The following is a 60948-nucleotide window of genomic DNA, read 5'->3' on the forward strand; positions in this document are numbered from 1 at the left end:
GCAAATTCACCTGACATAAAAAGTAAAATAAAATCGTGAACTACTAAGGCAAAATGGGCCAAAACTTTTTAGGTGCCGTCTCTCAGCCTTTTAGCATCACTGGCTTCTTCAAGTGAGTCCACAATATGTGTCAATGTGCAAGTTCATCCTGATGGGAAAGAACTGCTGCCCTGAATAATTCCTTGGGAAAGCAGAAGAGGTAGTAGAGGTTTTCTCTCTCCAGGTTTGCAGTAATTCACAAGCTCTGACTCAGTTACCCCGACAGCACTGGGGAAATACAATCCCCCCCCCCCAGGACACATGTCTGAAAGCAAGGCACTTCCCCAAAGGCTGAACAAAGAAACCACATCATGTGGAGATGAGAGTAAAGGGAGATAGAGACCTTCCCCCCCTCCAGATCAAAGCCCCACCTGCTCCTCCGGCATTCCAAGAAAACACAGCCCCCCACCCCACCACCCTCTAGCCCTACAAGGGGCAATGTTCACCTCCAGGGCTTCCTCTTGGCCCCTGCACCTCATTCAGTCCCTCGACCCCCTCCCACTGACTATCATTTCCCTGCATAGGAATGCACTGTATAAATTCAAATCCCCCCTTTCCAGGGTCAGGCGGAAGTCTCTTCAGATCCCCCCTTTGGGAGAGCTTCCCAATAAACCTCCTGCCTGCAATCAGCCTCCGTGACCCAATGAGCAACGCCTTTTCTCCAACAAGAGGAATCTTTATGAGAATTTTTTATTTTGATGAACTTTATAATTTGCCAAGCTGAGACTCTCATCATTTTTCTCATGTGAATGACGGAGAGATACATTTACTCATCACGTTGTTTATTGCTGTAGATAGTTATTTATCACCTGCCATTCTCCTCCTCCTGAAACTTCACGTTCCCCAGCCTCCCCTGCCCTCGTTCACGGCCTTCCCTTCTAGAGCCTTCCAGGCCCTGCCTGCATGACATGCAGTTCTTAACAGGAGCCTTCCCCTCCCCCTGGGGCTGGCAGAAACGAGACGCGGTAAATTCAGGCACACACAAGGGACCGTGGCTGACGTGACACTGTTCTAGGGGTAATTGTGGAAGGACCTGTCCTTAATTCCAGAGAGGAATGAAACTGTAGGAGGAGGAGGGTTGCGGAGGGGTGGGTGTCAGGGGAGAAGGGGCAACGAAGGCACATGTTAGTACCATGCGCTCACCTGCTCTGAGAGCGCAGCTTCCTGCGCAGGCCCTTGTCATGAAATACGCCCCGTGAGTCTAGGGCGATGTCAGAGCAGGCGAGACCACAGCGCGGGCTTCCTGGGGTCTCCCTGAGCGGGTCAAGCTGCCTCCTCGCTGTCAGTGGGCAAGGTCGGACCTGAGTGCTGGCCCCAGATTCTCAGCCAGGAGGGGCATTCAGGCTGGAGCCGCCTTGCATCCTTGCATCCGGGCTGCGGTAGGCGCTGGCTGAACGGGAGGAGGGGCTCCACCAAGGCTTCCAAAGGCAGGAGGGATTGCGTGGGGTGGTTTGAGTATTCTGCCTATTGTTGAAAAGTTTATAATTATGATCTAACCTGGGCCTGCTCAGATAAAAGCTGCTGCCCCATTCCATCCGGGGGAATACAATGGTTATGCCAGTGGCTTTGTGCACAGCCCATAGCTCTGTGAATTGACACTTTGGATTAAAGCCCAGCGAGAGAATGGAACATTTTGTGTATATTCCCTGAAAACCCATCACTGGGCCGCAACAAGAAAGAGGGAGGCGGCCTCTGGCAGCGCCCGTGCTGCAGAATTCCAGAAATGCCTGCGGCTTCACCAAGATGCACCATCTAACAAAAGGGGATGGAAAGAGTGAGGCGAGAGTGCGGGCTGATTTCTTGGCCTTTCCTTCCCTCCATGTCACTGAGCTGCTCGCAGCCATCTCGGTTTACCCTCGGCTCCCTCCCCAGGGAGCTGCATTTAAGCAAGGGATGGCATATGTTTCATGAATCGAGAGAAAAGGTTTCTTTTCCCTAGCTAATTAACTTTAGTTTTAGTTTACTTTCAAAAGAGTTACTAAGCTCATTGCAAAAACTTTGGAAAACGCAGAAAGCAATGACAGGAGCAAATGGCAAAAACCAAGTAAAATCCCATCATTTGGATATAACCATTTTGGATGTTTTTCTTTGTTCTAGTTTTCTCAAAGAACAAATACAAAATAAAACACATTTTACTGGGTTGACGGTTTTGCATATTGCCCTATTTCCAGTGGACAATAGCGTCAGAATATTTTGTCCTGACATCACATATTTTTTCACACCACCATTTTTTTTTTAAGATTTTATTTATTTTTTTACCCCCCTGGTCCCCCTGTCATCTGTTCTCTGTGTCCATTTGCTGTGTGTTCTTCTTTGTCTGTTGTATTCTCATGAGGTAGCCCCAGGAACTGACCCTGGGACCTTCCTGAGTGGGAGAGAGGCGATTACTCTCTTGTGGCACCTCAGCTCCCTGGTCTGCCACGTCTTCTTGTTTTCTCTCCTCTGGGTCTCTTGTTGCGTCATCGTGCTGCACCAGCTCTCCGTGTTGGCTGGCACTCCTGCACATGGCGGCTTTCCCACACAGGGCAGCTCTCCTGTGCGGAGATGCATTCCTGCATGGGCCGGCACTCCGCATGAGCCAGCTGGCCACGTGGGCAGCTTGCCCGCACCAGGAGGCCCTGGGCATGGAACCCTGGACCTCCTGTATGGTGAACAGGAGCCCTACCGCTTGACCCACATCCACTTCCCTCACACCACCATTTTTACGGGCTGCTTTGCCTTCCATTATCTGAGCTATTGTAGCCAATTACCCACTGGGGAGATGCCACATCATTTCTGGGGATGATACTCAAAATAAATAGAAAAGATTTAATGGTCAGCAGGTGGGCCTGAGCTGGCTTCTGGAGTGGGGCCTTGCAGGCTTTAACCTTTGAGGTTTGGGGTGGCAGGGGATTCGGGGGAGGCCGGGAAGCAGGCCGTGGGAGGGTGCTTGGGATGGAGGCTTCTAGCAGCATCGCTTCATCAGTGGCAACAAAAGCATTTCAATAGACCATACTGGTGCAAATTTTCTGAATATTAGAATATTTATTGACATTATAAATAGAACACCCTTGAATATCTTTGTGGAGATATCTTTGCACAGATCTCTGATTATTTTTTAAAGAGACATTCCTAGATGCACATATGTGGGGTCAAAAAATATATTTGTAGGGCTTTTTTTAAAAAGGCAATTCCAAATTGGCGATTTTGGAGTAGTGGGATATTTTGTAATTTTCTGTACTGTACAGTAAAGCTGGTTAAAAGATAAACTTAGCAGAAGTGTAAACTCTGTTAACTGCATCAACTTTTAACATTTTGTTGTATATATCACAAATCTAAAATTACATGCTTTAAATTTTAAAACATTTAATATATATGACCACTTCCTAGCTGTGTGACTTTTTCTTGAGTCACTTTGCTCATCTATAGAGATAATAATAGTGTCTACATCATAAGACTGTTTTGAGGATTAAGTTAATATTTGTAAGATGTTTAGACAAGTAACTGGTATAGTTACTGTGTTTTCCACAGTCTTGTCCAATGGCCATTTTCTTGGTTCCACCCTCATCAAGTATCTGGGTGTCAGCCAAGCTCCAGACCTCTCCCTCCAAGAGTGCTGGGGTGATGGCCACACCTCACCCAATCTTTGGGTTAGAGTCTTAACCCCCCTGGTACAGTGTCGTGAAGACAACATTCCCCCTAACGTTTGGCATACAGGCTCAGCCTCTCAGAGCAATGTGCTGACCACCTGGCCTTCCGTAATCCATGGGGAACAGGTCCACCTCTCTCAGACATGTGGGGTGCTGGCCTTAACCACCCTAATCCTTGGGGAATGTGCTCCACCCTCTCTGCACCCTGGGGCAGCAAAACTCTCCCAGAACATCAAACAAGAGCATCCACCCTCTTCAGTTGCTGGGGCAAACACCCTCTCTGTACACATGGGTGGGGTTCCTCTCTTGGCCCAAGGTGATGTCCCAATTCCAGATCTCAGCTTCCAGGGTTTTCCTCTTGAAGTCATTTCCCCTTCAGTCTCTCCTTTCCATGTCCCTTTTATTCCAGGCTGACAGTGGTTTTGTTCATATAGCTCTCAAAAAGTCTGTTGGTCTAGCATGCAGGAAGCAGGGGTCCAAGTCATCAGACAGTAAGACTTTCCCAAGTCTGTCTTTCTTTTTTTTTTTTAAGATTTATTTATTTCTCTCCCCTCCCCCCACCCCAGTTGTCTGTTCTCTGTGTCTGTTTGCTGTGTGTTCTTTGTCCGCTTCTGTTGTTGTTAGCAGCATGGGAATCTGTGTTTCTTTTGTTGCGTCTTGTCAGCTCTCCGTGTGTGTGGCACCATTCTTGGGCAGGCTGCACTTTCTTTCGCACTGGGCGGCTCTCCTTACAGGACGTACTCCTTTCGCGTGGGGTTCCCCTACGCGGGGGACACCCCTGTGTGGCATGGCACTCCTTGCGCGCATCAGCACTGCTCATGGGCCAGCTCCACACGGGTCAAGGAGGCCCGGGGTTTGAACGTGGACCTCCCATGTGGTAGACGGACGCCCTATCCACTGGGCCAAGTCCGCTTCCCCCCAAGTCTTTCTGACATAACTGCATCTTCAATCTTGATTTACAAATTCCAGTTTTATTTAAGTCCTCCAGTGGGGCACTTTCATCTGGGAGCTTGATTCCAGAGGCTTGGAATTTCCAGAATCAGTTTCTGTTTTCTTTGTGTCTGACAGTTCAGTCTTCAGGATATCTCTCTCATCTAGCATTTTGCTGTAAGCTACAAGCAGAAGCCAAACCACATTCTCTGGGTTTACTTTGGAAAGTTCTTCAGCTAAATGCCCAGGCTCGCCATTTTCAAACGTGGTCTTCCATACAACACCAGGAGTCAATCTTGCTAAGTTCTCTACAACTTTAAAACATGGCTCACCTTTCCTCCAGTTTCCAATAATAGTTTCATCATTTACTTCTAAGGTATCATAAAAAGTCTCTTTAGCATCCATATTGCTATCAACAGTCTCTTCAAAACACCATAGGTCTTTTCTTTCAAGCATCTCATAATCCCTCCAAAAAATACCCTTTACCCATTTATAAAACCATTCCAGGATTTTGGTAATTGCAAAAGGACTTCCCCACTGCTCAATACCAAATTCTGTACTAGTCAGCCAAAGGGGTGCTGATGCAAAATACCAGAAATTGGTTGGTTTTTATAAAGGGTGTTTATTTGGTGTTGGAGCTTACAGTTCCTGGGCCATAAAGCAGAAGTTACTTCCCTCACCAAAGTCTATTTTCACGTGTTGGAGCAAGATGGCTGCCGACATCTGCGAGGGTTCAGGCTTCCTGGTTCCTCTGGGCTCAGCTCATCTGTTTCCTCCACAAGGTCAGCTGTAGACTAGGAGGCGAATGGCTCTGTCTTCCTGGGGCTCCTGCTTCGGCACCAAACTCCAAATCAAAACTTCAACATCAGAAACCCCCTACTCTGTTCCTTGCCATGCCTTTTATCTGTGAGTCTCCACCCAGCAAGGGGTAGGGACTCAATGCCCTAATCATAACTCAGTCACACCCAGGTACAGATCAGATTACAAACATAATCCAATATCTATTTTTGGAATTCATAACCATATCAAACTGCTAAACCCCTGTACCTCCTAAAAAATAATAATTACAATAAGTAATAAAAAAGAACTCTGGCATGCAAAAGGAGGTCAGTCTCACGGGGCTTGTCTTGGAAAGCCCACACGCATGGTGCCTTTTCTAATAGCTTGGAAACCATGTCTTCCTTCCTAGAACTTTCCCTGAAATTGCTGTTTCTGAGTTGGATCATGGCATGCCCTGGTACCGCAGCCATTGGGGCCTCCCTGCCTTTCTTCCTCTCTTTCCTCTTTTCTGAAACCTGGATTCTACAGAAAATCAGAGACTTTTAAACTTTGGGTGACCAACATGCTAATTAACTTTCCGTGTAAAGAAAAAGTGTAGACATGGATATAAACATGCATGCACCCTTACCTCCTCTTTTGATTAGCAGGTTCAAACATTAACTGAACAAAAGTATTCATTGCATAAAACGTTCATTGAATAAAATGCAATGAAACGTGTCAGGAAAACCTGTGCTAAGTCTTGCTCCTTACCTCGGCCTCTCAGACAGTGCCCCTCCGCTGGAGGCCTTTTTCCTGCTCTTCATTTCTCTGAACCGTTTTTGTGTCAGGCCCCACTTACTCCGTGGACTTCAGGGAGTGTTTGAAGGGCTGCCCTCCCCGCGGGTGTACTCCTCTCTTCCACAGCCCTGAGGCAGTTATTACACACTCCCCTCGTTGTCCCCTCAGCACACGCTGGCTGTCGTGGTCTTTTAGGGAGCTGAAGGTCGGGCTCTCTTTGGACCTCGTTTTATCTCCCACCGTATTTGGATTCAAGAAGCAACTAACACAGCCGTGGGGCTGCAGGTCCTGCGGTCCAAGTGGACCTGGTGTTCTCGTTTTATTCCTAAATATGGGAGGAACTTCCCCAATCTTTCCCGTCCTCACTAAGAATCTCTCTAGTGCCAGTCCTCCCACCTTCGCTCTCGGCGAGGATCTGATGGGATAGCTTGGGCATCCGGGATCTTTCCCGAAGGGACACAGCACATTTCCTCCCTCTTGCACTCCCCTGCTCCTTTGCTCTTCTTTCTCTGCGCTAGATTTTCTTACAAACGAGTGACGTGGTCACTTTCTCAAGGGCTGGCAGCCACTGCGGTGGCCGGCCTCTGCCCTCACTGAGGCCCGGGGTGGCCCCTACAGGAGGCTGTCCCTTCCAGGTGCCCTCGTCCCAGGCACTGGCCAGCTGCAACGAGCAGTCCTCCCACCTGCTGCTCGCCGTGAGCCTGCGGTAGAGGCTGTTTCCCCAATTTGTTGACAAGGAGCAGGAAGCTACAAGCCACGGGTGGGCCGTCTCTGTCCTGGCACGGTTTAAAAGGAGGCGGATTTCCCTCCAGATCAGCCTGCGTAGCCACCGCTCGCAGCAGCGCTGGGAGCAAATCAAAACCCCAATACTGCGGTTAGTAACAGACAAAGCAGTAGCAATGGTGTGGAGACAGTGGCCGTGCTGCCTGCTGAGGGCAGGGAGAGGGGAGAAGAGGTGTGATGTGGGGGCGTTTTCAGGACTTGCAGTTATCCTGGGTTGTGCTGCAGGGACAGATGCTGGACATTGTACATCCTGCCATGGCCCATTGGGTGGATGGGGGGAGAGTGTAAACTACAACGTAAACCACTATCCATGTGGTGCAGCAGTGCTCCAAGATGTATTCACCAAGTGCAATGGATGTCCCACGATGATGAAAGAGGGTGTTGATGTGGGAGGAGTGGGGTGAGGGGGGTGGGGGGTATATGGGGACCTCATATTTTTTTAATGTAACATTTTAAAAAAAATAGAGAAAAAATAAAATAAAAACCCCACCCAGCCACCCAAGGAAAGTTGCTCCTTAGAAGGCTGTGCTCCACTGGGAGTACAGACACCCGTTTTCACCCCTCTCCAGGCTGGATCCTGAGACCTCTGGGCATGCAGTGGGGCCTTTTGCTAACATGTTTGGGCCCCCGGTTTTCACAGGCACCCACCATCCTTCACGATAGCAAGAGCCACGTCTCAGGATGAGCCGAGGGCAGCCCGAGGCCCGCAGGTGGACAGGGCGGGGTGGCAGCACGGCCAGGGCGCCCCGAGGGTGGGCAGAGGCGGGGGTGTCCGAGCAGCTGCTGCTCGAGAGATGAGAAGCAGGGCCAGCAGAGCCTGTTCAGGGAGCCCGGCGCGGGTGCGAGATAGCAGGTGCAGCTCTGGCCGTGAGCCGCTGCGGAAGGAGCGCTCCCTTCCTCCTGGGAACTTCACTCACATGACTGTCATCCTGGAAAAGGACGTCCCAAAGTGTGCTCCGTGCAACACGAGGGCTGTGAGCACAGAAAAGCTCCTGGATCAAACAAGTGTGAGAAACACGGTGCGTTCTTCCCAAGCACAGCCCCCGAGAAGCTGGATTATTAAAGGCTCTAAAACACAAAAACAGGCTGAGAGCAAACAACCTGGCAATCAAGAAGCCATATACAGATAGTTGAGATGTGAACCTGTAATGAGCAAGAGAGAGGCAACCGGAGTCTATGAACACTTTGAGGAATTTTCGTTAAAAGAAAGGAAGAGGATGGTAGCTCCAGGACACAGGTTTGCAAACAGAGACAGAGATCGAGGATAGAAGAAAGATACTTACATGTCTCTCCTAAAAGAAATTATGACCTCCTAGTGAAGTGCCAGAAGAGACACTTGAAATGAGTTTTTTTTTTGAGGATTTATTTTTATTCTATTTCTCTTCTCCTTCCCGCCCCCTGCCAGTTGTCTGCTCTCTTGTGTCCATTTTGCTGTGTCTGCTTGCATTCTCAGTGGCACCGGGAATCTGTCTTTCTTTTTTGTTGTTGCATCATCTTGCTGTGTCAGCTCTCCGTGTGTGCGGCGCCACTCCTGGGTGGGCTGTGCTTTTTTCTTGCTGGGCGGCTCTCCTTACGGGGCACACTCCTTGCATGTGGGGCTCCCCTACGTGGGGACACCCCTGCGTGGCACGGCACTCCTTGCGCGCATCAGCACTGCGTGTGGGCCAGCTGCACATGGGTCAAGGAGGCCCGGGTTTGAACCCTGGACCTCCCCTGTGGTAGGCGGACACTTCCCTTGAAATGAGTTTTTGAAACTGCAGATGTAACTGATTATTAATGAAAATGAGCCCCAGGAATGGAGGAGAGTCCAAATCAAGAGAGCCTTAGGGAAGAGAGGGGGAAAGTTCTCTCCAGGATGGAAGGAGAGGATGAGTAGAAACAAGGCTATTTTGTGGACAGCGGAGAGAGAAGGTTCCATCCGCAGCAGCGAGGAGGCAGGTTACGCCGCGGGAGCTGCCGTTCCGGGAGGAGAGACAGAAAACGGCTGCTGTGGCCAGCGTATTCGAGACAACAGGACGTGCCTGCGAGTTCCGCGGAGTAACTGAGAGCACAGCGTGAGGAGTGGTCGCGTGCAGAGGGGCCGGCGGGCATGCTTGTGAGCTGGACTAGCAGCTTTGACACCCAGATTCCTCCTTGCAGGCTTTTGGGTGACGAGGCTGACTGTTTTATGTCCCCAGAAGAAAACATGTTCTTAGTCCACTCCTGCGGGTCTGAACCCGGCGTAACTAGGGTCTTTGAAGACGTTGTTTTTAGAAGGTGTGGCCACCTGGGTCAGGATGCGTCTTCATCCTGTGACTGGAAAGCCCGTAGGGAGAGCACAGGGAGGGGCTGGAATCTGAAAGTCAACAGAATCGGGGGAAGCGGACTTGGCTCAACGGATGAAGCATCCGCCTACCACAGGGTTCAAACCCCAGGGCCTCCTGACCCGTGTGGAGCTGGCCCATGCGCAGTGCTGATGCGTACAAGGAGTGCCCTGCCACGCAGGGGTGTCCCCACGTAGGGGAGCCCCACACACAAGCAGTGCACCCCGTAAGGAGAGCCGCCCAGCGCGAAAGAAAGTGCAGCCTGCCCAGGAATGGTGCCTCACACACAGCTGACACAGCAAGATGACGCAACAAAAAGAAACACAGATTCCCAGTGCCGGTGACAAGATACAAGCGGACACAGAAGAACACACAGTGAATGGACACAGAGAGCAGACAACGGGGTAAAGGGGAGAGAAATAAATAAAAAATCTTAAAAAAAAAACGGAATTGGGAAGAGAAAGGAGAGAACATCACATTTGATGGAAAGTCAGGGGGCCCAAGACGGAAGCCAGGGCCCGAGGATGCTGCTAGCCCCGGGCAGAAGCACGTCTTCTCGCCTCTCAACCAGAGCCAGTCAGTTCCTCTTGTTAAGCTCACCTAATGATAGTTGTCTCAGCAGCTGGAAAATGAAGGCAGGTGGTAAGAGTTAAATTAGGGGCTGTGTATAGTGTACTTAGAAGGGCGCCTGGCCTATGAGTGAGAACTCAGCAAATACTAGCTATTATTATTATTATTATTAATTGTGACAGGACCACTCGTAAGAATTTCATGATTTTTCTGAAAGAAACATGAGGTCCCCTGGGACAACCAAAGTTGGGGTCATAAGCATGAAATGATGGGGCCCAGGCCTGCAGATTGGCCAGCGGGCATCGTGGGAGGTCAGCAGCTGACCGGGGAGCAGAGTGAAGCCCAAGAGGAGAGCAGCGGGATAGCCGCGCTCGCGCTTTCGCTGAGGCAGACCTGCAATGCTGGCATGCGCAGCACGGCTGCCGTGAATGCGCTCGTGTCACGCCTTCAAAGCATCTTTGAGCCCTGCTGCCTGCCAGGCCCTCCTGCTGGGGATACGGCAGCCAACAAAACACAGAAATCCCTGATTGGGAGGGAGCACCTGCAGTCAGCCCAGCCCTGTGCTCACCTCCGTCCTCACACGATTGCCGTAATCTTCTCAACAAATTAGGTTGGTATTGTCCGAAACATTTTTCAGGTGGAGATACTAGGTTTTGCTCAAAATCAAATAGTTGGTAAAGAGCAGAACTGGGTTTCCCACACTGACCTGCTTGTACAGTTCATATCTTTATTTATTTTATTTTTTAAATATTTAATTAATTTATTTATTTCTCTCCTCTCCCCCCCCCCCGCCCCCCGCCACCCAGGTTGTCTGTTCTCTGTGTCTATTTGCTGCGTCGTCTTCTTTGTCCGCTTCTGTTGTTGTCAGTGGCACAGGAATCTGTGTTTCTTTTTGTTGCGTCATCTTGTTGTGTCAGCTCTCCACGTGTGTGGCACCATTCCTAGGCAGGCTGCACTTTCTTTCGCGCTGGGCGGCTCTCCTTACTGGGGGCACATTACTTGCGCATGGGGCTCCCCTATGTGGGGGACGCCCCTGCGTGGCAGGGCACTCCTTGCGCGCATCAGCACTGCGCATGGGCCAGCTCCACATGGGTCAAGGAGGCCCGTGGACCTCCCAGGTGGTAGACAGACACCCTATCCACTGGGCCAAGTCCGTCGCCAAGTTCATACCTTTATACCGTTCTGTATTGCGCTTCCTCGCAGCTGAAGGAGTTTGTCGTGTGGAGAGGAAAGTCCTAGACCTGAGGGATTTAGGACTGTGAGGTCAGAGGGCCAGGCCCTTCCCACGGGCTCTGAGGTGCCCAGGAAAGATGGGCGAAGAGGAGGTGAGCGGGGAAGGCCGACCTGCCCTGCCGTCCTGGAGGAGGGGGAGTTGGGCAGTGCTCGCTGGAAGTGTGGCCTTCGCAGGGAGCAGGCCTGGTGGCAAGAGCAGCTGGCTCCTCGTTCTCGCTGGGGGGAGGATCAGGGAAGTCACAGCCTCCCCTGGAGAAGGTCTCGGGCCTCCGTCCTCTGTGAGACCACCTGGAAAAGGCCAGATGTCTCAGTTCAGAATAGCAGGCGAGAGGGGCGAGCCTGGCGGAAGAGCCCAGCTCCACGGCAGGGGCTGGAGGACGGATGGGCAGAGGGCTGGGAGGGAGAAGGATTGTGTTCCCAGAGAATTGTCCAGAGAAACAAAGAAGCTGGGAGGCGGGCTGGGGAGCCAGGCGCACCTGGCACCTCACGAGGGGGGGTTGGGAGGCGGCCCGAGCCGCGTTCCAAGTGGAATGTCGGGGAGGGGCGTCCAACGGCAAACCTCCCGGCCCGGCGCGCCTCCCCCCAGCCGGCTCCCTTCCGCCCGCGGCGCTGGCGCGAGCGGGTCCTGGCACCCCCAGAACGGTCCCGCCGGCCTGCCTGCTGCTCGTCTGCTCCGTTGGATTCAGAGGTCTCTCTGATTTCAGGCCTGGGAAGAACAAAGCTATCAGCAGGTACGCATAGTCCACTAGCTCACCAGCACGCTGCCGGGAGCGCGTGCGGCGCTGCACCCCTGCTTACTGCCAGCCCGCTGCAGGAGATTTCCGAGATCCCACGTTGTCCCAGCAGGTACCAAAGAGCGTGATCGAGTGCCTGACTTGAAGAAAATCCCCCCAAACCTAAGTTAGAGCTTTCATCAACTGTCTTTTAAACTAGTTCATCTATTCCTTTTGACTAAAACCTTATGCTTCTCCACAACTGCAGTTTTAAAGGTTTTATGGGAAGGCAGGGGGCAGGGGAGGGGTTCTTTTCAGTTATGCTAAACAGGCCACGAGGCCAATGGGGTAAACATGTAGGGATGAAGAGTTGGGGTACAGGGACAGAAGGAAGAGGAACTCTATTTTATAGGGTGCAGAGTACTACAGCTTCCAAGCTTCAATCTCTCTAGAAGTCCCCTGTGCTCCTGTTAAAATGCAGGTGCTGACTGTGTAAGTCTGGGTTGGTGCCTGAGCTTTTGTGCGTCCAGCGAGCTCCCAGGTGACGTGGGCACTGCTGAGCAGCAGTCCAGACTGAGAAGCAAGGTCTAGACTACACAACGAGTCAAAAGCCAGCTTCCAGGGGAGTGGACTTGGCCCAGCGGTTAGGGCGTCCGTCTACCACATGGGAGGTCCGCGGTTCAAGCCCCGGGCCTCCTTGACCCGCGTGCAGCTGGCCCACGCTCAGGAGTGCCCTGCCACGCAGGGGTGTCCCCCGTGTAGGGGAGCCCCACGCGCAAGGAGTGCTCGCCCCGTAAGGAGAGCCGCCCAGCGCAAAAGAAAGTGCAGCCTGCCCAGGAATGGCACCGCCCACACGGAGAGCTGACACAGCAAGATGACACAACAAAAAGAGACACAGATTCTGAGTGCTGCTGACAAGGATAAAAGTGGTCACAGAAGAACACACAACGAATGGACACAGAGAACAGACAACTGGGCGGGGGAAGGGGGGAGAAATAAATAAAATTTTTTTAAAAATTAAAAAAAAGTTAGCTTCTAGGGAGTGGGCATGTCGGCGGTTGAGCGCCTGCTTCCCATGTACGAGGTCTTGGGTTCAATCCCCAGTACCTCCTGAAAATAGAGAGATGGAAAAACCAACTCTCACTGGGGAGTGGCTATAGCTCAGTGGTATTCGGCATGGTTTTATGTAAAATAGTAGGATGATTGCAAAATGTGTAGCCAGAATTAGCAGGGTAAATCTTATTTTCTAGCAATAAAATTTTGGGCAAATGTTGGGTCATTTTTGAATCCCAATTTCTCCAGCTAAAAAACTGGAGGTTGGGAAACGGACTTTGGCCCAGTGGTTAGGGCGTCCGTCTACCATATGGGAGGTCCGTGGTTCAAACCCCGGGCCTCCTTGACCTGTGTGGAGCTGGCCATGCGCAGTGCTGATGCGCGCAAGGAGTGCCATGCCACGCAGGGGTGTCCCCCGCGTGGGGAAGCCCCACGCGCAAGGAGTGCGCCCGTGAGGAAAGCCGCCCAGCGTGAAAAGAAAGTGCAGCCTGCCCAGGAATGGCGCCGCCCACACTTCCCGTGCCGCTGAAGACAACAGAAGCGGACAAAGAAACAAAAGCAGACAAAGAAACAAGACGCAACAAATAGACACCAAGAACAGACAACCAGGGGAGGGGGGGAAATTAAATAAAAATAAATCTTTAAAAAAAAACAAAAAAAAAAACTGGAGGTTATAAGATCTGCCTTGCTTGGCCAACCACAGAGGGTGGCTGTGCGGCTCAAATGAAATAACTTAGTAAAAAATCTTTGTAAACTGAAAGTGCTGCACATGTGCAACTACTACTACTGTGTTGTTTGAAACTAAAAAAACCCTTATAATTTGCTCCCATTTCCACGGCTTTTATTTTAATAGATAGATATGGATAAACTGCCAAGTGTTTGCTATTTGCCTCTCACTGTGATTAGCACAGATAAGGATGGTTTTGTTTACTCACAACTCTAATAACTTTAGTAGCACTAATGTTGGCCCATTCTACAGAGGAGGAAACCAAGGCCCGGGCAGTAAGGTTCTTACCCAGCTGCCAGGTGTGGGTGTGTTGATGCTGGCCGGTGAACTCAGCTTGACTTCCAGAGTGCAAGCTCTTGTCCACTGTATTTAATTTACTCCTTGTAGCAAACACCCATCATCACAGAAGAAGACGATGCTCTGGAGCAGGGGTCAGCAAACCTTTTCTGTGAAGGGCAAGATAGTAAATATTTTAGGCTTTGTGGACCAAATGATCTGTCACAACCAGGCAGTCCTGCCATTACAGTGCACAAGCAGGCGCAGGCAGTGTGGAAAGAGCTGGGTGTGGCTGTGTGCCAATAACACCTCATTATACAACAGGTGGCAGGCTGCACTTGGCCTGTGGGCCGTAATTTGCTGGCCCCTAGAAAATTCTCAGTTGTCCTGTATGGCAGCCATCGGTCACATGTGGCAATTTAAATTTAAATTCATTTCAACTTGATTTCACCTAAAATGAAGTTCACCAGTTGCACCAGCCACACTTCCAGTGCTCAGGAGTCATGTATGGCTAGGCGCTTCTATATTGGACAGTGTAGGGGATATCTGCGTATCACGGAAAGTTCTCTTGGAGATCCCCGGCCTGGCATTCTGGGGAGGTCCCTTGCCAGCAGCTATTGGAAGCACTGGTCTGAGCCCGGGCACTTCTGGGTAACCGCTGTACGGCTCCCAGAACCGCAGCAACCCCACAAATAAGGGGGTAATGTCGTCCCCGCTGTGCTGCAGGAGCTGGATGAGAAGACGTGGGAGAAGGATTTTGTCACTGCTGGGTGGTGCACTAACATAAGCGGTCGTCAGGCCTGTACCTTTTATTTGAAACGTGAGAAAGCGGGCAGAGGCGGGCTTGAGCGAGCACCTGCATTAACAGGGCCGGGGTTTCTCTTACATTGCTCTTGGGAAAGCCATCAGGTTGTCAAAGCGTCACCAGATAGCAGGCCCTCCCCTTGCCCTGGCTCTGATGTGGGGCAGGAGGCCTCTCAGCCGGCACCCCTCAGCGGCGCCCGCCTCTCGGGGCCTGGAATCGCCTCGGAGGGCCTGGCCCTGTCAGGAAACAGCGGCGAGCGGAGCCGCGCGGGCCGGCGGGGCGCGGGGTCCCCCTGAACCCGGTCACCCAGGGCTGGAGGCCGCTTTTCCTGGTGCGCCCCGCAGGAGCCCCGCAGCCCACGCCCCGGCCACCGCGCTTTGCTGCAGGGCCAGGCGGCGCCCCCGGGCCCGCGCTGCCAGCACCCCCGCCTCCAGCACCCCGCACCTGAGGCAGCCGCGAACCCCTTCCCCACCTCCGCCCCGCAGGGCCCTGCGTGGCCCCCTCCCAGACCGTCCACGGACACCACTGGTGTGACGTGGGGGAGACGTCTTCTCGTGCTGGGCCTCCCCCCTCCCTGACTTCTGCTGTGACCCGGAGTTCTTTCCTCTCCTCATGGCTTTTTTGTTCTCTCTTTATTTTTCAGTGTTACATTAAAAAGAATGTGAGGTCCTCACGTACCTCCCCTCCCCCCATTCCTCCCACATCAACAGCCTCTTCCATCATCGCGGCACATTCACTGCATTTGGTGAATACATTTTGGAGCACTGCTGCACCACATGGACAGTGGTTTACATTGTAGTCCACACTCTCCCCCAGGCCACCCAGTGGGCCATGGCAGGACATACAACGTCCAGCATCTGTCCCTGCAGCACCACCCAGGACAAGTCCAAGTCCTGAAAATACCCCCACATCTCATCTCTTCTTCCCTCTCCCTGCCCTCACCAACTCCCGTGGCCACTTTCTCCACATCAATGCTACAATTTCTTCCATTACTAATCACAATAGTTTCAGAGTAGAATATCAGTAAGTCCACTCTAATCCATATTCTATTCTTCCTCATGGCTTTTGAAGATTTATTTTTTATTTATTTCTCCCCTCCTCCCCCCATTTTCTGCTCTGTGTCCATTTGCTGTGTGTTCTTCTGCATCCACTTGCATTATCAGGCGGCACCAGGAAACTGTATCTCTTTTTGTTGTGCCATCTTGCTGCGTCAGCTCTCGTGCGAGTGGCACCACTCCTGGGCAGGCTGCCCTTTTTTCACATGGAGCGGCTCTGCTTGCGGGGCGCACTCCTTGTGCGTGGAGCTCCCCTACGCGTGGCCCAGCACTCCTTGTGTGCATCAGCACTGCGCGTGGGCCAGCTCACCACACAGGCCAGGAGGCCCGGGATTTGAACCCCTCCTCACGGCTTTTGAGACAAACTTCCTCGAGGCAGCCCTCTCCTCCCCGTCTTCTTTTCGTTTCCTTTCACAAGCTCCCTGACAGCTTCCTGCTCTGCACTCCAGCTGACACTCGCCTACCGGCTGGAATTCAGCTTCCCAGGCACCCACACGGCACGGCAGCGAGGGTGGCAGAGCCTTTGGGAAAGCAATTTAGGCATATCTTTCTAAACTCTAAGAAATTTTAGTGATTCTACTTCTAGGGAGGGATCCTAAATAGAGACACACTGAATATTGATAAGCTAGGATATTCACTACTGTATTATTTGTAACAGGGATCATTTAGAAATAACCTATTTGTCAAAAATGGAGAAATAATAAAACAGATATGTCATTCAGAAAAAATACAGCAAAATATTAACAGCAGTTATGTCTGGATATCTCCAGTTATCACTGGAGTGGCAGCAATTTTTATTTTCTTCTACTTTGCTGTTTTTCACAAGGTACTTAGTAATATATAATCAGAAAGTGGTCGTACACACGACGGCTTCCAGCCCCCGCCTGGCCACTGACATCCCTCCTAAAAGCCGCGCTCACTGCGCAGCGTTCGCGCTCACACGACCCTCACGCTAGCCGGAGAAGCCCCCCGGGGCCACGCCAGAGCCTCCAGCCACGCTGGCACCAAGGGGCCCGCGCCTGGCTCGCGCCCTGGCGCCGCAGCGTGGTAAGGGGCCGTCGTGGGGGCGGCCCGGCTGTGGGCGGGGCTGGCCGGCCAGGCTGGGTCACCCTGCTCTTGCTGTCTTGGGCCCCACGTGCAGCACATCCCAAGGACAAGGTGGCCGGGGGACGCCGACCGCGGGGACCGGCTCAGGCTCCACGAGGACAGAGCAGGACGGCAGCAGCAGGGGTGAGTCGGCGCGGGCCCCCAGCCCCCCACCGTCCTGGGTGCTGGGCTCTGCCGGCCGTGCTCGCCTGGAGAGGCGGCGGTGCCAGGAGGCAGGTGCCGGGGGTGGGGGGCGGTCAGGGCCCGGGGGTCGCAGCACGTCGTGCGCTTGCAGCTGCCGCAGGAGAGCCCCACATGGACCGCACCGGGTGCGCCTCGGCGCAGGTGCACGGCTGTGGCCCTGAACCCCCGCAGAGTGCCCTCCTGTTCCAGGTGGAGCCTGGCTGCCAGGTAAGGGAGCGGCTCCAGTGCGCGGTGGATGGGAGCACAGAGCTACGAGGAGCTGTTGAGGGTCTCCTCCCCGTGGCCGCCGGGCTGCGGGGCCTGAGACCAGGCGGAGGCGCAGGTGGCACCGCTGCGCGGGGCCGCCCCGCAGGCCAGGCCTCCCCTGCCTCCGCACGAGCCGGTGCCGTCGTGCTATTTACGTCCTTGAACGCAGGGACCAGCTGCAGCCCCTCGAACCCAACGGCAGGTCTCCGAGTGGAGTACCCCATGGTGGCAAGGTGTCCCCAGAGGCCGCATCCGAGACGTGTGCTGCACCTGGGGTGGGACTCTCGGGTGGGGTTGGAAATCCAGCCCCCTGCCTGCCCTGGAGAGGAGGCTGCGCCGGCAAACACAGGGCGGTCCTGGAAAGACGCGGCTTTGCTCCATTGTCTTCAACACGACGGCGTGCCCGAGACCCTGGTTTTCTTTGTTGGTGGGCAGCTCCCTCCAAGGGTTCCTGCATTAGTCAGCCAAAGGATGCTGATGCAAAATACCAGAAATTGGTTGGTTTTTGTAAAGGGTATTTATTTGGGGTAGGAGCTTAGAGACACCAGGCCATAAAGCGTAAGCTACTTCCCTCACCAAAGCCTATTTTCACACGTTGGAGCAAGATGGCTGCCGACGTCTGGCGAGGGCTCAGGCTTCCTGGGTTCCTCCCTTCCAGGGTCTTGCTTCTCTCTGGGCTCAGGGTGCCTCTCTTCCTAGGCTGGCTTCTCTTTCCTCTGTGAGCTGACTTCCCGGGACTCCATCTTAAGGCTTCAGCATCCAACTCCAACATAAAAAACCCTCCACTCTGTCCTTTGCCATGCCTTTTATCTGTGTGTCCCCACCCTTTAGTGCCCTACTGGCACAAGAGGTTTACACAATTACTTAATTAAGTAAACCTATGAATCCAGTATAATCTAATATGCCCGGAGGAGATCACTTTACAAACATAATCCAATATTTCTTTTTGGAATTCATCAATAATATTCAACTGCTACAGCTCCCCAGACTCCTACTGAGGAGACAGGGGTTCCCCCACCAGAAGAGCGCAGGGGAGGGTGGAGAGGCGCCTCCCCTCCTGGTGGATCCGCCCCAGAAGGAAGCTCAGGGCTTGTCTCTGTTCTCTTTTGAAAATGTTTTGGGTTTGGGAACAGTGAGCTCTGCCAATTTGTAGAAGGAAAAGGTCCCTGACCCGAGCTCTACCTTCAAGGACTTGTAGTAAATAAAGAAAACAGAAGGGGTGAGGCGTGGGGTTAGAGATGTGAGCTAGGTCACGAGATCCGTGAAAAGCGGGCGGAGAGAGGGAGACGCGAGAGCCTTCCGTGGAGCTGAGGAGCAGCAGGAACTGCGTCAGAGAGAGCCCAGGGACGGTGTCCTTAGAGGTGCCAGGATGGAGAAAGAAGTGCGGGAAACTGAGGTCGGAGGAGCCGGGATTTGAGGGAGCACCTGGGTGCCTCGACGGACAGCAGCATCTTACTCTCCGAAAGGGCTGTGCCTGGGCTCCAGGCAGGGGCTGCTGCCAGGTGAGCTTCGCCACACCACCTGCTGCCAGGTGAGCTTCGCCTCGACACCTGCTGCCAGGTGAGCTTTGCCACGGCACCTGTGCTTTCATGGCTAAGCGGGTCCTGCTGAATCTTGTCAGAGAGTGAACTGTGATCATGTTGTCTATCAACTCAGGGCAGACGAAGTCTAATAGACGAGAAAATTATTCAGTCTTTGATAGTTTATCAGATAGCCACACTCTCGGGGTATAAGGCATGACCAATCCCAGGTCAAGGCATGTGGTTTAACACAAGCATTTTAAAATTTATAATTGTATTTCTTTATATTAATTTATATACAAATTCTATGATGACCTAAAAATAAATCACCTGCAGTTCCATAATTAGCAAATAAGTATTAATTAACTTGGCTCTCTCCTGAGAGAAGGATGAATAGTCTCTCTACTTACATGATCTTTGGGGGAAGAAACATTTTTCTCTTAGTCTACGAAAGCACACCTGTAGGTCTCTACTTTGCACAGTCTTACATTTGTCTTTTTCTAAGAAGTGGTAGAGGGGACTACACTTCACTTGAGTGTGAAGTACCTGCGGAAATTCAGATGGACACTCATGAGCTCCTCAAACTGCTGCACAGCAGTGGAAAGCAAAGCCCTCAGGCTGCGGGTTTCACACAAGCACACTTTTAGTTTGCTCTTTAAAAAAACACAACTCTTATTTTATGTGTGCAATACGGAATATTTTTAAAAATCTTTTTCTTTCTACTTCCTGCCTTTTGACACTTCTGTGGCATATTAACCATTAAAGCGAGTTAATGGATGGAAACAGGAAATGTCATCATGGGTTACGAGACATAGAAGGAACCTAGAGACTGGCCGACGTTAGCTCCTTGTCGCAGAGCCGGAGGCCGAGCTTTGGCCTGTGGCCCGGTCAGCGCGGGTGGCAGGGGAAGGGGGCTGCGAGGGCCTGGGACTCCCCAGGGGAGCACCCCTTCTCTGGGCCGCAGTAGTTCTGCTGCTTTTGCCTAGGCTGGTAAAAGACTGGGTGGGAAGAAACTGAAATTGGGGTGCTTTTTGGTCACAAGGAGGTAGCTGAGACCCCGGGGGTCCGGCAGCCCTGGCTGAGCTGAGCCGTGGTCCTCGGGTATGGGGTGCCACAGCTAGGGACGGTGCCAGAGCTGGGGCTGGATTTCCTCATCTGACCCCGTGGCCCAGGCCTGATGAAAAAGCCTTGGTCTAGGAACCCAGACCTGGCCGAGCACAGGCCACACACTCAGAGCCACGTCTGCTAGTGTCCTGTGCTGCCGTGACAATTCACCACAAATTGAGTGGCTTTTATTCTCTCCCTGTCCTGGAGGCGGCAAGTCTAAAACCAGGGTGTCGGTGGGGCCGCGCCCCCCTGAAGGCTCTGGGGACCCCTTCCCGCTCCGGGAGCCTCCGGGAGCCCCCCGGCTGGTGGCTGCGCCACTCCACCTCCTCCTCCCTTCCCCCGCCTGCCTCCCGTGCCCCCGGCGTTCCTCCTCTGTCTCTCATACGAGCACGTGGCCTGGGATTTAGGGCCCAGGCAGGAACTCAGGATGGCCTTGGCTCAGGATCCATACCTCAGTTCCAGCTGCAGAGACCATGTTCCCAAACGAGTCACATCCCCAGGGCCTCCTCTTTGGATTTTGTGTTTGTATTTTTTTTAAACCAGAACCCAAATCAGACCCACGCAATGCATTTGGTTGTTACACCTCTTTAGACTCGCTTAGATAGAGCAGTTCCATCACCTTTTTCTTTTCCATGACATTGACTTTTTTTTTTAAGATTTATTTATTTATTACCCCCCTTCCCCTCCTCCCGCCCTGCTGTTTTTTGCTGTCTGTATTGTCTTCTCTTCTCATTTTTTCTCCTCTAGGATTCACTGGGATTTGATCCTGGAGACCCCTGATGGGGAGAGAGGTTCCCTGTCAATTGAGCCATCTCAGTTCCTGGTCTCTGCTGCGCTTCACCTTGACTCCCCTTGTCTCTCTTTTGATGCGTCATCATCTTGCTGCGTGACTCGCTGCGCGGGCACTGGCTCACCACATGAGCACTCGTGCGGGCACTGGCTCATCACACAGGCACTCGTGTGGGCCCTGGCTTGCCGCACAGTCACACTTTCCCTTCTTTTTCACTAGGAGGCCCCAGAGATCGAACCCAGGTCCTCCCATATGGTAGGCAGAGGCCTTATCACTTAAGCCACATCGGCTTCCTGACATTGATTTTCAGAGACCAGAACTGTGACCGCGTTCTCACGGAGTCGGAGTCCTCAGTCGGGTGGGGTTCTGTTCCCTGTCATCGCTGATAGTTTCGGGGCTCTGATCTCTACACGTCCCTGCCCTGGCCTCCCTCTGTAAACCTAGCAGGAGAGCATGTTTGCTTATTTTACAAAAGCATTTATTTTAAGATGTATTTTATCTATTTATCACCCCTCCCTGTTGTTTGCACTCACTGTCTGCTCTCCGTGTGCTCTGTGTCTTTAGGAGGCACCGGGAACTGAACCTGGGACCTTCCATGTGGAAGGTGCTCATTCACCTGAGCCACCTTAGCTCCCTGCTTTGTTGTGTCTCTCGTTGTCTTTCCTCTCTGTGTCTCTTTGCTGCATCATCTCATTGTGCCACCTCACCTTCTCCAGGAGGCACTGGGAACTTAACCTGGGACCTCCCATGTGGGAGGCGGGAGCCCAATCCCTTGAGCCATATCAGCTTCCCTACAAATGCATTTTAAGTCTCCAGCTTCGGAGAAGGCTATGTGCTGGCCCCCGAGAAGGGACACGTGCATCTGGAGGGCTGGGGGCCGCCGTCTCTTGTCAGCCTCTCTGTTCTGCTCTGCTTCCTTCCTCACCGCTACCAGGAGGGGCTGCAGCTGGAGGCTGAGCCTGCCCAAGGCTGGCAGGGAGAGCAGGAGGAGCAAGAAACCGCCCCTGGACGTGAGGAGCCCCCCGTGCAAACAGCTTTGCCATTCTCAGAGGAAAGCATCACCGACCCGTAAGCCTTGACACGTGCAAGAGGGAACATTTGACAATATTGTGGGGAGGTGGGGAGGTGGGGAGGTGGGGAGGTGGAGAGGTAACAAGTTGGGGAGGTAGGAAGAGCCAGAGGGCTCTTTGGAGCCTGGAACTAGTACATATCCCATCACTCTCAGTTAAGTTTCTAGGAATTCTAACTCTCACGATCAGTACGTCATGCAGCCCTCTCCTGCTGCACAACATATAACCACTATTCTGAAGTCAATACCTCACAGTCATCCCATGCAGGGAAATTAGAAACATATCTATATATTTTTATTAAATGGAAATTATGCTGTTTTAAAGATCTGTTACACGTCGATATCAAAAACCAAGTTTATTTTCTTGAGGCCAACTTATCCACCTGTCCATGTTGGTGACAGGAGATAAATAAGCAGACCAACTTGCTGTCCAAAGGAAAAGATTTTTGGGCAATGTGAGCTGTTTCCCACTTTCTGTTTTAAAACTGACTACATTTTTTCTGTAGGAACCAAGAGAACACACTCTTCAAGCTAAAAAACTGGAATGAAAAGATGGATCTACAACGTTGGATGGAGAAAATTAACAATATTATACAAAAAATTAATGTAACAGAAAGCACAGTGAAGAGGTAATTGTAGGGTGTTGGGTTTCATCAGAAAATGGTGGAAAATATCAGAGCTTGAAAACTTGAGAAACTATGAATTACAGTTATAAAGCCTTTGGGATAAGACGGGTAAGGTTTTATGATTGGAAGTCCAAGTCGCAAAATATCTAGCCCTAAATCAAAATTATCTTCCTCTTTGCTCTTCCCTCTCAAAGGGAGATATTCTCTTAAAAGCTCTTTCTTTGAAGAGCACGCGTAGTTATCAAAGGGAGGGCTTGGGGTCCCCACGCATGCTTGAGGGTTCCCCAACATTGTCCAAAGGGATCCAAGCCGCAGGACATGGAAAAAAAAGATTAAGTAATGCCTATCTGAATTTAAGTGGAAAGTTTAACAATGAAACAAAAAAGATAAAATTAATGGGTGACCATTTATCCAGTCACTGGTAGAAAAAAAGACTGTTTGCATCTTCACAATGCCATTTCTTGGTTTGGCATCTTGGACAAGTTAATCCATCATTTTTCAGCTTTGATATTCCTCTTCCGTAAAAAGTGACTACCAACAGCCACTTCATTGGTTTGTTGTGGGGATTAAATAAGATACCATCTGTTAAGCACTAAACATAGTGCCTGGTACCTAATAAGCAGTTATTAAAGTCCTCTAATTAACAATAAAGTGTCCTAATAAACTCCTTTGGCCTTCTGAACTCTCCTAGATGTTCGAATCTCCTTCTTGTGCAGGAGTTTTCTTCTCCCAGCTGTGCCCTTGTGCTTTACCTTTCAGTTAAACGTAGCTTCAGAGCCCTTCTCCTGACCTCCTGTCCAAATGGACCTTCTTCTCCTCCAAAGCATTAACAACATTCTTTTAAAAAATGATATTATTGTTTTATTAACCTAAACCACATACAATCTTCTTTTTTCAGTTAAAAATATACATACAGTAAAATTCACACTTTTTGGTGCACAGTTCTGCGGTTTTGACTAACCTACAGCTGTGTGGCTACCACCGTCAAGATAAAGACCATTTTTGTCACTCTCCAAAATTCCTCAAACCCTTTTTAAAAAAAGATTTATTCTCTGTGTCCATTTGCTCTGTGTTCTGCATCTGCTTGTCTTCTCTCTAGGGGGCACTGGGAACCGACCCTGGGACCTTCTGGAGTAGGAGAGAGGCGACCATTCTCTTGAGCCACCTCAGCTCCCTGGTTGGCTGTGTCCCTTATTGTCTCTCCTCTGTGTCTCTTTTTGTTGCATCATCTGGCTGCACCAGCTCTCCGCACAGGCCAGCACTCTGCTCGGGCCAGCTCACCATGTAGGCCAGCTCGCCGAGGGCCCGGGAATCGAACCCTGGACCTCCCATATGGGAGACGGGAGCCGGACCACTTGAGTCACATCTACTTCCCCATCATGCCCTTTTGTAGCCAACCCCTCTCCCTGTCCCCAGCTGCTGGCCCCCACTGTTCTCTGTCCTTACGGTCTTGCCTTTTCCAGAGTGTTCCGTAAATGGACCTATCCCGTCCTTTCATGCTTCTTTCACTTAGTGGAGTGCCTTTGGGAGTCGTTCATGTCATTGCACGCATCAGTCGTTTGTTCCTTTTCACTGCTGGGTGATATTCCTTAAATGGATGTACCACAGTTTATTCACCAATTGAAGGACTTTAGGGGTTTTTGGCGATTATGAATAAAAGCACTATAAACATTTCTGTATAGGCTTTTGTGTGAACACATTTTTCTACTAGAAGTAGTAATGTTGGGTTTAATAAGTCTGTGTTTATATTTATAAGGAACTGCCAAACTCTCTTCTAAGAAGTATGGATTTCGTGTTTCCGCCAAGTGTAGGAGCAATCCAATTGCCCTGCATCCTCACCAGCACTTGGTATTATCAGTTCTTTTCATTGTAGTCATTTTAACAGCTGTGTAGAGATGTGTTAGTGTGATTTCAATTTGCATTTTCCTAATACTGTTAATGCTGAGTGTCTTTTCATGTGCTTATTTGCCTTATGTATATCTTCTTGGGTGAAATACCTGTTTGCATCTTGTTCATTTACAAATTGGTTTGGTGGTTTATTTATTATTGATTTCCCTTATATATCATGAGAAAAACCCAGATATTCAATATGTGATTTGCAAATATTTTCTCCCATCTTGTGCCATGTCATTTCATATCCTTATAAGTATCTTTCAAAGACCAAAAGTGCTTCATTTTTGTAAAACGCGATGTATCACTTTTTTCTCTTATAGATCATGATTTTATTAAATGTAAGAGATATTTGTTATAAATATTTTCTCCTACATTTTCTTCCAGATTTTTTTTCAGGTTTATACTTTATATTTAGGTATATAATTCATTTTTTATTAATATTTGTATGTGGTGTGAGGTCAGGATGGAGGTACCATTTTTTAATTTTTTCAATATGTATATCCAATTGTTATAGCACCATTTGTTAAAAAGAGTTAAATTTCTCTATGGAGTTACATTTACACCATTGTTGAAAATCAGTTGACCATGTATGTGCATGTCTATTTCTGGATTCTTTATTCTGTTCCATTAATCTATATGTATAACCTTTCACCAATACCACACCATCTTCATTACTGTAGATTTATAGTAAGTCTTGAAATACGGTGATAAAAGGTCTTCAACTTTGTTCTGCTTTTTTAAAATTATTTTAGCTATTCTAGTTTCTTTGGGCTTTTCCATGTACAATTTAAAAACAGCCTGCCAATTTCTACTAAAAATCCTGCTGAGATGTTTTTAGTATATTTCACCTGTTGATTGATTTTATTAGAGAAGTTGTGGATATGCCGAAAAATAGTGGATATAATACACTCTTTTCAACACTATACATTGATATGGTACATTTCTTAAAATAGATGAAAGCACATTTTTATAATTGCACTATTAACCATAGCCCATGATTTAACTTGGAGTTCACTGTTTTTGTTGTGTAGTTGCTTGTATTAAAAAAACTATGCTACTAACATGGAAACGACCTAACATTTCTCCTTTTGGCCATTATATGTAATTAAGTTCTATTAATTATATTTGCAAGGTTGTACTATCATCATGACCATCTATTAAAAAATATTACCAGCATCCCAGATAGAACTCTGTATATTTTCAAACTTAACTTCCCATTCCCTATCCCCACCCCATCCCCTGCCAATTTATATTCTAGATTCTGACTCTATAAGTTGCTTGTTCTAATTATTTCGTATCAGTGAGATCATACAGTATTTATCCTTTAAGGTCTGGCTTATGTCACGCAACATGATGTCTTCAAGGTTCATCTATGTGTTGTGTATATCAGAACTTCATTACTCTTTTATAACTGAATAATATCCCATTGTGCATATATACCACATTTTGTTTATCCATTCATCAGTTGATAGACACTTGGGTTGCTTCTATTTTTTGTCAACTGTGAATAATATCACTGTGAACATCAGTGTGCAAATATCTGTTTGAGTCCCTGCTTTCAGTTATTTTGGGTATATACCTGGTAGTGGGATTGCCAGGTCATAAACTAATTCTGTACTTAACTTTCTAAGGAACTGCCAAACTGTCTTCCACAGTGGCTGCACCATTTGATATTCCCACCAGCAATGAATAACTGTTCCTTTTTCTCCACATCCTATCCAACATTTGTAATTTTCCATTTTGTTTTGTTTTTAATAGCTATTCTAGCAGATGTGAAATGATATTTCATTGTGTCATGATTTTCATTTCCCTAATGGCAGTCATGTTGAGCATCTTTTCATGTGCTTTGTTGGTCGATTGTATATGATCTTTGGAGGGAGATATATTCAAGTCTTTTCCCCATTTGTTATTTGGGTTGTTTGTCTTTTTGTTGTTGAGTTGAAAAATTTCTTATAGTTTTAGATATTAAACCCTTATCAGACATGTGGTTTCCAAATATTTTCTCCTGTTGTTTTACTTTCAAGATAAAGTCCTTTCTGGCTCAAATGGACTTAATTTTGATGAGATCCATTTATCTATTTTGTTGTTGTTGTTGTTTGTGCTTTGGTTGTAAAGTCTAAGAAACCATCGCCTAAAACAAGATCCTAAAGATGCTTTCCTATGTTTTCTTCTAAGAATTTTTTTTTTTTTTAATATACCAGGGCTTGGGGATTGAACCATGTGGGAAGCTGGCGCTCAATGACTGAGCCATATTGGTTTCCCTGAGCTGGCTTTTTCATTTGATTTGCTTGTTGTTTGTTCTTGTGTCCATGATTTCTGATGAGAAATCAGCACTTAATGTAGTTAAGACTCCCTTGTATGTAACACAAGCTGCTTTTCTCTTGCAGCTTTCAGAACTCTTTTCTAGTCCTTTGCATTCAACAATCTGTTCAGTAAATGACAGAGACTATTTTTCAAGTTTGTCCTGTTTGGTGTCATCTGGACTTCTTGGATGTTTACAGTCACATCTTTTGCTAAGTTTGGGATGTTTTCTGTCATTATTTCTTTGAATATTTCTTCTTCCCCTTTCTCTTTTTTTTTTTTTTTTGCCTGTGTAGGACTCCCAAAATGCTTATCTTGATATACTTAACAGGGTCCCAGAGGTTTCTTAGGCTGTTTTCACTTTTCGTAATTATTTTTTCTTTCTGCTCCTCAGCCTGATTTGTCTTTGAGTTTGCTGATTCTTGTTCTGGTTCTGCCAGTTCCAGTCTGATGTTAAAACTCTCCATGGAATTTTTCATTTCAGTTCTTCCCTGAGATGTGTTTCTTGAGTTGGTGTCCAGCTGATGATATGGCAGGTACTTTCTTGAGTGTCAGTTACTAACTAAAGAAACAAACCTAAGAGAAAAAATAACTCTTTCTCTGTCTTTGCAAATTGGCTTTGTGTTGTCTTGTGACACACACACAGAGTTTGGCCCTCCTCTCAGGCGGTCGTTGCAAGGCGACTGCACTGTGCAGGGTCCCTCCTGTATTCTCTGGGCCTGCATCTCGTCCTGGGTTTGTACTTGCTAGTGAGTGCCCTCTGCTTTCCAAGAAACAGAACTTCTCTCCTGGTGATCCACCGCCAGACTTAAAGGAGGTACGCCGCGGCCCCGGAGGCCACCTGCCTCAGGGGGTTCTTTCTGCTTTTCATTGGGTCTAGCTTCTCCTTCCTGGAGGGTGATTCCTGGGATGGGGCACTCTGGAGAGGAGTTTACTGTCATTCTTTCCCAGGAGAAACAAGGCCAGGGACCCACAAAGGGTCCCAAACTGCCCTGGGGAGGGACCGACTGAAGGGCTAAGAAGGGCACCAGGAATTTTTCCGTGGCCCCACAACTGTGATTTCATGGCTCAGTCACACCCAGCAGGTTCAGCCCTTCCATGGCGCTGAAGGGGCACACCATTGTTACGTCTCCTTGGCCACCTTTTTCCAGGGCAGTTTGGAATAATAGCTGCCCTTAGAGCTGGGTGCCTGTTACCCGAAATAACTGATCAGCCTGTGGTCCGTGAACCCCAGAGCCTGGGGAAGTGAATTTTTATGTTCCTCTCTGGCACCAGTAAATGGTGCCAGGTGCTGGACCCCACTGCAGCACTTCCGAGAAACTGTAACCACCACGTGGAGAGCCATTTACTGGTATTTACTGCGATTTACCACCCTCTTCCTTCTGTTCTTCCTAGGTTGCTGTCCCGTGTTCTACTAGACTCCAGAGTTTTGAAATAGTTGATTCAGACAGTTCCTGCCTGTTTAACGGCTGTTCTGGTGGAGGGACTGATTCCTAGAACCCCTTACTCTGCTCTCTCCCCACAAAATCCTTGCCATGATTTTGATTAGCACTGCAATGAATTCATAGATCAATTTGGAAATTAGTTAACATTATTCAGTCTTCAAATCCATGAATATGGTATAGCTCTTTATTAAGACTTCTTTGATTTCTTTCATCAGTGTTGTACAGTTTTCCTTGTACAAATACCTCATATTTTGTTAGGTTTATGCCTAAGTTTATGTTTTTGGTGTTATTATAAATGGTACTTTAAAATTTTCATATTTAAATAGTTAATTACTAATATATAGAAACAAAATTGTATCATTGTGTCCTTGTTTCCTGTGAACTTGCTAAACTCACTTCTTAGTTCCAGAGATTCTGTACTTTATTTGGGATCTTCATCATAGGTCATCTTATCTTTGAATAGAGACAGTTATGTATCTTTCTTTCCAATCTATATGTCTTTCACTTCATTTCATAGCCTTATTATATTGGCTAGAACCTCCAGCCCAGTGTTGACTAGAAGGGGTGATGGTGGAAACACTTACTTGTTCTCTATCTTACAACAAAAGTATGTTAAAAGGTATTAAGTACTTTAAATGTTAAATATGATATTAGCTGTCATTTTAAATAGGGGCCCTTATCAAATTAAGAAAGTTTCTTCTATTCTTAGTATACTGATTTTAAAAGTTGGATTTGGGCATTGAATTTTCAATAGCTTTTGTACATCAGGGCATGATCATATGTGCTTTTTGTTTGTTTTTAGACTTTTGATATAGTGAAACACAGTGACTGATTTTTGAATGCTGAAGCAGCCTTGCTTTCCCATAAGAAACCTTACTTGGCTAATGCTGTATTATCCTTTTTATGTACTGTTGGATACAGTGTGCTAAAATTGAAAATTTACATCTATCTTAATGAGGGATAGTGGCCTGTAATTTTTTTTTCTCTTGTATATCTAGTTTTGATATCAGAACAAGTGGGGATGTATTTCCACCTCTTTAATTTTCTGGATGAGTTTGTATAGAATTGTTATCATTTCTTCCTTGAATTTTGCCTAAAATCACCAGTGAAACCAGATGGTTTGGAGATTTCTTTCTGGTAAGATTTTGAACTAAAATATTTATTTTATAAATATATAGGCTATTCAAACTAACTCTTGAATGATATTTAGTGGTAGTTTGTATCTTTGAAGGAATTTGTGTATTTCATCTAAGTTGTCAAATTGATTGGCATGAAGTTGTTCATAATATCCCTTTTTATTTTTAATAGTTTTAGGTTCTGTGTTGATGTCCTCGCTGTCATTCCTGATATTGATAATTTGTGCCCTCTCTTTCTTTTTCTGTATCAATCTGGAAAGAGATCTAGACATGTTACTGATTTTCTAAAGGAAGCAGCTTTTGATTTCACTGATTTTCTCAATTCTGTTTTTTAAAAAATTCTCATTTATTTCTGATCTTATTTTTACTATTTCCATTCTTCCACTTACTTTAAGTTTAATTTGCTCTACTTTTCCAAATTTTGTAAAGTAGAAGTTAGGGTCATTGAAAATATCTTTCATCTTTTCTTAATAACAGCATTTAGTGATCTAAATTTCCCTCTAAAAACTGCTTCAGCACATTCCACAAATTTTGATACCCTGTATTTTCATTTTCATTTGGCTCAAAAATGCATTCTGGGGAGTAGGTGTAGCTCAGTGGTTGAATGCCTGCTTCATGAAGTCCCGGGTTCAATCCCTGGTACCTCCTAAAAAAATGCACTCTAATTTTGCTTTTGATTTCTTCTTGAACCCATGAGTTATTTGAAGTGTGTTAATTCATTTCCAAATATTTGGGGATTTTTCCAGGTATTTTTCTGTTATTGATTTCTAATTCCATTATGGTCAGAGGACAAAATTTATATCATTTGCCTATTTTTGAATTTATTGAATCTTGTTCTGCGGCTCAGAATATGTTCTGTTTTTACAAATGTTTTGCATTTGTACTATGTGTACTGTGTGTATTATGCTGTTGTTGGGTGGTGTATTCTATAAATACCAAGTAGGCTAATTGGCTGATAGGGTTATTCAAGTATCTCATATACTTACTAATTTTGTCTGCTTCTATGGTTTATTGATAGGTGTTGAAATCTTCAGTTATAATTGTGGGTTTGTCTGCTTCCCCTTGCGGTTCTATCAGTTTTTACTTCTATTTTCTTTTTTTTTTAATGTTACATTAAAAAAATATGAGGTCCCTTTATACCCCCCACCCCCCTCACTTCACTCTTCCCCCGATAACAACAACCTCCTCCATCATCATGAGACATTCATTGCACTTGGTGAATACCTCTCTGAGCACCGCTGCACCTCATGGTCAGTGGTCCACATCATAGCCCACACTCTCCCACGGTCCACCCAGTGGGCCATGGGAGGACATACAATGTCCGGTAACTGTCCCCGCAGCACAACCCAGGAAAACTCCAAGTCCCAAAAACGCCCCCACATCACATCTCTTCCTCCCACTCCCTACCCCCAGCAGCCACCATGGCCACTTTCTCCACACCAATGCCACATTTTCTTTGATTACTAATCACAATAGTTCATAAATAGAATATCAGTAAGTCCACTCTAATCCATACTCTATTCTTCCATCCTGTGGACCTTGGAATGATAGTGTCCACTCCACATCTATATCAGGAGGGGCTTAGATTCCACATGGATGCTGGACGCAATTCTCCTGCTTTCAGTTGTAGGCACTCTTGGCTCCCTGGTGTGGTGGTTGACCTTCTTCACCTCCATGTTAGCTGAGTGGGGTAAGTCCAATAAACCAGAGTGTAGGAGTTGCAAGTCTGTTGAGGCTCCGGGCCTGGCTGTCACATGCTCAATGATTCAGGTCTCCTGGGTATACATTAAACCCCAACACCAACTACAGTTCCGGTAAAAGTAACAGGAGAGACTTGTGGACAAAGATCACATCTAAGTCCAGCTCCATCACACAGAAACACAAACTCCAAAGTAGGGCCAACTGACATGTTACTGAACTCCATCTGCCATGACCATAGAAGCTGTGGGTCTCTGTAGCCCTCAGAAGAACCAACACCTGGGGTTGTATCTACTTTAGCTGTCTCTGGGACTCTGCTGAGGTGTGCATAAGGGCGACCCCTCTGATAACCTCCTGGCTCTTTTTGGAGACTCATAGCCATATAAACTCATTTGTCCTTTCCATTTCCCCCTTTTATTCAGATCAAAAAGCATTTTTAACTCCTGGTATTATAAGTAGACTGAGATATTCTGCTGGTTACTTCTATTTTCAATCTCTGTTTTTAGATGTTTTAACATTTAGAACTAGTATGTTCTTTTTTTAAAAAGATTTAATTAATTTATTTCCTCCCGCCCCCTCATTGTTTGCATTTGCTCTGTCTGTTTTTTGTGTGCTGGTCTTCTCTTTCTAGGAGGTACCAGGAACTGAACCCAGGACCTCCCATGTAGGAGGGAGGTGCTAATCACTTGAGCCACCTCTGTTCCTGCTTTGTTGCATCTCTCATTGTGTTTCCATGCTGTCTTTTGGTTGCATCATCTCACTGCGTCATCTTGTTGTGTCATCTCACTACACCAGCCCTTCACATCAGCTTACCGTCTCCAGGAGGCAGCAGGAACTGAACCTGGACCTCCCACATGGCAGGCAGGAGCACAGTTGCTTGAGCCACATCCACTTCCCTATCATGTCCTTTTGATGAAATGACCCTTTTATCATTACAAATGATTTTTATCCCTGGTCGTAGTCTTTGCTCAGAAATATTACTTTCTGATATTAATTCATCATTCCAGTTTTTTGGATTTTTTTAAAGATTTATTTATTTATTTATTTCTCTTCCCTTCACCCCCGCCCCAGTTGTCTGTTCTCTGTGTCTATTTGCTGCATGTTCTTCTTTGTCCGCTTCTGTTGTTGTCAGCAGCATGGGAATCTGTGTTTCTTTTTGTTGTGTCATCTTGTTGTGTCAGTGGCACCATTCCTGGGCAGGCTGCACTTTCTTTCGCGCTGGGTGGCTCTCCTTACAGGGCGCACTCCTTGTGCATGGGGCTCCCCTATGCAGGGATACCCCTGCGTGCATGGGACCCCTTGAGCGCATCAGCACTGCGCATGGGCCAGCTGCACATGGGTCAAAGAGGCCCGGGGTTTGAACCACGGACCTCCCATGTGGTAGACAGATGCCCTAACCATTGGGCCAAGTCTGCTTCCCCAGTTTTTTTTTAATTAATATTACCATGGGACAACTTTTTCTAACTTTGCACTTTTAATCTATTTATAACTTTATATTTAAAATATTTTCTTGCAGGCAGTATACAGTTAAATCTTGTTATTTCATCTAGTCTGACAATCTATTTTAATTGGAGTGTTTAGGCCATTACATTTACTACCATTATTGATATAGCTGGTTTTAAACCTACTGTCTTGCTATTTTTTTCCCATTAGTGCTGTCTGTTATTTGTTTCTTACCCCATTCTCCTGACTGCTTTTTGATTGAGTATATTTTTAGGATTTCATTTTATGTCCTTTTTATTAGCTATATCGAGCTTTTTCTTCTAAATGGTTGCTTTAGTGTTTATATAGAATTATTCTTTTTTTTTTAAGATTTATTTTATTTATTTCCCCCCCCCCCCCATTGTCTGCTCTCTGTGTCCACTTGCATTATCCAACAGCACTGGGAAACTGCGTCTCTATTTTGTTCCATCGTCTTGCTGCATGAGCTTTCCGTGTGTGCGGCAGCACTCCTGGGTGGGCTGTGCTCTTTTCACACGGAGCAGCTCTCCTTGTGGGACACATGCCTTGCGTGTGGGGCACCCCTTTGCAAGGGCACCCCTGCATGGCACAGCACTCCTTGCGCACAGCAACACTACACATGGCCCAGCTCACCACACGGGTCAGGAGGCCCTGGGGATCGAACCCTGGACCCTCTGTATGGTAGATGGATGCTCTATCCAGTTGAGCCACATCTGCTTCCCTCATTCTTTTTTAAAATATATTTCTATTGAAGTATAGCATTCATGCATGATCATATATAAACAATAAGTTTAGAGGGAAAGTTGTGAACTTACAAAATAAACACACATATCATCATACAAGTCTCCCATACATCACCCCGCCACCAACGAGGATCATTCTTTCATAAACAACTTCATTGCAATATAATTTATATTCTATTCAATTTGCCCATTTGAACTATAGAATTCCTTGGTTTTTAGTATATTCACAGATACATGGAACCATCACCACAATCTATTTTAGAACATTTCATGACCTCAAGGAGAAACCCCGTACCCTTTGGGTATCACTGCCATATCCTCACGTTCCCCAGGCCCCCAGCTTTAAACAGCCTGTAGTCTACTTTCCATCTCTATAGCTTTCCCTATTTTGGACTTTTCCTATGTGTGGAATACATAGTACTTGGTTCACTTAGCATTATGTTTTCAAAGTTCATCTGTATTGTAGCCTCAATCAGTGCCCTGTTCCTTTACGTGGCTGAATAACATTCCAGTGTATGGATATACCACATGTTGTTTATCCATTTGTCTGTTGATGGACTTTTTGTATAGAATGATTCTTTTTTTTTTTTTTAAAGATTTGTTTATTTATTTCTCGGTTGTCTGTTCTCTGTGTCTGTTTGCTGCGTCTTTCTTCTTTGTCCACTTCTGTTGTTGTCAGTGGCCTGGGAATCTGTGTTTCTTTTTGTTGCGTCATCTGGCTGTGTCAGCTCTCTGTGTGTGGGGTGCCATTCCTGGGCAGGCTGCACTTCTTTTCGTGCTAGGCAGCTCTCCTTACGGGGCGCACTCCTTGTGCGTGGGGCTCCCCTACGCGGGGGACACCCCTGCGTGGCATGGCACTCCTTGTGCGCATCAGCACTGCACGTCGGCCAGCTCCACATGGGTCAAGGAGGCCCAGGGTTTGAACCGTGGACCTCCCATGTGGTAGACGGATGCCCTAACCACTGGGCCAAGTCTGCTTCCCTTAAGAACTTTAAAATTTTATTAAAGAGGTCCAATCTATCAATTTTTCCTCTTATGGACTGTCATATACATATCAACTTTTTGGTTAGTCCCAGGTCTCAAAGATTGTCTTCTATTTTTTCCTAGAAATTTTCTCTAATCTTTCATTTTAATCATGCTGATTTTCTTTTTTTAAAAAATTTCTCTCCCCTTCCTCCCTCCCCAGTTATCTGCTCTCTCATGTCCATTCACTGTGTGTCCTTCTGTGTCCGCTTGCATTCTCGGTGGCGCTGGAAATCTGTCTCTTTTTTGTTGCGTCATCTTGCTGCGTCAGCTCTCCCATGTGTGCAGCGCCATCCCTGGGTGGGCTGTGCTTTTTGCGTGGGGCGGCTCTCCTTGTAGGGTGCAGTTCTTGTGTGTGGGGCATCCCTGCGTGGCGCGGCACTCCTTGCGTGCAGCGGCACTGCGCATGGGCCAGCTCACCACACGGGCCAGGAGGCCCTGGGCTTGAAACCTGGACCCCCTATATGGTAGGCAGATGCTCTATCAGTTGAGCCACATCTGCTTTCCAATCATGTTAATTTTCTGTACCTGTATCCAGTTAGGCCTTACATCCTTTTAATATTATCTGTATTACTTAGAGTGCTGTTTTTACTTTCTTGAATTGCATTCATAACTTCCTGTTCTTATTCCATTACTATCAAAGAATCCTTTATACAAGAATAGAATCATATTTCATTTTTAAACGATAAAAAACATCTCCTTTGTAGTGATTTTTCTTAGTCTGTGGGACTTAGTCCATTTCTTGGTCTGCTTGCAGCTTACTAAATGAGGTGATATCACTGGAGGGCCAAATTGAGAGGCTGGAGTCACACCAGGACCTGGAGTCTGATCAAGTGGCAAACATCGAGGTAAGCTGGAGGCTTGGAGAGGACCATGCGGGAGGCGGGCGCTTCTTCCACCTCTTTCTGCCCCTTCTGTTGTTTACAGGGTCATGTAAGACCTGACCTCGGACTCAAGGAGCAACTTTGTCCTGGGCACCTCACTTCTAATACCTTGATGACACTAGAAAGCTAAACTTTCTGTTCACCCAGCAACTCAGGCAAATCTGAAAGGTTTATCTCTTGACTCCACCTTAAGAGAAGCTCTGGCTTGCTCTTAGTTTCCCAGGACCTAGCACAGTGCACAGAAGACATGAGGAAATGTTGGCTGAGAAACGCACCCTTGGAACGTAAATGATTGGTTTGTGCTGGGCCTTGACGACTTCGTGAAGCGTTCCCCTGTTTGTTTTCTCCGAAGTTTCCCTGCCGTTTTGTCTCCTTGCATTTCTTTGAGACTCTTGTCAGAGGAAGATTTCACATTCCTTTCCTTTTTTGAAGAGTCAAACTGTTCGAACTGAAAGGGAGTGACCAACGTTGGACGAGAGTTGGATTTTTTGCTCTATCATAACTTCAGGCCCATGAAGAAAAGACCCTAAAAAAGGAAAAAGCCCATGCCTAGCTACCTCTTTTTATTGGAATTGCCAGCTTCTGCATTGGCTCAAGACAGAATTAAGTGGGTATTGGAAGAAGTAAGGAGAAAGATGTCCTTATTTTAAGAAAGTAATGTTTTTTAGACCCTCATATATTAAAAAGCCTTCTACAGGTCAGCCCAGGTTTATCGCCAAGAAAAAAATTTTTAAGTGTAATTTTAGTTCAAAAATTTGGAGTTGCAATCCCATTTTGTGCTAGTTAAAAAGAAGAGTTAAGAATGTTTTTCACTATCCCTTGGCTTTTGAAATTGTAAACTATGAAGACTGGGAAATGTACAGAGGCCAAGAAATATTCTGCCTTAGAAATGTTCTCCGAAAGTCAGCTGTTGAGTGTTCCGGGAATGTGGATTGCAGCAGGAGGAGGGAGTGGGGATGGATGACTGTCAAAGGAATGAGGAAGAAGAGTACAAGGGAATGAATGTGAGATCTAAAAAGCAAGGGCTTCCTGGAGCAGGTGTAGCTCAGTGGATGAGCACCTGCTGTGCGTGTACGAGGTCCTGGGTTCAATCTCTGACACATCCTTAAAAAAATTAAATAAATAAAGCAAGGGCTTGGGATAATATGAAAGGGGAAGGCATCGCACATGCGTGGAGATTCTCTACACTCAAGACACACTGCTTTGTATACCCATTAAAAATACACAGGCATCCAGTTGTTTAAGCCAAAAAAAAGGAAAACAACAACAACAACAACAAAACAGACATGACCTTAAAAACTAAGATCTGTCCAAATATCCACCAACTAGTTGGAGAATACACCAGGACATTGCTGTGATGGGATACTACTCAGTAACAAAAAGGAATGAATTTCTGATTCATGGAGCAATGTAAGTGAATTTCAAATGCACTGTGCTATGTGAAAGAAGCCAAACTCAAAAGACTACATACTATATGAATCCTTTTCTGTAATGTTCTGGAAAAGGCAAAACTAAAGGAACAGAAAATAGATGAGTAGTTGAGGGGCCAAGAGGGGAACGGGAGGAGGGGTTTGGTCAAGGGGCACAAGGAATTTTTGGTGTGGTAGAAATATTCTATGTCTTGGTGTTGCGTTCCATGAACGTATGCACTTGTCAAAAGTCACAGAACTTTACACGGTGAGTTTTACCTCAATAAACCTGACAAAAATAAATAAAAAAGGTGCAACCTCTGTCCTCAGTGGGCCTATAGGCTGATGGGAAAAACTTCACAGAAACGTCACATATTACATATGCAGTAATATAAATTAATAGGAAACTTTAAATATAACTGTGACAGAAGCGAACTTAGTAGGAAGTATTTTAGGTTGACTCTGGTAAGGGCCAAAATGAAGACTGTTAGAGAAGAATACAGGAACAGCAACTCAAGCGTGGGGAAGTTAAAGGAAGTTAAAATCATGTGGCAAGGATTATCTCATTTATTCCACATGAAGAAAGGGAGTGACTCAGGCATGAAAAGGGAAGGCAGGAACATCGGTGAACTTATGTTTTTTAAACCCAGAAACAAATATACTTAAAAGACCTTTAAGATGAGGAAGCGAGAGGGGCCTCTGGGGCTGAGTGCTGAAGCCCACGGAGCTTCTGGAGTCCCCTGTGAGCATCTGGACTTGCCCACAGAGCTTCTGGAGTCCCCTGTGAGCATCTGGACTTGCCCACGGAGCTTCTGGAGTCCCCTGTGAGCATCTGGACTTGCCCACGGAGCTTCTGGAGTCCCCTGTGAGCATCTGGACTTGCACTCTAAGACTGCCTTATCCCAGTGATCTCTGATTTGCTCTGCACCCGGTGAAGGTGTTTACTGTGTAAACGTAAACTAGGACACCAAATAAAATGTGATTCTTATCACAGCTCCTTTCTAAAGAGTCACCGCGCATCGGGGTCTGGTAAAGGTGGTAGATGTCCAGTCCCGACTCTGCTGTCAGCTCCTTTAGAGCAAGACTCCTGCTAATTGTATTCAGCCTGCGCGATGCTGAGCGCAATGGCCACCTGCCTAGGACACGGCCAGGGAGATCTTGCTGATTTGATTTAATGATGGTATTTGGAGATCAGCACCCAGAATAGGATGGGAAAAAATGCTTCTCAACTCTGAAGCCTTTTTGATCGTGAATGAACTTTTTCCTAAGAATCATCTTATGTTTTTACATGTCAATTCCACACACCATTCATTACAATTTGATCTCATGATTTTGTTTATAGGAGAAGATTATGAAAATTAAAAGGCAGTTAAGAGACATGGACAACAAATTTGTTAAGGCAATGATAAAATAATTTACAATGTGGCTGAAGCAACTGGGCTCCCGTCTACCATATGGTAGGTCCAGGGTTCAATGCCCAGGGCCTCTTGGTGAAGGCAAGCTGGCCCGGGTGGAGAGCTGGCCCATGTGGAGTGCTGCCCTGTGCAGGAGTGCTAGCCCACGTGGAGAGCTGATGCAGCAAGATGACACAACAAAAAGAGACACAGAGGAGAGACAATAAGAGATGCAGCAGACCAGGGACATGAGATAGCACAAGAGAATGATTGCCTCTCTCCCACTCCTGAAGGTCCCAGGATCCCAGAGCTGCCTAATAAGAAGACAAAAGACACAGAAGAACACACAGAGAATGGACACAAGAGAGTAGACAGTGGAGGGAGGGGGAAGAAAGAAAGAAAGAAATCTTTAAAAGAAAAGAAGGAAAAAACAGTTCTTTAAAGAAATCTCAGAGAATTTCAGTGAATGACATTTAAAATTAGATTAAAAAGGTAGACTCAAAATTTTAGGCTTGGAAGGGATTCTGCTGATGTGTATGTGTGTGTATCTTCTAGAAAAAATAATACATGCTTATTGTAATAATTAAAATATTTTAGGCAGCGGACTTGGCCCAGTGGTTAGAGTGTCCGTCTACCACATGGGAGGTCTGCGGTTCAAACCTCGGCCTCCTTGACCCGTGTGGAGCTGGCCCATGCGCAGTGCTGATGTGCATAAGGAGTGCCCTGCCACGCAGGGGTGCCCCCGCGTAGGGGAGTCCCACGCGCAAGGAGTGCACCCATAAGGAGAGCCGCCCAGCGTGAAGGAAAGTGCAGCCTGCCCAGGAATGGTGCCGCATACACGGAGAGCTGACACAACAAGATGACGCAACAAAAAGAAACACAGATTCCCGTGCCGCTGACAACAACAGAAGCGGACAAAGAAGACACAGAGAACAGACAACTGGGGTGGGGGGAAGGGGAGAGAAACAAATAAATAAATCTTTAAAAATAAATAAATAAAACATTTTAGGGGAGTAGATGTGGCTCAAGTAGTTGAGTGCCTGCTTCCCACATGGGATGTCCCGGGATGCCTCTTAAAAACAAAACAAAAAACAAACAACAAGTAAACAGATGGGAAAAAACAACTCAGGGGAGCTGATGTGGCTCGGTGATTGAGCACGGGCTTCCCACACACAAGATGTGCGGTTCAATCCCTGGCCCCAGAACCTCAAAAAAGAAACTAAAAACTAAAAACCCCACAACATTCCAGAACTCATTCACATAAAAATGAGAAATAATCCCACCCCTCAAAGATAAGCACCATGAGCATTATCTTCTTTCAGAGTTTCCTATCCATATATTTACATATTATTGTTTTAATGGAATCATATTATACATACTGTTAGGCAACTTGCTTTTTTCACTTAACATTTCTTTTCTTCAACAACTTTCTATGCCAGTAGATGTAATTTTACCTTTTTATTTTCACTGCTGTTTAAAGCAGGATTTGATTTTTGGATTTATTACATTTTTTGCTCATTTGGGGCTTTCTAATCAATGTTTACGATTCAAATTATGCCTCAAAAGTGCATGCCCTTGGCTGCTTTTGAAGTACTTCTCCAAGAATCAGCTTCTAGAAGGGGCATTGCTAAAACCATTTTCTTTGAATCACAGTACATTCTTCCTGCGGTAGATCTGATTTTCAAGGTATTCTGCAGCTCTATTCTGGGATGAATCATTTAAAATCTTTCAAAGCTTTGTTCACTCCTGAAAGATGTGTGATTGGCATTCATGTCTTCGGAGGGCATGGTTTGCTTTCAGCCTGGGTCTTACTCCCACTAAACCATCCCAAACCGTTTGTCATCTCGGCCAGACAGCCTGTAGGAGACAAAGGAAGAAAAAGAGGAGAGCCTTCCTGTGGACAGCTCCTTAGCTAAATTACGGGGGGCAAATATTCAGATTGACATAGCGAGGACGTACACTTACAAATTATAAATTTTAGAATAATTAAAAGAAATACCATCTTCTTACTTTCTCAGAAACATGCTATGGCGTCTGTTGCCCCAACTAGTGCCTTGGTGGAAGATTTTTAAGTAGCAAGGAAGGAGTAATGAACTGAAGGAAAGATGATTTATAACTAGCTACAATGCTGTGAATGCATACTTATAAAGCACAAGTAATATCTTCATTAATCTTTTAATGATTCCTCCTGCAATTTACCAGCATTACATTATGAATTTCCCTAAGAGAAAGGACTTTGCTGAATAAAATTAAATTTCAGGGCAGCTACTTCCCAAGTAAGTGGTGTCAAAATGAGTGAGGTGTTTTCATATAAACCAGAAATATGTAATTTTCATTTTACCCACAATTGTGGGTGTCATTTCAGGCAGAAGCTTGTAAAGAAGCTCATGAACTACAGGAGAAACTCATCGAGAGAATGGAGGTAAGATTTCACACTTGCCCAAGTTCAAATGATGGTAAACTAGAATGAATTAGCTCCGCTTTCAGGGTGTTCTTTCCTAGAGGTTGAGGGCTCTGCACACACCAGTCTCTCCTAGCCTCACCACCCTCACTTCTCTCTGCTGGCCCTCTGCTCTGGGTCAAGGGGACAGCTCACAATTTTGGTATTTCCCCGAGCGCTCATGCTCGTCTCGCCTTGCGCTGCTTCCCCCTCAGCTGGAGCTTATTCGCCATGTCCCCGTGGTACCTGTTCCTTAAGGCTTAGCTCACCTGTCATCCACTCCTGCAGGCCTCCCCCAACCAGAGAAGTGACTCTGTCACTGAACTCCCGAGTCTTATACCCTGAGATAAAGGTGAATGGGTAAATGAAACCATGAATGAATGACTGCGCCAACCTGTCACCTGCTCAGAGATGCCTTCCCCTCCATCTCTTTAGAGTGAGTGTCCCCACCACCAAACCCCGCCGCATCACCTTATATCTAATATAGACGTATCGATTTAATTGTTTCTTACCTGTTCTTCGTCTCCCACACCTGCACACACAATAGGATGCATGTTCCTAGTCTATTTTATCCCAGAACAGTGCCTAGCAGGCAGTAGAAGCCTAATATGTTTTGCAAAGAAGAACAAATTGAATAGATGAATTCAGCACAAGGATAACCAACTTCCTGAATGCATAATCCAGTAGGTAAAGATTAGTACATGGGTTTTGTTCCGTTTTCTTTGGGGGAGCAGGTGTAGTTCAGGAGGTGAGCACTGGCTTCACATATACAAGGTCAGGGCTTCATCCCCGGTCCCAACTTTAAAAGAAAAATTCCCACCATGGCACTGACTTAGCCTGCAAAGTGGTTAGTCTGCACCTGCCGATGACCTCATCACGTGACTCACGCGGAAGGATTTGGGCTCCGGAGGGCTGTGGATGAAAAGCCCTCTGCACCGTCTACAAGAAGCCTGGCAGGCATCTAGAATCACTGAAGTCCTAAAATATTGATTGCTCTTTTTTCTTCAGAACTTTTGCAAGGACGTGACTCTGGTGAATACAGAGATGGGGAAGGACCAAATGCAGGAAGGGAAAACAGACTCTCACAGTCCTGGAGAAATGGGTATTGGCGAAACACAGCCGCTGCTTCCTCAGTCTCCACCACCCCCGGGAGTGGAAAACTCTGCCCATGTTATGGTGTGGTAAGTCAAAGGGCGCGTGGGGGCTGGACAAAGACCCCACATGAGTGGCCGGCAATGAGCTGAACATCTTGACTTAACATTTGTTTTATCCTCTTTTGTAAATTATCTATTCCAGTTCTTTGAAGGTCTATTTGTTTACTGGAATCATAGTATTTTTTTATTTCAGATATAAATCTATAGCTATATGTTACTTTATTATTTTTTTAATTTTAATTAATATTTTATGTATTTATCTTCCCTCCTCCCCCCCCCCCACAGTTGTCTGCTTTCTGTGTCCATTCACTGTGTGTTTTGTGTCCGCTTGCATTCCCGGTGGCACCAGGAATCTGTGACTCTTTTTTTGTTGCGTCATCTTGCTGTATCGGCTCTCTATGTGTGCGGCGCCACTCCTGGGCAGGCTGTGCTTTTTTTGCGCTAGCCAGCGCACTCCTTGTGCGTGGGGCTCCCCTATGCGGGGGACACCCCTGTGTAGCACCGCACTCCTTGCGCGCATCAGCACTGCGCATGGGCCAGCTCAGCACACAGGTCAAGGAGGCCCTGGGTTTGAACCCTGGACCTCCCATGTGGTAGGTGGACGCTCTATTCGTTGAGCCAAATCCACTTCCCTATATGTTACTTTACATATATAAATACAGATTGCTTTAATATACACACAAATCTTGAAGGATCATATCTGCAAACTATGATAAGTGTATACATCATATGCCAATTTAGCATGCCATATTAATGGAAAAAAGGACAAAAACTACACGATCACCTCAAAACCTTTTGACACAATCCAACCCCCTTTTATGATAAAAACACTCAACAAAATAGGAATAGAAAGAAATGTCCTCAATTTGATAAGGAGCATTTATATAAAAACAAAAACAAAAACAAACCTGCAGCAAACATCATGCTTAATGTTGAAAGGCTGAAAGACACAGGATTTGAAATTAATCAATGATATTGAAACAAACTTTTCAAAAGCAACTCAAAGAGTTGAAGGAAAATATGACTAAAGAAATAAAGGATATTAAGAAGATACCAGGTGAGCATTATGAAGAATCTGAAAGTTTGAACAGAAAAATTGCAACTTTTGGGAATGAAAGACATGATGGATGAGACTGAAAATACATTAGAGGGGGAAGTGGCTGTGGCGCAATCAGTTGGGCTCCCGTCTACCATATGGGAGGCCTTCAGTTTGCGTCTGGGGCCTCCTTGTGAAGGCGGGCTCGCCCGCATGCTGCAGAGCACTGCCTGGCCCACAAGCACTGTGGAGAGCTGCCCGGCCCGCAGATGCCATGGAGAGCTGACTCAGCAAAACGGTGACGCAAAAAAAAGAAGGCAGACAAGCAAGAACACAGAAGCCAGCAGCAGATGAACACAGAGAGCAGACAGCAAGCAAGCCGCAAGGGGGGAGGGGAAAATAAATAAATACAGACACAGAAGAATGTACAGCAAAATGGACACAGAGAAGAGACAGCACGCAAAAATTTGCAAGGGAAGGATAAAAAAGAGAAGTACATTAGAGGGAAGTGGATATGATTCAAGCAATTGAATTCCCGGCTACCACATGGGAAGTCCTGGATTCAGTTCCTGGTGCCTCCTGGAGATAATGAGCAAGACAGCAAGTTGATGTGGCAGGCAGACATGACAAGCTGACAAAACAAGGAGATATAAAGAGAAAACACAATGAGACACAACAAAGTAGGGAGCTGAGGTGGCTCAAGCAATTGAGCACCTCTCTCCCACATGGAAGATCCCAGGTTCAGTTCGTGGTGCCTCCTAAAGAGAAGACGAGCAGACACAGAGAGCACACAGGGAATGGACACAGAGAAGCAGACAGCAAGCATAACAATGAGGGGGCATGGAGTAAATAAACAATTTAAAAATACATTAGAGGCATCAACAAATTTTAATGTGCAGAAGAAAGGATCAGTGAATTAGAGTACAGAACATCTAAAACTGAAAAGACAGAAGAACAGATTGAGAAAAGAATGGAAAAAATTGAGCAGGTGCTCAGGGAATTGCATGATAGCACAAGGCACAGTAACATACACATCATGGGAGTTCCAGAAGGAGAAGAGAAGGGAAAGGGGTAGAATGAATATTTGATGAGATAATGACCAAAATTTCCCACCTCTGAGGAAAAACATGAAAACCACGTCTAAGAAGTTCAACGTACTCCAAAAAGATTAAAACCAAGTAGATCTACCCCGAGATACATACTTATCAGAATGTCAAATGCCAACGATAGAGGAAATTCTGAAAGCAGCAAGAGAAAAGTGATCCATCACATGTAAAGGATGTTCAATAAGACTTAGTGCAGATTTCCCGTAAGCAACTATGGGTATGAGAAAATAATGGTATGACTTTATAAGGTACTGAAAGAGAAAAACTGCCAGCCGAAAACTCTTTATCCAGCACAATTGTCCTTTGAAAATAAGGGTGAGTTTAAAACAGATAAACAAAACTAAGAGAGTTCGTTAACCAGAGACTGGCCCTACATGAATTACTAAAGGAAAAGACAGGAGAGAGAGGCTTGGAGGAGAATACAGAAATGAAAATTATCAGAAAGGGTAACTAAAAGGGTAAAAAGACAAAAAGAAGATATGACATATAAAAGCCAAAGGATGAAATGGTTGAAGTAAGTAATAGCATTGAATATTAATGAATTAAGCTACCCAATCAAAAGGCACAGACTGACAGAATGGATTAAAAAATATGAGCCATCTATATGCTATCTAGAAGAGATTCACATTAGACCCAAGGATGCAAATAGACTGAAAGTGAAAGACTGGACAAAGATATTCAATGCAAACAATAAACAAAAAGATCAGGGGTGGCTCTATTAATGTTGTAAAAAAACAGACTTGAAATGAAAACTGCTATCATTGACCATGAGGTGCAGTGGTGCTCAGAGATGTATTCACCAAATGCAATGAATGTCTCATGATGATGGAGGAGATTGTTATGGGGAGAGGAGTGGGGTGAGGGGGCTGGGGGTATATGGGGACCTCATATTTTTTTAATGTAATATTAAAAAAATAAAGACAAAAAAATAAAATAAAAGATAAGAAAGGACATTATATAGTAATAAAAAGGGCAATCCACCAGGAAGAAATAGCAGTCATAAATATTTATACGTCCAACAAGGGTATCCCAAAATATGTAACATAAACACTGGCAAAACTCAAGGGAGAAATAGACATCTCTACAATAACAGTTGGAGACTTTAATATGCCAATCACATCAATAGATAGAATGACTAGACAGAGAATGAGGAAACAGGGAACTTGAAATATATGATAAATGAACTAGACCTAACAGACATATACAGAACACCAAGCCAGCAGGATGTACATTCTTCTCAAGTGCTCATGGATGTTTCTCTAGGACACACCACATGTTGGTCACAAATCAGTTCTCAATAAATCTAAAAAGACTGAAATTATACAAAGCACTTTCACTGGTTATAATGGAATGAAGCTGGAAATCAAATAGGTGGAGAATAGGAAAACTTGCAAATATATAGAGGCTACACAACACACTCTTAAACAATTAGTGGGTCAAAGAGAAAAATGCAAGTATAATCAGTAAGTATCTCAAGATGAAGGAAAATGAGAACAAATCATACCAAAACTTATGTGGTATAGGGAAGGTAATACTGAGAGGGAAATTTATAGCCCTAGGTGCAAATATTAAAAAGGAGAAGAAACTAAAATCAAAGACCTAACTGAACACCTGGAGGAACTAGGAAAAGAACAGCAAATTAATCCTAAAGCAAGTAGGAGGGAAACAAAAACCAATATAGAAAATTAACAAAACCAGAAGTTGGTCCTTTGAAAATATCAATAAAACCAACAAACATTTAGCTAGAATAACAAAAAAAAGAGAGAAGATACAAATAGCTAAAATCAGAAGTGAGAGTGAAGACTTTATTACTGACCCCACTGAAATAAAAAGGATCATAAGAAGATACTATGAAAAACTATACACCAACAAATTAGACAACCTAAATGAATACACAACCTAGAAAATATACAAGACCTCAACAAACCAATCACAAGTAAAGAGATTGAATCAGTCGTCAAAAACCTCCTGACAAAGAAAGACCTAGGACCAGATGGCTTCACAGGTGAATTCTACCATCATTTTAAGAAGAGTTAGTACTAATCTTTCTCAGTCTCTTCTAGAAAACTGAAGATGAGTGAAAACTACTTAACTCATTCTGTGAAGCCAAGATCATCCTAATATCAAAGCCAGATATAGATACTACATGAAAAGAAAACTATAGACCAATGTAATGAATATAGATGCAAGTTCTCAACAAAATTTGATTTGCAAATCAAATCCGATAACATATTAAAAGAATTGTACACCACGATCAAGTGGGTTTTATTTCTGGTATGCAAGGATGGTTCAACACAAGAAAATCAATTAATATAATATATTGCATTAACAAATCAAAGGGGGAAAGCCACATGATCATCTCAATTGATAGAAAAGGCGTTGGACAAAATCCAGCATCCTTTCTTGATAAAAACATCTTGAAAAATAGGACTTGTGGGAAACTGCCTCAACATGATACAAGGCATATATGAAAAACTTAGAGTCAACATTGTAATCAATGGAGAAAGGCTGCAAGCTTTCCTTCCAAGAGCAGGCATAAGAGAAGGATGCCCACTGTCACCACTGTTATTTACCTTGTTCTACAAGTTCTAGCTAGAGCGATTGGGCAAGAAAAAGAAATAAAGGGCATCCAAATTGAAAAAGAAGTAAAACTCTCTTCACAGATGACTTGAAAATTCCAAAATATCTATGTATCTAGTATAAATATCTAGTATAAATACAAGAGCTCATAAAGGAGTTCATCAAAGTGGCAGGATGCAAGATGAACACAGAATCATTGGTGGGATTTTTTTTTTAGATTTTAATTAATTTATTATTTATTTATTTACCCCCCCCCCGTCCCGAGGCTTACTTGCTGTCTGCTCTGTGTCCATTCACTGCACCTTCTTGTGTGTCTGCTTGTCTCCTCTTGTTACATCAGCTCACCGCGGGCGCGGGCCAGCTTGCCTTCACAAGGAGGCCCTGGGACGCGAACCCAGGGCCTCCCATATGGTAGATGGGAGCCCAATCAATTGAGCCACAGCCACTCCCTCATTGGTCCTCATTGGTGTTTTTAAACACTGGTAATGAACAATCTGAGGAGGAAATCCAGAAAAAAATTCCATTTACATTAGCAACTAAAAGAGTCAAATATCTAGGAATTAATTTAACCAAGGATGCAAAAGACCTGTATGCAGAAAAAAACAAAACATTGCTAAAAGAAATCAAAGAAGACCAAAATAAATGGAAGGACATTCCATGTCCGTGTATTAGAAGACTATTGTTAAGATGTTAATTCTACCCAAAATAATTTACAAATTGAACATAAGTACAATCTAAATTCCAACAACCTACTTTGCAGAGAAGGAAATGCCAATCATCAAGCTTATTTGGAATGTTACATGCTCCCAAATAGCCTAGAACATCTTGAAAAAGAAGAATGAAGTGGGAAGACTCACACTTCCTGACTTTGAAGCATATTACAAAGCTACCATGGTCAAATCAGCATGGTATCAGCATAAAGATAGACATAGTGATCAATGGACTAGAATGGAGAGTTCAGAAATACACCCTCACCTCTATGATCAATTGATTTTTTTCTTTTCTTTTTTTTTGACGTACTGGGCCTGGGTACCGACCCAGAACCTTGTATGTGGGAAGCCAGCACTCAACCCCTGAGCCACATCGGCTCCCCTGAGTTGTTGTGATTTTTTTACATTTGTTTGCTTGTTGTTTATTTTTTTTGTCTCTCACAGGCACCAGGGACCAAACCCAGGACCTCTTATGTGGCAGGCACTTTACTGCTTTTTAAAGAAGATTTAGGCAGCGCACTTGGCCCAGTGGTTAGGGCGTCGTCTACCACATGGGAGGTCCGCGGTTCAAACCCCAGGCCTCCTTGACCCGTGTGGAGCTGGCCATGCGCAGTGTTGATGCATGCAAGGAGTGCCGTGCCACGCAGGGCTGTTCCCCGCGTAGGGGAGCTCCACGCGCAAGGAGTGTGCCCGTAAGGAGAGCTGCCCAGCGCGAAAGAAAGTGCAGCCTGCCCAGGAATGGTGCCACACACTCAGAGAGTTGACACAACAAGATGACGCAACAAAAAGAAACACAGATTCCCGTGCCGCTGACAACAACAGAAGCAGACAAAGAAATAAGATACAGCAAACAGACACAGAGAACAGACAACCAGGGTGGGGGGAGGGGGAAGGGGAGAGAAATAAATAAACAAATAAATAAATCTTTTTAAAAAATGAAGAAGATTTATCTCATTTATTCCCCCACCCCCACCCCATCGTTTGTGCTTGCTGTCTGCCTATTCCCTGTGTCTGCTCGTCGTCTTTTTAGGAGGCACTGGGAACCAAACCTGGGACCTCCCATGTGGTAGGTGGGTGCCAAACTGCTTGAGCCACATCTGCTTCCCTCAGTTAATTTTTGACAAGGCTACCAAGTCCACTCAGCTGGAACAGACCATCTCTTCAAAAAATGGTGCTGGGAGAATAGGATATCCATATACAAAAGAATGAAAGAGGACCCCTACCTTACACTTTACACAAAGATTATCTCAAAATGGGTCAAAGCCCTAAACAGAAAAGTCAGGACCACAAAACTCCTAGATGAAAGTGTAGGGAAGCATCTTCAAGATCTCATGGTAGGCAGTGGTTTCTTAGACTTTCCACCCAAAGCAAAAGCAACAAAAGGAAAAACAGATAAATGGAACCACGTCAGAAGTAAACACTTTTGTGCTTTAAAGGACTTTGTGATGAAGGTGAAAAAGCAGCGTACTCAAAGGGAGAAAAGATTTGGAAACCATATCTCCAATAAGGATTCAGTATCCATGCTATATACAGGGATCCTACAACTCAATGATAAAAAAGATGAACAGCCCAGTTAAAAAATGAGCAAAAGATTTGAATGGGTATTTTTCCAAAAAGGAACTACAAATGGTAAAAAAAAATAAAAAAAAAAATGAAAAGATGTTCCACACCACTAGTTATCAGGGAAATGCAAATCAAAACTACAATGAGATATCATTTCATACCTATTAAAATGGCCACTATTTAAAAAGTAGAAAACTACAAGTGTTAGACGGGGTGTGAATAAATAGTGTTGTTATTCCCTGCTAGGAATGTAGAATGGAGCAGCTCCGTGGAAGACTCTTGGGTGGATCCTAAGGAAGTTAAATGCGGATCTGCCACATGATCCAGCAAGCCCACTCCCGGGTCTATACTCAGAAGAACCTTCGCAAGCAGGGATGTGAACAGACGCTTGCACAATGAGGGTCATAGCAGCGTTGTCCACAAAGGCCAGGAGATGGAAACAACCCTGGTGTCCACCAACCCATGAATGGATAAACAAACTGTGGCAGATACATATGATGGAAAATTTGCCGCTGTTAGAAGAAATGACATCATGAAGCATATGATAACGTGGGTGATCATATGTTGAACGCAGCAAGTCAGGCATAAAAGGACAACTATTATATGATTTTACTAATATGAACTAAAAATAATTAGCAAACTCACGGTGTTCATGTCTAGAATACAGGTCACCAGAAGATAGAGTGAAGGTAGAGAGTGGGAAGCTGAGGCTTAGTTTGTTCAGAATTTGTAATAAGGCTGATTATAAGTGTTTGGAAATGGACAGCTTATTATTGTGATTGTAATTAGCAGCACTAATGTATGTGTATGGTAGTGGTTGATGGAAAGTATAAGGTTGAGTGAATCACTGGATGGAAAGCTAACAGATGAAACATGGGGTTATACAGCACAGTGAACCCTCTTGTGGACAATGAGTATGGCTAATAGTATATAAGAATGTCTTCCTGTGAAACAGAACAAATGCGCATTAATACTACAAGCTGTTAATGATAGGGTGGTATACGGGCAAAAATACACCTGAAGCAAACTATGGCTTTAGGGAATGCTAATATACTAATATTTTCCATCAATTGTTAAAAAAGGAGTTATATGAATTAAAAAGAATGAGCCTCAAAATACTACATTTTTTTACTCCATCTCTACAAAATGTAAATATAAATAGCTCTATTGAGGCAGACTGAGATTAGCATCAATGTAAGGCAGAGGAAGAAGAGAGGCATTGAGCCATGACTGCTAAGGGGCAGGGGCTTCTTTTTGGGGTAATGAAAACGCTCTAATGTTGATTGCAGGGATGAATGCACAATCCTGTGATTATATAAAAAGTCATCAGTGTCCACTCCAGACGGACTGTATGGTTTGTGAACATGTTTCATTAAAATTGCTTAAAAACTCAGTGTCTTTCTATACACTAGCAATGAACAATTTGGAAAAACTATAAACCATCACTAGAATAAATTAAATTCTGAAATAAATGGAAGACATTATGCATTCATGGATTTGGAAAACTTAATATTGTTAAGTTAGCAATTCTTACAAAATCGATCTACAGATTTGATGCAGTCTCATTTGAAATCCAAGCTGCCTTTTTTTTCTGTTTGTAGAAATCAACAAGCTGATTCTAGAGTTCATGTGGAAACATAAGCGATTCAAAAAGCTAAAATAATCTTGAAATAGGACAATAAAATTGAAGGATCACAATCCCCAATGTCAAAACTTCCTATAAAACTGCAGTAATGAAGACAGTGTGGTACTGGCATAAGTATAGATGCATAGATCAGTAATTTTGAGAGTACTGAAAGAAACCCATACTTCCGTGGCCAACGGACTTTTGACAAGAGTGCCAAACAATTCTGTGGGAAAAGATTAGTCTTTTCAGCAAATGGTGCAGGGACAAATGAACATTCATATGCAAAAGGATGAATTTGGACTCTTACCTCACACCGTATACAAAAACTAGCTTAAAATGGATTAAAGATTCAATTAAAAGGGCTAAAATTACAAAATTCTTTGTAGCAAACAGAGGTGTAAATCTTTTTGGCCTTGGTTTAGGCAGCCATTTCTTCAGTATGGCACCTACAGCTCAAGAAACCAAGGGGAAAGAAGAGATTTGAACTTCATCAAAATTAAGAACTTCTGTGCTTCAAAGGATCAATAAAGTGAAAAAACCAACTCATGAAATGGGAGAAGATATTTGTAAGTCATGTCTTTGATAAGGATCTAGTACCCAGAAAAGGTAAATAATGCTTATAACTCAACAATAAAGATACAACCAAAGTAAACATTTTCTCCAAAAAAGATATTCAAAAGACCAATAAGCACATGAAAAGATGCTCAACATCATGAGTCACTAAGGAAATGGAAATCAAATCTATAGTGAAACATGTATCATTTCACGCCCACTAGGATAGTGACAATGAAAAGCCAGGCAATAATAAGTATTTGTGATTATGTGAAGAAATTGGAACCTTTGTACATTGCTTGTAGGATTGTAAGCTGATGCAGCTCCTTTGGGAAAAAAACTGGCAATTTCTGAAAATGTCAACTGTAAAATTACCACATGACTCAGAAAATCTACTCCTAGGTATATGCCCAAGAAAACGAAACACATATATCCACCAAAAATCTGTACCCAAATATTGAGAGCAGCATTCCTCATAACAGCCAGAAAGTGGAAACAATCCATCAACTGATGAACGGATAAATAAAATGTAATATATCCACACAAAGGAATATTATTTACTCATGAAAAGGAATGAAGTACTGATAAATGCCACCGCTTGGATGATCCTTGAAAACATTATGCTACATGAAAGAAGCCAGGCACAAAAGGCCATATATTGCCGTATTACATTTATGCAAAATGTATGGAATAAGTGAATCCAGACAGACAGAAGGTGGGTTAGTGGTTTACAGGGGTTGGAAGGAAGGGGAATGGGAGTGATCTCTGAAAGATATGGGATTCCTTTTGGGGTGATGAAAATTTCCTGAAATTAGTGTTGATGGTAGCACAGCCTTTAATACACTGAAACCCACTGAACTGTATGCTCCACGTAGCATAGCGAATGCTACAGGTTATATTTAAGAGAGAGAGAGAGAGCAAGTAAACAAACAAGCTTTTCAACTATGTCTCCATTGTTTTTTATGGGCACATCATAACCCACTCGAGTTGGTCATCTTTTTTTTTTTTAATTTTTTAAATTTTCTTTCTTTTTTTTTTTTTTAATAAATAGATCACACAAAATCATCTTTTCTTCACATCATTACATCCTGGGTAAGATTGCCTGAGACGTTGCCCAATCACTTGTTGGAGGAATATACTAGTTCCACATTTATGCACTACCATTTTGAGGAGGTATCGCTTACATACCCAGTCAATCATTACGTGTCAGTTTTGACTAGTTCCCCTCAGGGGTGGCCACTTCCCGGCACTGTCCTCATGTCCTAAGCCCCCTTTATGGTAGTCCCCTATGTACTGACCACAAATAGTGTGTAAATCTTGGGAATGAAAGATTTTTTATGCAGGATAATGTCTGAAAATTAAAAACAAATAGAACTCAACAGTCAAAACAATGTTTTTATTTTTATAGACGATATATTCAAAAAGAATACAATTGATGAAATAGTAACCTTTGGTTCTGTACAGGTGCTAGCATGAAAAGGCATTTTAATTTAGTAGCTGTGATGTTTTTCAAAGAAAAATATGTCTGAACTTTTTATTCAGAAATATTACACGTGTTCTTTTATTTGCTTAATAAGAGAAAAAATTTTAAACTTAAAAGTTAAACCATATTGACTTATAAATATAAATCAAATGACTCATTAGTTTTAAGAAATAAAAACCATACCTAGACTATTCACTGAAGGAAAAAATAACTGGAGTATCATACTCTATATAAAAGCAAACAAAACAAAGCAAAACAAAAATAGGAAGGGAGGGAGGGAGGGAAGGAAGGCAATATTAAGTTTCTATCTTAGTTTGCCAGAGTTGCTATCATAAATACCATACAACGAGTTGGCTTAAACAATGGGGATTTATTGGCTCACTGTTCTGAGACTAGGAGAAGTCCAAAATCTGGATCTCCACGAGGCTCGCTTTCTCCCCAGAGACTGTCGGGCTCTGGTGCTGCTGCAGGCAATCCTCGGGGTTCCTTGACTTTCTGGCCACATGGTGTGTCCTCCCCTTTCTAGCTTGCAGATTCCTGCTGACTTCCTGCTTCCCCCTGTGACAGTCTCTTTATAAAGCCTCCACTATTCCAGATTAAGATCCACCCTCCTTCAGGTGGTCAGTGTTAACTGAACAAATACCATCTTCAAGAACTCTCTGTACAATGGATTCGCACCTACAGGGATATGGAATGAGATTAAGAACATGTTTAAATCGGGGTACATAATTCAATCTACCAGTGTCTGAAGGCTACCACAACGAATTGGTGCAAACTGGGTGGCTTAAAACAACAGAAATTCATTCTCTTTCAGTTTTGGAGGGCAAAAGTCCAAAGCCAGGTGTTGGCCAGGCGAGGTCCTCCTGCAGCCGCGAGGCCCCCGGGCTCCGGTGGCTGCCGCAGCCCTGGCAGTCCCTGGTTTACACCAGTCTCTGCCTCTGTTTCCACGTGACCCTCTCTGCGTCTCTGTGTTTTCTCCTCTTCTGTCTCTTCTAAGGACAGCTGTTATTTTAGTTTCCTAGCTGCTAAAATAAATACCATGCAATGAGTTGGCTCACAGTTTTGAGGCGAGAAGTCCAAAATCTAAGCATCAGCAAGGCAGTGTTTCTCCCCAAAGACCGTGGCATTCTGGGGCTGGCTGCCAGAGGTCCTCGGTCCTCGGCTTGTCGATCACATGGCGGTGCACAGGGCGATGGCGCCTCCTCTCTCCTCCCTGTTCCTTGACTTCTGGCTTCTTCCCGGCTTTTCTCTCCGTCTGAATTTCTGCTAATAAAGGCTCCGGGAACCTGGGTTGCAGCCCGGCCTGATGCGGTTGGGCTGCACCTCAGCTGGAGGAACAGCTTTCAAGGGATTCGGTTTATACCAGATCCACACCCACCAGAGGGCCGGGCGAGACCAAGACGTGTCCAGACGGGGTCCGCAGTCCAGGCCACCGCACGCTCGCCGGGCCGGGGGCCCACCCGAGTTCAGGGCGCTCTCATTTGGAGATTCTTACCTTAATTACATCTGCAGAGGTCCTTATTCCAGATAAGGTCGCACTCTGAGGTTTCCGAGGAACCTGTCTTTTAGGGGGCCGTTATTCAACCAACTACAGAAGGGAGGAAGAGGGGATGGGAGGAACCGGGGAAGGAAAACATAACTGGTCCTATCAGGTGGATGGGATTATAGTTTTTTCTTTCTCCATTTTCCAAATTATCTGTAACTTATAAAACATTCGTTTTTCCCTTATAAAGTATGCTATTAAAATGTGTTTCTTTGAAAACGTTGCAGTTCACTATTTCCAAAGATGACTAGTTTTTTAATTTAGGGGGAATGGTTTTTATTTACTAAATATGTTTTGGTAGTGAGTAGTTTTTCTTTTCATAAGACAAAGCAAGTCTATATTTAGTTCACCTTGAGGGCAAGGCAACTTCCCCCTTCATCTCGGCAGCCCTCAAAGCACCTTCCTAATAGAGTTTATTATGAACATTGGCTCCTTAATAAATATGTGAAGTAAAAGGAATTATTTGTGTTGTTGACAAGACATAGTGGAAGGAAATACCAAGAAATTTGGCTCAGATTTATAGAATCCACTGAAGTTGAACTGCAAAAGAGATCCATAGCTAGCTTTAAGTGTTCTCTAGAATTTCTCTTCTGAAATGTATTATTGATGGTAATTATCTCCAGGTAATTGGATTCTCTGTGACTTTTATTTTCTTCTTTGTGATTTTCTGGATGTCCCAGATTCTCTGGATTTTCTGGATGTCCCAGATTCTCAATACACTAATTTTGTATTGCATGTATAAGCAGAAAATTATAATGCACGTATATAAAGATAAACAAACAAAATACATTATAAGGTATAGCCCAGAAGGAGGAGCCTTCGAGGACTTGAAAAAGCTTATATTACTCTATAAGAGAAAGTCTGGTCAAAGACAAAATGGTGACAGAGATAGTTACATTCCATTTATCACACTGTATGAAAATCTGCCTGTAGCTTTATTTCTCCCCAAACAGGCATGAAATACCTCACAAGTGAGGTGAAGATTTCAGTACTCTGTTGGTAGTGTGAGAAAAGCATTTCCAAGGAAAGAGCCTCACGATAGCCAAGGTCTCGTTGTTTCAGGGCCGTAGAACCCGCAGGCCCGTCTTGGCATGGGCTCAGGTGCTCGTCTGCTCCCGGCTCCTCCTCTTACAGACGTGAACTGAGGTCCAGAGAAGTTTGGTTACTAGCCTGACGGTGTGGAGCAGGTGGAGTCCCATCAAGGTGGTTTTCTTCAGAATTTTCTTAACACAAGTTTTCTCTCCCTGTAGGAGACGTGCCCTGAGGATTTCCGTCTTGTTTTGTGTTCTCACCTTCACTGGACTTTCGTGTTATGTACTATTTTTTGATCCTACGTTTATCTTTGAAACGATGCTCCCGGGACTGCTGGGGCGCCAAGCAGTGTGGGAACTCCGAGAGATTATTGTACCTTTCTTGAATTTGGAAGCAGAAGATTTGTTACCCTCCTAAAGATACAGAAGTTGCCATTACCCTATTGGCTTTCTCCCCAATAAAATTCTGGGTGTTCTTGTAGTGTGATTGTTAGCTTATTTTGGGGGAAAAAAAATGGCGTGTTGCTTTGCAAAGGATATTGCAATGTTATGAAATTGGTTGATCACAGAAAAAATGACAACAGTTCACCTTCAGCCCCGGGGCTCGCGATGGCCGCTGGAACCATTCCTTCAGGCCGGCTTGTTCTCCTTCCCCAACACTGAGTAGCTGTGAGCTGTCAAGGGCTAGCTCCCTCGGTCCTTCTCCTCATCTGACCGCTGATGTCTCAGAAGAGAAAAGGCAAACTTCCTCTCCAGTTTTACCTCAACTGGATTGGGGCCATATTTTCGATATAGTGGACATTTCTGGGTTTCATTCCCTAACATTCGTTTCTCTTTTGGGGGACAGCACCCTGATTTTGCTGTGGAGGAACTACCTTTCCGCAGGGAGCATACTTGTAGCTGGTCTGTCAGTCACTGAGCACTGTCTTCCCACTAAAAGTTGGGAATGTGTCAAATCAGACTTTCTAAGAATGGGAATTTTTAGAAGAATCATATGAAGAATGGAGATATTGGAATTTTGATTTTGTGAACTAGCCTATCATCTTCTGCTTAAGGTAGCCAGAATTGGTTCTGTTGGTGACAATCAAATGAAGCCTAACTGATCCAGTATTTTGTATCAGGATTTTGAATGCCAGATTGAAGCATGTTTCCCCTAATTTGGTGGGTAATGGAGAAATACTAAAACTTCTTTTTCTTAAAAAAAAATTTTTATTTCTCTCCCCTTTCCCATCCTCCTGTCTCCCCCCGTTGTCTGCTCTCTTGTGTCCATTCATGTATTCTTTTGTGTCTGCTTGCGTTCTTGGCAGCACCAGGAATCTGTGTCTCTTTTTGTTGTGTCACCTTGCTATGTCAGCTCTCCATGTGTGCAGCACCACTCCTGGGCGGGCTGTGCTTTTTGTGCAGGGCAGCTCTCCTTGCAGGGCACACTTCTTGCGCGTGGGGCATCCCTACGTGGGGGCCATCCCTGCATGGCACGGCACTCCTTGCGCATGGCAGCACTGCGCGTGGGTCAGCTCACCACAGGGGCCAGGAGGCCCTGGGTTTGAAATCTGGACCCTCCATATGGTAGGTGGACGCTCTATCAGTTGAGCCACATCCACTTCCCAAAATTTATTTTTAATATAAGGAATAGTTGTAATTTAACTGTGTAAGATTAACAGAACCACGAAAAATACATCAGAGTAGAAGTGCAGATGGGATATCAGAGATCGTTTATGGCCATTTGGTCACTTAAGAGGTCTAAAGGGTAGAAAAGGGACTTGAAAGGAGACGGTGGGAAGCGGCCTTGGCCCAGTGGATAGGGCATCCGCCTACCACATGGGAGGTCCGCGGTTCAAACCCCGGGCCTCCTTGACCCGTGTGGAGCTGGCCCATGCGCAGTGCTGATGCACGCAAGTGCCATGCCACGCAGGGGTGTCCCCCGCATAAGGGAGCCCCACACGCAAGGAGTGCACCCCATAAGGAGAGCCACCCAGCGCGAAAGAAAGTGCAGCCTGCCCAGGAGTGGCACCGCACACACGGAGAGCTGACACAGCAAGATGACGCAACAAAAAGAAACACAGATTCCCGTGCTGCTGACAACAACAGAAGCGGACAAAGAAGAACACGCAGCAAATGGACACAGAGAACAGACAACTGGGGTCGGGGGGAAGGGAAGAGAAATCTTTAAAAAAAAAAAAAAGGCGATGTGAAGCTGCTGTGGGAGGGTGGGTTTCGTGGTGCTTGGTGGTGGGTGGGTGCAGGGTTACGAGGGTGGTGACGGGCGTGCACTGTGGTCTCAATTCTCCTCACACGTGACGAGTGTAGACGGTATTTGGCTGGGGGAGGCTGACTCGCCCCCACAACAGGCACCTTCAGTGCTAATCCTGCCCTGTGGGTGTGAGCCCCTTTGTAAAGAGGACCTGTTGCTTGTGGTGGGCCCACACTGGAAGAGGGCAGAGCTTAGTCCCCCCTGCTGACGTCCTGACGCGTGAAGGGAATTGGACACGGAAAAAGAAGCCGCAGGGAGGAGCCAGGAGGGGAGAGCCATGGAACCTGCAGGAGAAAGGAGAGCGCCTCGCCACGGGGAGGGAGAGCCAAGGGGCCCCAGGCACCCCTGGCCGCGGGAGGGAGCAGGGCTTCTGGACTCTGGAACGGTGCGCCAAGCTATTCCTGGGGTCAAACCAGCCCTTAGGTCTATTTGTCTTAGCCTGGAGACTAAGACAGTGCAGAGGTGAAGAGAAGACACTTCAGAGGAAAGAAGTGTTGCGAGGAAAACTCTGGAACCAGGAGTCTGCGAGAGTCAGGAGGCGTGGTATGGCGCAGAACTCACCATCTGAGTTTCTAATTACTGAAAGATAAACACTATGCCTCATTCATTTTTGTGGTCTCTGGAAGAGTGATTCCCAAATGCACTTCCAAGGACCGGATGCGTCAAATCAGTTGGAGCTTTATAAATTTAATCTTTCCAATCCCACCCTCAGATGTTTAGATTGGGTAGCGCTAATATGGGGTCCCAAAACTTAATTTTAAAAATCTCCACAGCTGATTCTGATACAAATCCTGGTTTGGTAACCACATCTTGGCACACTTTAGGACAATGCTGTGCATGCTCTTGGCACCAGATAAACACAGATTGACGTAAATTGTTCTTATCTTTGTGGCCTCCCCATCACTCCACCCAGTGCGACACGCAGTATTTCTCTGTTCGATAAGTTCCATCATATGCATTCTCCATCTCGTACCCTTGAGGAAATTTTCAACCCCTTTGCTCATCTCATTCAGCAAGCCGATTTTTTGTAACAATTTAAAAATTCTTTAGATCAACTCCTGTTTTTGTATTATATAGTTATCATGCTAATAGGCCTAATCACATCAGTGGACTACTGCTGAGAAAGTTCAGCTTGTTTCTATTTTCACAAATTGCCGTTAGGCACACAAGGTTAGAAAATAATTGACTCCAAATGTCACTTTTATCCTGTTATTCTACAGCCAGAAAATTATATTGGCTGCTAGAAATGTGCAATTTGCTTGGCAGTGATTCTCTATTTGTGGTGTTTAACAGAATTCCACAAAGTGGTTGTTAGTGACACAGATGTCTAAGCATCATCTCCGGAAATTCTGATTCTTTAGACCTGGGCAAGTCTCAGGTCTAAAAATCTATTTTAATAGTTCTAACAATTCATGTGACCCAAAGTTGAAGAATTACCATCCTGTGACATGGGCAAAAACTGCCTGGTGTTACAGATGGGTTAAGATCCCATACAAGGCTAGTCAAGAGGTAGCCAACTTTTTTTTCCTTCCCAGTGGGGGGGTGGGGGGTGGGGGCAGGTTGGGGAATTTCCAGGACACACGGAGAGGGAAAAACTCCGGGAACAGTGAGTAATATATTCAAAAGATCTTGTGATAGTGAGAGCTCTGCTGCCAGAAAGATGAAAAAAGTCACCCTTCGCCTTGTTTCCAGATCGAGGGACTATTCACACCAACTCGTGGCCAGAACTTGGGGTGAGGTCTGGACAGTCTTCAGGTCAATTCCCCGTTAGGGGCTGCAGCTCCGGCTGATTTACTCACAAAATCAAAATGAAGTATTGAACTTCAGGAGCTCAAATAAAGCTCAAACTCTTGTATTAACATCATTTAACTCTAGTGCGGAAGTAAGGTAGGGATCTAGATGGTTAAAAGGAATAAATGAATATTTTCTAACTTCCTAGATATATTTTGTTAGGATTTTGACTAAGATAGAATAAGTTTGCCCTGGAAGATGAAGAGCCTTGAAGTGAAAATGATTGTATTTTCATGTCAATTCATTTTCAATTTGCCAGCATCTGAAGCTGAAAAGTTGTTACAATGTTCTATCGACAGGGAAACGTTTAGTCCAAAACTGTAACGTTCAGCTGGTATAAATGTCTGCAAGTGGTAATTCCGTTAACTGTGTTTAGTTGGTTGGGTTTTATTTCACATCTTTTAAATGCCATAATCAGTTGAGTCCACTGCTATGCTCTAAGTCACTTGCTAAAAAATTCTGAATCATTGTACAAATATGGTCCCAGTTCTGGACCGGGAGAAGTTCTGAGAGAATGAACAGGTCACAGATAACATCCCCATCTGTCACGTTTCTTAGTGGAGTCAGCGACGTTCGTGGTGGTGAAAGAGTTTCTTAGTGGAGTCAGTGACGTTCGTGGTGGTGAAAGAGTTTGACTTTGGATTTGAAGTTGGGTTAGAGTCCCGCTCTTGGGCCAGCTGTGTGAGTTTGATGGGGTCGCTCATCCTGTATCCTTGGAAGGGGGTCCCAGCACCCACTGCCCCGGCTGCTGAGAGTTCCCAGCTGAACCCCTCCCCGGGAATCCCCGTGTCAGTGAGAGCGGCTTCGCCCCGATGCCGTCCTCACCGAGCCGGGGGCCGTCCTGAAGGGCTGGCCCGGCCTCCAGGGCACCCGCTGCAGGCCAGCTGCCCCCTGCCCAGCCTGCGTGTGCCACCCCTGGCAGGCGCCGGCCCTGAGGGATACCCCGGTACCCCGACCCACAGGTGCTTCTCTCAGAGCCCACTTCCTGGGGATCCCACTGCAGACACCGCCGTTTATACATGGATAAAATGAGAAAATAATACCTACTTGGTGAAAGTGTTGGATTAAAGGACCAGATGTTTAATAGACTGCAGGGTATTATTGTTACTGTCATGGACCATACTTTCAGATGACCCGACCTAAGACCTTTGCGTCTGCTCTAATAATAAATAAATGAATTTCTGAATATTCATTCGGAAACTTCTTGACCTAAGAAGTCTTGAAGTAAAAATGAGTGAGTCACAAACCTTGAAGTCATTCCTTTTTTTAAATTTATTTTTATTTTTTCTTTATTTTCTTTTAAATGTTACATTAAAAAAATATGAAGTCCCCATATACCCCCCACCCCACCCACGCCACCCCTCCCACATCAACAACCCCTTCCATCATCGCAGCACATCCACTGCACCCGGCGAATACATTCTGGAGCACCGCTGCAGCACGTGGACAGCGGTCCACATTGTAGTCCACACTCTCCCCCAGTCCACCCAGTGGGCCACGACAGGACACACGACGTCCAGCATCTGTCCCTGCAGCACCACCTATGACAACTCCAACTCCTGAAAATGCCCCCACACCATATCTCTTCTTCCCTCTCCTGACATCAGCAGCCACCATGGCCACCCTCTCCACATCACTACTGCAATTTCTTCCCTTACTAATCACAATAGTTCCCCAGCAGAACACCAGTAAGTCCACTCTAATCCATACTCTATTTCTCCATCCTGTGGACCAGGGATGGTTAAGTCCTCTCCCCTTCTACATCAAGAGGGGCTTAGACTCCACATGGATGCTGGAGGCAGTTCTCCCGCTTGCAGTCATTCTTGACCGCCTTCTCTCTCCTGCTGCACTTGCAGTCGCCAGGAGCCTGATGTTATCTGCTGGCCTGGGACTGGAAGTGGCTGCGACGGTATCTTCAGCTTAAAGGGACCAGACTTGCAGCCACACGGAACCCGGGAAAAGGTCGGGACTGCTCCCAGGCATTTCGTTAGCGGTGAGTGTCGGGGTAGGAGGGCCTGCGAGCTACCCGGGAGATTATCTTTGATTCTGGCACAACTTCATCCAGTGTGAAGCCATCCATAGCTTTTGTTCTGTTTTACATCTCAGTTTGCAAATGTCTTTTTTCCTACGTGGCTTTTAGGAGGCACATAATATTCAATGACAGGATATTGACTAACCAAGTGATCTGAGACTCTTGTTTGGACTTGACTGCTTGGGATGATGGCTTCTTCTCCATTTCACCTACTTTTGACAACTGCCAGACGTTCCTGAGAGTGACTCACCTCCAAGGACCTGGCTCTAGAGTAAGGCAGGTGCAGACCCATGGGGGGCGATGGGCGGCCAGGCCGTCCCACCCTTGGTGTCCGCCTTCCC

General features: G+C 45.6%; 1 protein-coding gene across 1 annotated transcript; it reads left to right on the plus strand.

The window, feature by feature from the left end:
* Nucleotides 1-11662: 11662 nt before the first annotated feature.
* On the plus strand, nt 11663-55014 carry SMCO2 (single-pass membrane protein with coiled-coil domains 2). The gene is made up of 9 exons (XM_058282947.1): nt 11663-11775; nt 16815-16903; nt 17055-17170; nt 21561-21694; nt 22202-22324; nt 34779-34869; nt 40074-40130; nt 41157-41329; nt 54753-55014. The coding sequence occupies exons 3-9, from the start codon at nt 17075-17077 to the stop codon at nt 54949-54951; spliced, it is 873 nt and encodes a 290-aa protein (XP_058138930.1). The 5' UTR covers nt 11663-11775; nt 16815-16903; nt 17055-17074; the 3' UTR covers nt 54952-55014.
* The last annotated feature ends 5934 nt before the right edge of the window (nt 55015-60948 follow it).

This window comes from Dasypus novemcinctus, chromosome 20 (assembly GCF_030445035.2).
Source record: "Dasypus novemcinctus isolate mDasNov1 chromosome 20, mDasNov1.1.hap2, whole genome shotgun sequence".
In the NCBI taxonomy this organism is placed as follows: Eukaryota; Metazoa; Chordata; class Mammalia; order Cingulata; family Dasypodidae; genus Dasypus; species Dasypus novemcinctus.

Bases quoted from the DNA above. Each gene is read 5' to 3' on its own strand.
- SMCO2 (XM_058282947.1), top strand. From the start codon at position 17,075: ATGGACCGCACCGGGTGCGCCTCGGCGCAGGTGCACGGCTGTGGCCCT. The intron at 40,131-41,156 runs GTAAGATTTCAC...TTTTTTCTTCAG, and splicing joins AACTCATCGAGAGAATGGAG to AACTTTTGCAAGGACGTGAC. The intron at 41,330-54,752 runs GTAAGTCAAAGG...CTCTCCCTGTAG, and splicing joins TCTGCCCATGTTATGGTGTG to GAGACGTGCCCTGAGGATTT.